We start from the raw sequence: 72,089 nt of genomic DNA, 5'->3' as shown, positions 1-72,089 counted from the left end.
AGAAGGAGTTGAACATGAGCCAACGACGCTGGCTAGAACTTCTCAAGGACTACGACTGTGAGATACTTTACCACCCAGGTAAAGCAAATATTGTTGCTGATGCTCTCAGTCGGAAAGTCAATATGGAAAGGAAAAGGCCAAGAGCGTTAAGAATTGAAGTCGTCTCGACGATTGTGGAAAGTATCAGGAAAGCTCAAGAAGAAGCTTTAGAGAAAAATGACCGAAAGGAAGAACGTTTGGGAAGAACGTTAGTGTTTGGTACAAACAGTCGAGGACTGAAGGTATTCCAAGATCGAATTTGGGTACCTAAGACGAGAGGAATAAGAGATCTTCTGATGGAAGAAGCACACAAGACCATGTACTCGATTCATCCCGGTAGCACTAAAATGTATAGGGACCTAAAACCCTACTACTGGTGGCCGACGATGAAGCCCGATGTTGCGAAGTATGTGGCCGAGTGCGTAACATGTGCTAGGGTTAAGCCACAACACCAGAAACCATATGGGAGTTTGGAACCTTTACCTGTACCCATGGGTAAATGGGAAGACATCACCATGGATTTTGTGACTAAACTGCCCAGGACGAAGAACGGTCACGACATGATTTGGGTAGTCGTGGATCGTTTCACCAAGAGTGCACACTTCATAGCAGCCAACGAGAAGTGGTCTATGGATAAGCTCGCAAATGCTTACGTGAAGGAAATTGTAAGACTTCATGGTGTCCCTCTTACGATTGTATCAGATCGTGATAGTCGTTTCACGTCAAGGTTTTGGAGGAGTCTACAAGAGGAGTTAGGTACAAAGTTGTGTTTGAGTACTGCTTATCATCCACAAACTGATGGTCAGAGCGAAAGAACGATTCAGACGCTGGAAGATATGCTGAGAGCATGTACCATCGAATTCCAAGGGAATTGGGACGAGCACTTTCCTCTGGTAGAATTTTCCTACAACAATAGTTTTCACTCGAGCATCAAGATGGCTCCTTATCAAGCCTTGTATGGGCAGAAGTGTCGTACACCATCTTGTTGGCTTGAAGCCAGAGAGAAGCAGTTTATGGGCCCCGAGATAGTCCATGAGACTGCTGAGAAGTTGAAGGTGATTAGGGAAAGGATGTTAGCAGCCCAGGATCGTCAGAAGAGCTATGCTGACAAGAAAAGACGACCGATAACTTTCGAAGTTGGGGATTCCGTTTTGCTTAAAGTCTCACCGTGGAAGGGACTTATACGATTTGGGAAACGAGGAAAGTTGAGTTCAAGGTTTATTGGACCGTTCAAAGTTCTTCAGAAGATAGGGAACCAAGCTTACAAGCTGGAATTGCCCAAAGAACTCAATGGTATTCATAACACCTTCCATGTGTGTTATTTTAGGAAATTCACGGGAGATGTTCCCGACATAATTCCAATCTCAGAGTTAAGGATGGATGAAAATAAAAGGTTGATTGAAGAGCCTGAGGCAATTGTTGACCGTAAGACTAAGAAGTTACGACGCAAGATGGTCGACTTGGTGCTAGTCCGATGGAAACATTCGAATGGGCCGAAGCTCACTTGGGAAACAGAGGATGACATGATGAGTCACTATCCACATCTGTTTGTTGATGCATGATTCCGGGACGGAATCATCCTAAGGGGGAAAGAATTGTAACGCCCGGGTTTCAGGGCTAAGCATTTTTGTCAATGTAATAGTCTATGTCAACTCTTGTAACTCTTTTTGAAGTAATAAAGATGAAATATTTGAGTATTATGTGAATTGTATGTGTTTATTATTTAATTATAATGTATAATTAATAAAGAATAAAAATGAGCGTCAAAATTAAAGTGTGAGATAATCCCGATATCTCTACATAAAGTTGTAGAATATGTCTCAAGGTTTCCGTGCATATAAGGAACGCCGAAATCCAAGTTATAACGAAGAAGTTATGACCCGTCGAAGTTTCACGACAGAACCGGCACGATACCGGGAAGCGTGAATAGTGAATTTACGATAGAGCGAGATTTAGCCTTAGTGATCTAAACGAAAGTCGTAGAATATGTTAAACTAAGAACATCGATAAAAAGAACGCCCAAATCTGACTTCGTATGAAGAAGTTATGAGATTTTAAACAGACCAATCCTGTCCCGGCTTGTTAAAAATATAACTTTAAAAATAAAATCAAAATTAGCCGACGGAGTCTAAACGAAAGTTGTAGAGTACGTCTTCACCTACGCGTGGATATAAAGAACGTCAAAAACGGAGTTCGTATGAACGAGTTACAAATTATAATAGCATATTTACGTATTAAAATAAAGTATAAATCATGTATACGTACACATATATATACATATGTATATATCATTAGAAAGGTATCAACGATGCGGTCATTATAAGACTAATGTTGAGTTCTTTCGACATTAGTTTAGTACAAATATCATTAAATCCATTTATAATAGTATTATAGAGGGGTGTTTAATTGTTTATATAACTAAAAGGTCATTAAGTAATTATGGAGGGTAGTTTTTGAAAATTCAATTAGTACAAATAAGAGCCTTGGGCTCTCATATTTCTTGCACCATTCTCTTGATTCAAGAGTCTTTCTCTCCTTATTCCCCGAGCATTTCAGTCCCTCGTGATTCGACTTCTCTTTCTGTAGCTTAGTATAGTAAGGTGAGCGCTGAAGCGCTGCACAAATCTTTCTTAGAAAGATTCAACGACGAAGTTCTGCCCCTGCAGAGCCTGACTCCTAGCTAAAACCCCCTTGTAAGTAAGTTATGCTTACCTTATTTTAATATAGCTTATATTTAAAATTAGTATTGTTATTATGAACTTATAATAAATATTTGAGCTATTATTATAACTTATATAAGTGTTGTTATAATATTTTTTTTTAACTACTCGCGGTACGGGGAATCTGGTTTAAAGGGCCGCATAGGGTTGTTGGATTTCAGAAGTGTTATATGCCAAAATGGTCCTGCCCTCCGGTGTTTTATGTCTGGCCCCTGTCTGTACATAGTGGTTGGAAAATATTGTTTAACGCTTATATAATAATAATAATACTAAGACTAATAGTTGGTCCGGTAAATATTAGACTAAAATTTAGCGATAATAATGCTAGGTTTCGTCGAAGGAAAATAGAATCGTTAGAAGCAAGCGCTGCCCGATTTTGGAATCATCACCTTAACAAGTGAGTGCATAGTTACTTTCAACTTACACATAGATATGAAGTATTTTATATAAATTACGTGCTATGTGTGCATATTATCTGAATACTTGCTATCTATGCTAGATGAACGTTGTTATACATGTTTTCAATGATTTAAACTGTATATGTATTTTATATCTACGAAAATGTTGGGGTAAAACATGGGTAGATGCAATAGGTGATGTGTGATAAAATGATGAGAGGCCTCGATGTTGATGTTGTTGATTCTGTCATCTAGTGGAGTATGGATGATGACCACGGACTCTTCTAGACAGTCCAGTGGAACACTAGCAGGCTCGCAACCTGTAGGTGTTTGTGAACGATATGTTCACCGGTGTACTCCATCCCCCACATGGTTGCCTTTAGGACATTTATAGCTGAGGAATCCCCTTAGCAGTAGTGTCCGTCCCGATGATGATCCTTAGGCTAGGTCCCTTATGATAGGTGTTTAGGGACGTAAAGTGAGGATAACGGGAACGGGTAATCGGGTTATTGTTGATCGATGAAATTAGTAAACTTATTTATTGTGGGTTGAAAACCCTATGTGCTCACCAGGCTCCCAAGTCTGACCCACTCAGTTTTATGTATTACAGGTAGTGGCGCATGAGCATAGGTGTGATGTTTTGGACGAGGGATTACGGATATAGGCCTGTGGATATGAAATAATGTAGTAAGGCTTATATTGTACTGTTTATGCTTTTGATCTGTACGAACATGACATCCCGAGTCTTTTAATGAAATACATTTCTATGGAAATGCTTTTGATAAATCTTTATCATATTTTTGTTTTGGGACAAATTCCGCAACACTTTCATTTAAAATGTAACTCTGATTTTTAAACAAAGCATAAACAAACCGGTCTTTTCTGGCCGTGATTTTGGGGATGTCACACCTACTATTGGTTCGAATAACTTTTTCTTATACATATAGTTTAGATTTAAAACTTTTCTAAAATACTAGGTTTAGATTTAAATTTTGTCTCTAAGTTAATAATATTAATTTAAATTAAAAATAAACAAATTTGGATTTAATCTTTATCTTTTAATTAAAAAATTAATGAGATTAATTAAATCATTATGGATTAAATAATTATTTACAATTAACATGTTAATAAAACAATTCAAATTTAATCCTAATCGTAAGCCTTCTAATTTTCAAAAATAGGCTAGGGTTTATGAGGTTTTAATTGTTCAAATTTTAAGGCTTTAAAAATAACAAATAAGGAAACAAGGTAAACCCAAAAGGGGCACCTTAATTTTCGAAAATGGGAAAAGGAGGCTAAGGTTTCTAAAACCTTTGTTAAAATCGAAAATGTGAGGGTGGAGGCTAGGTTTCAAGAACCCCATGGATTTCCGAAAATTTCCTCTTTATGGTTTAATTTCAATAAACCCAAATTTTGGTATATTTAACTTTGTGCAAAATCAATGGGAATAATGGCTCTGATACCACTGATGGGTTTATAGGATACAAAAATCTTATTTTGGCGGAAAAACTTAAACCATAAGTTCACATAAAACCTAAAGGATCTATGTTTTGCACTATGATTTGCAACAAACAATTGAATATCAAGAACCTTAAAAGTATGTTGCTATTTTCAAAATTAAGAAAGGGTTATTAGAAAAATACATAAATCTAGTTTATTATAACAAATAAACTAGTATTCCTTCTTGATTAGTCTTTAGATAGCAAGCACCAAAAGTCTTGTGTCTCTAATGGCTCACACCCAAACCCTAGCAAGTTGGAAGCTAAAGATGAAAGAGGATGAGAAGGAAGAATTTTGAATTCAAGGTTCTTAGAATGATGATTTTGAAATTCTAATACCTTAGGGGTTTATATAGGTGCTAGGAAGGTTGTAAATAAGGCATGTTCCATTTAGATAACATTTACCCCATTGCTTCCTCCCTAAGGAATTTTAGGCTTCCTTAGAGCCCAAGAATACCTCTAGAAACCTCTCTATAAACCATCCCCCTCATGGGAGGTTCTAGAAATGGTTAATGTTAAGCTTTTGAACATTGTCACCTTTAGTCCTTCTACTTTTAATTAATCCAATTAATTCTAAAATTAATTCCAATTAATTTCCGATTAATTCTTAACTAAACAATATTATTTCTAATTAATATATTTATCTCATAATATATTAATAAATCATTTATTTTGATTTCTAACCAATTTATTAATCATTTAATAAATTAATAAATCAATCTCCCTCTCTTTCCAAAAAGCATTCCAGTCAATTACTAGGCTTGAGGGCAACCCAAAAAGACTTTGCTAATAATTCAAGATTATAATAATTTAGTTATTGGCTTAGACACTTAATCCAACAACTACCGGGAATTAACGTCAAACCAACCATCGCAGGCCTCCTCCTCCTCCCCCTCGTCTATATATATATATATATATATATATATATATATATATATATATATATATATATATATATATATATATATATATGTCACTTCGAGGCAAAAATGTTCATAAGTTTTTCCAACTTTCCCTCCCTTTCAGTTTATTTATTTGTGTTGTGTGTTGTTGTTAGAATCAAGATCCATCTCAAATGGGTGTTTCCCAAATTAATTCACAACACCCACTTCCCATTTCGTCATCTATAGCTACAATTACCGCTAATTTTAAAGATGATGATGGAATATATCTCTACAATGACGACATCGACCAGAAATTCAAGAACTTTTCTACACAAAATGATTTGGGATTTTGGGTTTGTTTGTTTTTTTTCAATAGTTTTAAAGAAGCAATATGAAATAAAGAAGAAAATAGTGAACAATTTAGAGAATAACAAGGTCTGGCTTCTTGCAAAGTCTGGTGGGCGAGGCCCGTATCTCCTAAGTAGCGTGATCAGAATCAGAAAAGTATATGTATAGATAAGATTTGAGTAAGTTGTACCTGCATAGCCCTGGATAGGTGAGACCTAGGGGCAAGGAGACTTAGTAGTATGGTTTGGGTGGGACATGTGGGCGAGGCCCGTGTGTTAGTAGCAACGCAGGTGAGACCTGGCAGAGACCGTATGGTCAAGATATAGGATCAGGGATTTTAGGATTTATAGAGCCAAGAGTGGCAATGTGGATAGAGAAGTTGCGGTAGCCGAAGTTTTATATGGAAGTCGCTGGGAGCGACTGAGAGGCTGATTAGTGGTTTAGTAACCGGGTAGAATCCGATATTCCAGATAGTGGATAGATAAATTTGGACCTGGGATGTCCCGTTTCCTTTGGAAGGTAAATAAGAGACATCGTGATGTTTGGACAGAAGTAAAGATTGTGAGAGTTATTATGTTGGGTAGCTTGTGGATCAGAAGAGCGAAGACACTTACAGTTGGATTGGATAATATCATAGTAATTGATTTGACACTGTTGCGCAACTCTCGTTTGAGTCTAGCCGTTCCAGGGATGAATCTTCCACTCGAAGGATTATCTGAGCCTTCTGTCAAGTATAATTGTCCTGCAGATGGTTATGCAAGGACAGTCTGTCAGGGATACAGACTAGCATGGATTCGATCTCAGGAAGGGCAGAAGTGAGTTGCTGAAGCTTGAAGTTCGTTTTCTTCTGGAAGGAAGTTCGGTTGGCTCTCGGTTTTCTTAAGAGGAATAGGTTACGCATAGAACCGTCAGTTGCGTTCCGCAGATCGTTAGTTGGATTCAGGTGTGAGTAAGGAGCAATTTCGAGAACGAAATCCAATTTAAGTAGGGGAGAGTTGTAACACCTAGTTCTGAATGTACTGGGTTGTGGTCTCAGAGGCCAAGGGTATCTGTGATTCGGTCATCTATAGGTTTCGGGTCTTATTTGGAAGGCTTTTAGGCTTGGGGGTGTGGCTAGGAGCGTAGTATTTCCTTCCACCTTTTCATGGATATAAAGTTCTTCGGAAACAAACTTAGAATGAAGAAGTTAGAGCATTTTGAAGTTATTGTCATTATTGGTCCTTAATGGAGAGAGATAGCAAGAAAGGACCATGCATGCAAGGTGGCCAGCACGAGAGTACACCCAACATAAGTTGGGGGTACGCCCAATATAGAGAAGAAAGTGGACGCATGTGTGGGAGGAGTACGCCCAGTGTACGCTCAGAGTTTCTAAACCCAAATTTTAGGGGTAAGCACTATATAAAGAACATAATGCCCTAGATATCAGCCTCCCTCTCATCCTTAGACAGCCACCACGAAACCTTAATCCTCCCTTGAGTGTTCTTGGAGCTTTAAAGGCCATTAGAGAGCATTTTGGTGTTGTGAAGCCACTTTCCAATAGGCCTGTCAAACAAACCCGAAACCCGTTCTACCCACCCGACCCGTTCCGAATTCGGGTAGAACGGGTAACGGGTATAAACATTCGGGTAATAGGTTAACCCGATAATAATATAGGTCGGGTTTTAGGTATAAATATTTATTTTCGGGTATAGCTGAATACCCGAATTTATTTTTTAAATAATACCAAATATACAATGTAGTCACGTACACACACTTCAAATAAAACAAAACCCTTCGTTTCCTTCTTATGAATGATGGCTCGACAGTCAACGCAAACTTGTAAATGGAATACGACGTTGAAGCTGAAGTCCTGAACTGTCATCACAATTCTCAGTTTCTCACTATCGCACATAATGGAATTACAAAAATACATAACATATTATAATGATTTTTATTGTTATTATATATGTACTTGTTAATTGTATGGAGTATTTTCCTACCCAATTCTTTATTACACCAACCAACACGTAAAAAAAAAATTATCAATAAGTGTCATGTAAGAAATTTTCGGGTATACCTGATAATTACCCGAACCAACCTCAAACCCGAATACCCGAAACCCGAAAACCCAAATTACAATATAGGTCGGGTATCGAGTATTATTTTCTTAAGGAAATACCCGTTCTACCCGACCCGTTCAATCTGAAACCCGAAAATTTTACCCGTTCGACACCCCTACTTTCCAAGCAAGTAAAGAGCATACCAAGGTGGTGGATCAAAGGACAAGTAGTAGATCCAAGATTGTGGTTCCATTTCAGATCATCTTGAGGTATAAAGCCTTGAAATCTCCTCAAGTACACTTAGATCTAATGTAGTGTGGTTTTGGAGTCATTTTTGGTCCCAAGTAGAGAGCTTTTTGGTTCAAATCCGACTCTTAGGCTTAGAGTTGCCACTCTTAGTGCTAAATGAGTCCCTAAGGCAGAAAGTTGCCATCTTGGATGTCTTATTGGGTTCATGCATGAGGTAAGATCACTTTTATGAGAATAGAACGCCATTTTGGAGATTGGGCTTATCAGGGTGATGTTAAGTCACCAAGTTAGTGACTTTATTGATTAAGACGTTGAAGAGGACTTGGATCTGTGTTTATAGCCGTTAGGATAGAGTATTAAGTGCTTAATGGAAAAGTGACTTAACAGAGAAGTATGTTGGACGTACATGCAAGTACGCGCAACATACACACCATGCAGCGTGTACGCTTAGCGTACAGAGGAGTACGCCCCCTGTACTCATCAGATATGGGCTTGGCATGTTTTGGGCCTCGGATTGGGCCATGTAGTGGCTTTTGGTTCAATGGGCCTTAATAGGCTTCCTTCCTAAGCTTCTGATTTCTCGTTTCGATCCACCAGGTCAACAACAAAATTAATTGAAATTGAGGATTGTCTTCGTTGGCGTTGTGTGGTTTGAATTTTGAGATGCGACAACAACCAAAATCAATAACTGGAGCATTTTTTGTTGCATTTCTAGAATTGCCTTCTGAAGATTATTAATTGCAATCGATAATTAATTGTAATTGAGGATTATTTGTCTTTGTTGGCGTTGTGTGGTGTGAATTTTAAAACCAACAATTCAATTTTGATTTACAAATGTATTGATTGTCGTTATAATCTATTTGTGGTGGAGCGACTCAGTCAAGAACATGGAGTTGAGGTCTAATTACATCCAAATTCTATTATATTCAATTTTTGGATGTTTAGATTTTTTAAGGTTAGTTGATTATACTTTTTTCTTGGTGGATTCTGATTTCGGAATCCCAGGAGCAATTTGAAGAGTAAAAACAAAACACATTCTTGACAAGGTGACTGAGAAAGTTTGTGAATTGTTAATTTTCTCAAAACATCATTGATTTGTTTGCATCATTGATTTGTTGCAGGTCATCACTGTGGCAGATACTCTAGAGTTTATCATTGATTGTTTTTGTATCTTCAAGTGATCTGTTCTACAGGTTGCATGGGAAAGTTTGTGATATGCCACTGTTACATTACACATACAAAAGGAAGGGTGAAAAAGAAAATGAAGGGTAAAAAGGGAAAATAGTAATTACCAATGAGCAAGAGGGGCAACATTAGATTTGTGTTACTTCCAGCTTTGTACAAGGATTATCTTTGGTTGTGGAGGGCGTATTTGATATCAGGTTCATTGGCTTTGTATCTGGGACGATTGGGTTGTTTGATGTAATGCGTGAGAGAGGTATTCATTTGTGAATAGTAGGGTATTTATTTGTTAATAACAATGTATTCATTTGTAAATAGCAGTGTAATCATGTGTGAATGAGTGTATTTATTTATGATTAGATATATTCTTTTATTCATTTGTGAATACCATGGTATTCATTTGTTAATAACAATGTATTCATTTGTAAATAGCAGTATAATCATATGTAAATAAGTGTATCTATTTATGATTAAAGATATTCTTTTATGAAGAAATGATAATTTTTACACTCCTTTTATTTTCGGTTGATTAAAAGAAAGGAATTGGATTACTTGTAAATTGATATGTATTCATTTATGATTGTAGTAGTATTAGTTTTTTTGAAAAAAAAATCATTTATGAATACAAATGTATTGATTGGGGGTTGGATTTCTATTAATTTTTTCAGAAAAAAAAAACGTGAAATAGGAGAAAAAAATTACTTTTTAAGAAAAAAAATTAAATTTTTTTAGTTTAAAATTCTTTTTTTGATAAAAATGTTAATTATATTTCATTAATAAGAAAAATAAGAAATCAAATATTTCTGTCTTTTTTGGTAACTGATCCTAAATTTAAGGGAATTTGATTGATTTTATTTTATTTTAATTTAATTAAAATATACAATTACTAATATACCCTTATATATTGATTGGTCCAGAACTGTTCTCGCATTCTCAATCTTTTAGGTGTTCTCATTTGACTGTTTCCCTATATATATATATATATATATATATATATATATATATATATATATATATATATATATATATATATATATATATATATATATATATATATATATATATATATATATATATATAAGTTGATAACTCGTGAGAACCACGGTCATAAAATTAATTAAATTTTCATATTAAAAAATCAAAATTATTTATCAATTATCTTAAATAAATTATTACTTAAGAGATTTTTTTTAGTTATATAAAATTATAATCGTTGATTTAAATAAATACATAAAGTTATATCACCTTATAATCTGCATAAATTTTATTTTATTTTTTAATCTAAAGTTATTAATTTAATATAATTAGAGTGAAAAATGTTAAAATTTAAAATCTAAAATAGAGAATCAATTATTAATTTAATTTAATTAGAGTGAGAAATTTAAAATTTAAAATTTGAAATTGATAATTAATAGGTTGACAAACGGCATGATAAGTGACATATAATATTAATGAAGATATTTAATAGTATGACACTTGTCAATAAGAGAACAAACTTATTTATTTATTAGAATAAGGATATATATATATATATATATATATATATATATATATATATATATATATATATATATATATATATATATCATTATTATTATTATATATAAAAGCCCTATTAATGTGGTGTCTTCTTTATCAATTTAACCCGCTTATTTTTACACCACGTCACCCACTTTCCTGAACGACGCCATCGACATTAACATCGATTAAGTCCACTATCTTTTGAACGATGCTATTGAAATCATGGTTGATTCAAATCGCCATGTTGATTCAAATCGCCTTTGCCTCATGATATTATGTGTCGTATCCTCATCACCTTTCGGATACTCTGGATTCAGACCCCCATGTTCCTTCATCAACCGTCACAATCTTTCCATCTCTTCTCCTTATTCCCCATAAAAATCCAATTGACTTTGGGATTTGATTTTCTAATTACACGAGTGTACATCGACGGCGGGAAAGAAAACTCATCCTTTCTCAAACTCTCGCTTCACCATTGTCAGCAGCCTATGCGTCGTCAAATTTCCTTCTTCTATGTACTTTTATTTTATCTTAAATTTCAGGAAAGCTAGGGTTCGCTTATGGCTTTCTTTCTCACACAGTAGGTTCAAGAGAAAATGCGTCATTATATGAGACCATACACCGACAAGATGGAGCATTTATGGTTTAATGAAACAGTCAACAATATATTTGGGTCCTAATGTTTTCTCTGATTTCACTTTACATGTGGTAATTTCATCCGCTCTTGCATCTTTGTATGAGTCCATCTCCATCTATAGTCTCTTCTCTTCTTCCTTTGAGATATAGCAAGTACTCTAAATTTTTGATGATCGAACCTGTTGATCAACGAATTAAACTTTAAACCCCATTATAGATTTTTCGGCATTCACCACCAACGAATTCAATGGAGCAAGAAGATGATGGTGGTAACAAGCTTAAAGTATAGGTTGCAAATGTGGAAAAAGGAAAAGCTAAACCCCTATTTTCCTAAACAGATGTGTTCCTCAATGCATTTTTTGACAATTATGGCCCATGCTTGTGATTTTTTACTATACATATACCTTTATGTTTTGACATTAAATATGAAGATGCATGCACTTTTTAATCCGGAATATATATATATATATATATATATATATATATATATATATATTCCTGACAATATTGCATTGTCAATTCTGTTATTGTTGTTGTCTTTTTTTTTTTTTTTTTTTTTTTTTATACAACCATTTTACTTCCAAAAACTACCAAACTATAGCATTGTACTTTAAAGCTCTTTATTATTTGGATGTTATACTTTGAACAAAATAGGTTGTTGTTTCATACATTTAATACTTATAAAATAAATAAGACATATTTGGTTACCGATGTATGACCTTAACCCCTATTCCTATATTCCTACCTTATAATGTTTAAGTTACCTATATGACCACTTGTACATGTTGAAATGCAAAGACTACTTGTAGTATTTGCTGAAATTTTTGTTGAAAATTGCATAGAATGGCTTAGCTTAGTATACTAATTTGGTGTTTTTTCCATGTATAATCTTTTAGAAGCAATGTTTTTTTCTTTTCTCAATAATGTTTTATTTAATCGTGTAACACCGTAAATTTCAAAACAATTTTTCGTACTTTATAAAAACATAATTCATTTAATATTCGTAAAAACACCCATGTTTGAAATTCAATCCATGTCATACAAAAAATCCCAAGATCTCGTAATATAAAAATCCTGTGTGTGTGTACAGATGAAGTCGGCGCCTTCCTGCGGTCATCACTAGTACCTGAAACAATAACACCAAACACTGTAAGCACAAAGCTTAATGAGTTCCCCAAAATACCACATATAACACATATTAGCCACTCGAGGCTATAACTCTGTGGGTCCGTGCACCCAAACTCTGTGAACCCTCAGGTTCTAACTCTGTAAACATGCACAACATAAATCACATAGAATAATGCAGTGCAACACATAACACATATATAGCATACAAACAATGTATCACATAACTCTAGTTACCTACTCAAGGTAAAGTATAGTGAGAAGACTCACCTCGCGTATCTCGATAACTCGCAAATCCCTGAAATCACTCGTGCTCGATCCCCCGAGCTATAGTCCTCCTATAATACAATATATCTCTAATTAACACTTTCACAACCTAAGGTTGACTAACCCTATTAAGTCAACACTGGTCAATGGTCAACTTTGACCGGACTCGGCGAGTGCACCAAAGCTACTCCCTCGGATACTCTCTTGACACGTCGAGTACTTCCCTAACTCGATGAGTTCCACCTGGCATGAGTCGCGGGGCCACCACGACTCAACGCGCCGAGTCTCAAGACCAACTCGACGAGTTCAGGCTTGACTCAGCCCCCTAATGACTCTCCCTGACTCATTGGGTCATCCCCTAACCCGGCGAGTCCACTCGCTGAACACTTTACGCGAAACGCCAACCCTACTCGCCGAGTCTCAAGAACAACTCGGTGAGTTCATGCCATGCACAAACTCTATTGACCTTCTGAGGTCAGATCTGCTTTCCCAAACCATAGATCTAGCCTTCCCAAGCATGAATATTACGTAAAGTTTGGAACTTGATGCTTATATAACCCCCACAAGGCATCAAAAGATGATTTGGTCCCAAAAATGACCACCTAGGTCCAATAACTCCATAATAACCCAAAAAGCCCCAAGGGTTAAGGTCCCTGGACCTCTTTGAGTCCAGATCCAAGGCACAAACTCGAAGAGGGACCATTTGCTTCACATAATCACTCTCCAAAGGGGTTATAAAACCTTAACTCTAAAGATCAACCCTAAAACTGAAGGAGATTCGAACCATTACCTCAAAATGAAGCCTCTGGACTCTGGATCTGCTGGAATCTCACCTCCTCCTTGCTCTTGCCACCTTCTTCTTGCTAAACAAGGAATACAAAGGCCCAAAAGTGACTTCCTCTCTCCCAAAACAAATTAGCTCTCTTAGGGTTCTTTCAAGGGATTGGTAGCCGCAATGGGAGGCTATAAGTGCCCTTAAATAGGCTCCAAACCCAGGGAATTAGAGTTTCATTAAACAGCGTGGACTCGCCGAGTCCACTCCTTGGACTCGCCGAGTCCAAACGCGAACCCGCGTCCAAAACCACGATCCTACTCGGTGAGTTTGAGCTCCAACTCGCCGAGTTTCCTCACAAAATACCAAAAATATAAGAATGAATAATACCTGGGAATCCGGGCTGTTACAAATTGAATTTGGTTCCCAAAGAATTTGAGTACGGTCAATAGAGTTTTTTACATACCTTTTACATGGTATTTAAGAGCATTTAGCCCATAGAGTTTTTTTTTTTTTTTTTTTTTTTTATAAACTTTTTACTTTGTATTTAAATAAAGTCTTTAAGTTGAACTGCAAATGATGTTGATAAGTTTTTCCATAAGGTAAAAAATCATATTCAAAAATCGCAATGGACTTTCATGTATTTGTTGATGATAACAATATACTTACATTTTCTTTTCTTTTTCATGCATTGTATATATTAAAATCTATCTACTTTTAACATTATACTTTCCTTGGACCGTGCTTAGCAAGGGCCTCAAATATTTCTAATATATACATGGAACTAAGTGTTACGTTAACATGTATAATTTTGTGTATTTACGTCTAAAAAATGATAAAACAATTGATTAAAATTTATTTGGAATTTTACTTTTTTATAATATTATTTATATTGTTATATTATAAAAACATTACTCTTCTTATAACTTATAATTTTTTAATGGATTTGTCATTTTTATGAGAAGATTAGTTATAATTTTTTAATGGATTTGTCATTTTTATGAGAAGATTTTTAGGAAATGGTATGTAAAGATCTAAAAAAATTAAAATAAGTTTGATTGAATAGGTTTTGGTTTATGTTTGTATATATAGTGGCAAGGAAAATTTAAAATTAAGTGGCAGCAACGGTCACAAATCCATCCAACATTCCAATTTTCCAATCCTTGCCACCGGTACTTCACCACCGGTAAAAATAGGGGTGAGCGGCAGTGTTCATCGCCGATAAAGCTGTCCGCGTCAGACAGCCGACAGTAAAATCCACATCACACCGTTTAACCTAATGGTGTATAAAGATGATATAGGTTGATATATATGACCCTTAGATTATAACTAGAAAAGGACACCTGGCTTTGACGCTTTTGGACTATGTCATAGAAGTTGAAAATCGGCAAACTTTAAAAGATGTGTTAAAAGTATAGATCGCCACAAATAGAAGAGAAAGCCGACAACCCCTAAAATTAGATGTCAAAAGTGTACAACAAAAAAAATACTGATAGAGAAAAACCAAAAATGTTGTGGCTATAGTGTGAAAGCTGCCAAAGTTGGGAAAATATGATTACCAAAGTCTAAAGGAGGTTTTTTGTATTTTTATGTCATATATATAAGTTTTGACTGCAAGGTTGAAAAGTGTCAAAGTCACTAAAAATTTGTTGCAAAAACATCAAAATATAAAACTTTAGACTGTAAGGACGAAAAGTGTCAAAGTCTCTAAAGATTTGTGGCAAAAACCTAAATACACAAAAACTTAATCAAAACTTAAAAATGTAAAAGTTATACTTTGAGGATGAAAAATGTCAAATTCAGCAAACATTTGTGGCCAAAACTTAAAGCCAAAAAATTATTTTTCCTAAGGTACTTGTGATTTAATATATACTAGAAGGTTATCTGCGCTTCTCGGTGGTTCAAATATTTTTTTTCATTGTTACATGTTTTGGTGTTTCTTTTATTTTTTCTTGTTTGTTGTTTTTATCCTGTGTGGATAATGTTATGAAAAAAGTAGGGTGATGTAGTAGATTATCAAAGGTAGCGCGACGAATAATATCAACTCCACAAACTAATGTGGTAAAAACTTGAAGTGTCATATTTGGTAAATGTCATTGACTAAAAGTGGCAAATTCTTGAAACCTTTATGGCTAAAACTATCAAACTCCAATCTAGGGACTAAAACTGTCAAACCCCAAAATTATTGTGGCTAAAACCTAAAGGGTCTAAACTTTGGACTAACATTGTCAACATTTAAAACTATTGTGGCCAAAACCTAAAGTCTCTAAAGTAAACTATTCCTAAAAATGTTGTGGATTAATATAGTATATTAGTAAGATAAAGTGTAAAAGTTAGTTAAACTATAATCATATGATAATAACCACATACATGCTTTTGTTATGGGTCATTTAATACTATCGGAATACATACAAAATTGTGAGAAAATGACCTACTTGTCATGTCAACCGTTTGCATGTATATACTTCACATCTAAATATAAGAGAGTAGAAACACAAATTTAAATTTATGCTTGACATGAAGCATTTGTACGTCTACCTGCATCAATGATACTAAGATAACATATTCTTTTTTCTCGTAATAACTTTTGAAAGCATATCAGTATTTCTTATAAAAAGAACTTTATGGAACACATTTAACAAAGAGATAATGTTAACTAAGAGACATTGTCACTTATCAAAAAAATAGTTACTTATTCATAACATTAAAAAATCAATCTTTTTATTTATTGGTAATTATTATTTAAGATTATGACTTTAATCTGTTGTGGTTTGTGATTTTTTTATTTTTTCTTATATTTAAACCAAGTGATTTTTTTTTTGAAAAGACAAGAATGTATTAAAAAAACAGCACGAAGCTGCAAATAGTACAACAAAAGACTACAAATAAAAACATAACAAGAAGAAAAGGAAAAACGAGCTTCAAATATTAGCTATACTATATATTTATGCTAATAGAACCTGAAAAAAATGAAAGGACCAATTCTCCAAACCAGCACTAGAGCTAGCACCAAATTAATAGAAACCCAAAAGACTATTACATCGAAGAGTTTCCACCCACTAAAAAACGAACCATAAACAAAGACTTGTCATAACAAATCTAACAAGGAATGCAAGGGTAAAATCGTCCAAGCCAACATCACGGAATTAACTCCAAGTGAAAGCAAAACCACACTTCAAGCATCTAATTCAACAATTCTGTATAGCAGATCAAGCAGACCCTTTGGAGGTCTTGTGAATCGCCTGCTTTAAGAATGTATACACCATAATGCAATTTGGGGAAGCCACGAAACACTGAACCCATAATTGAGGTAAGCTAATTTGTAGATAATAGCAACGGCAAGCTGAATATCAATCGAAGAGGATAACCGCGACCTATAGATGAGAAATAGATAGGAGGAAAAAAAACACCAGACACACCAAAAGTAAAAAAAGGTGGTTGACTAAAAGGACATTTTGTTTAACTAATTAGACAATCCATAATGATTATATATTTTATTAACTTTTTTTAAATGATATTTTATAATAACTATTAACAAAGATACTTTTTTGGAAAAATACCGGGTATAGACATTATTTGGGGTTGAATTCCAAAATATACACACAAAAAATTGAATTTCCGGGCATAGACATGGATTCTGCGGAATCCTCTATAGCTCTGCAGAATGGTAAAATCGTAAATAAATGAGAAAATTAAAAAAAAAAACAAAAGAAAAAACTCAAAATCCATTCCACGGAGCTACAGTAGATTCCGCGGAGGTAGCTCCGAGGAATGGATATTCAAGGAAAAAAAATTTCCTCCAATAATTCTTTTATGTAATGATCTCTAATTAAAAACCAATTTTTTTCCACTTCATATTCAATCCAAACATTATCAATAAAAATTCATACTATCATAATCTTTTCTTGAAAATAATTAGTTGGGGGAATGAATATAAACATCGAAAAATCGATTTGGAAAAAAAAAAACTGAAGATCCATTCTTCGGAGATACCTCCGCGGAGATCCAGTGTAGCTCCGCGGAATAAATTTTGAGTTTTTTTTAATACACTAATTTATTTACGATTTTGTCATTTTACGGAGCTACCTCCGCGGAATGCATGTCTATATCCGGATATGTTCATTTTTATGTCTAAATTTTGAAAATACCCCTATTTTTTTAGTATTTCCAATATTTTCCCTATTTTTTATCTTATACTTTCATTTTAACAAACATATACATCATCTTTTTATTTTATAGTAACAATTTTTTGTTTTTTAACTTATTAATTTGCTTTAAAAAATAAAAGATTATTATAATTAAAATAATAAAGTATATTATTCATAAAATCAAGAAAGTTCATGTTTTTAATAATTAAATATTGTTTTAATATAAAAAATGGTTTGACTATTTATTAAATAGGATGTCTATTTTTAAATTCCTTTGATTTCCGTATTCGACCTTTAGGGTTAATCATCCCAGAGGAAACCTATCTCCCACGCTAGCTTGGGTTTTTACACCTAGACCCTTTCTTTCCCTTTCTTTCATTAGCCTCGTCTCCGAAAAGTTCTGAAGAACACTATTTTTTTTCCTTTTTCTCGAAACTCAAACAAAATGTCAGCTGATCACAACCCGAACCCCGAAAACGCCGACGATTTTCCCGAAAACCCCGAAAACGCCGACGATCTTCCCGAAAACGCCGACGAGCATCCCGAAAATGCAGACGAGCATGAGCTCCCAAATCCTGAAAATGCCCACCCGTTCGACGAGAGTCGGGAGCGTATACGCGAACTACTCTTCAGAAGAGTAGACGAAAAAGTTGATTTAAGCAACGACGATGCGCGGGAGATTCTCTTCAGAGTACCCAGGGAGGGCTTACCTTCCTTATCGGCTGTGAACAAATGCATAGCGGTTGATATTGGGAAAGAGCTACAATATCCTCATGGTCTTTTAGTGGAACGTGAGCGACGCACACCACAACTCACCTTCGATTTTGTTCCTCTAGTTCCCCGCACCCAACCCCCGTTTCTGACCCTAAATGTTCCTATTGAGCCGATGGTGTATGTTGAAAACGCAACAAATGGTCTGATGCTTCTAAGGAGCGGATGTCGTTTTTATATGTTCAACCCCCTTAAGAATTTTGTTAAACCTCTACCTCGATTTGAGAGGTATACGAACTTGGTTCAAAGAGGCATGGTTCTTTGTTATAATAGCTTAGAGTCTAGGACAAGCTACGACATCGTTTACGTTGGTGAGAGGAGAGACAAGACGAAAGCCGTAGAGTTTGGTCTATTCTCCTGGAGGAACAGGAACCACACATTCCGCATCGCAGCTACGATTTTGGAGGAAGCAAGACTCTTCGCTCGTGATGACTTCGGAAGAGGGGTTTATTGCCGTGGACATGCTTACTGGGTACAACAAAGAGGTGTCCTGATATGTTTCAGTATCTTGGACAATGGAGTTCAGGTAATAGCTCTTCCACCTGGGTATGATGCGACCGATTATGATTACTCTTATAGTATTTTTCAATCCATTGGGAAGTTAACTATTAGTCAAAATGTTTGAAAGATTTAAAACAGATTTTAGAATCCATGTGCTCCATTCAGATTTCACTTGGAAAGTCATATACAACCTCGACCTGAATGGAATAGGCTATTTGTTCAATCGATTTGACAATGTTAGGAGGTTTCACGTTTGTTCTCTAGTATTAAAGGAAGACGAAAACGAGTCATTCATTGTATTTGAAATAGATTCTAGTGAAGCTTGGATGTATAAGTTGATTTCGGGAAAAGAACATATACTACATGAATTTGTGCCTGGTGTCCAATTACCACGCCTGTCATACCAGTACATACTATCTCATTAGAGCAGTGTTGATTTAAGGTAAATTTTATTTGTGGCGTTTAATATTATATCTTAGTTATTTTTTTCTATAAAGCATATCTATAGTAATCCTTGCAGAAGTTTTGATGTTCTTTGCTAACGGATAATAATTTGATGTTTTCATTCATTTATTTATTATATTATTATACTTTACAAGTCTACCCAATTATAGCAACATCAATCAAATCCAAAGTACTTTTCATTGTTATACTTGGGTAGATTGTCACAAGTATAATGTCATAATATATAAAGAGAGTAGATTTTCATAGTATAGTGTCATACTAATAAGAAACAAAGTTGAAACGTTCTCTTTGCAGGCATGAGATGGAGGTGGAGCTTGTTGGAGTTGCCTGATGACGATGCTTTTGAATACAGTATAAAATTCATATTTTTTTGTTGAATTTTTGGAATTTTTAGTACTTAATGTCTTGACTGGTTTATAAACTTTTGATAGGAGTTATATTTGATATGAAATCTTAAACCTCAACTATTTTCCCCATGTTTTTTCAGAAGCAGTAATATATATGGTGATCCGAAATAATTCAATTTATATGATTTAGAAGTAGACATAAGGCCAATACTTGCAATGTTTGCACTAGGTTTCAGAATCGGAATTTATGAGACTAGTTTCGGGTCCTAAAGTATGAGACGGATTCCGGGTGGTTCTCAGTCTTTTGGACCATTTAATAGTATCATTTAAATAATTGATAATCAGGCCTACATTAATTAGAATGCAATTTATACAGTTTATTTATATATTATTCAGATAATAGGAGAATTTCTAAATTTATCGGATGCATGTGAAGTTTATACCATTTTGAGTGTAGAGTCTCCGTCTCGAGACAAGTGGATAGCCTCACCTATATCATAGAGGTCTATAGGAGTTGAAGCAGGCCTTATTTACCGAAAATAAACATTGAAAGCATGTAGAGACAAACTTGGCTTTCAGTTTTGCAGTCACATGCGAAAATGCTTCCATTTGCTTGGTAGTTAAATAAAGCATGCCTTAAATCACGGCCCTCAAGAATCCATTCATAAGGTAAGTTTGATAAATAAACAGAAAAATAAATAGCAACATGTTTTACTGTTTCGTTGATCAAGATAATTTATTTTTAGCGATTGTACTTCAAAGAAACAGCTGCCTTATATATACATTAGCCAGAAACGTGAAAAAAACCTCTTTTCACTGCTTGTAGACTTGAAAGGTAAGGACATTTGTTAACAAAGGCATTCGAGTCTTTTGGTTAAATCCATACAAACTATGACCTGCAAGACGTGGGTTGGTGGTCCACATTATCGTACATGTTTTCCTCATTCACATTTATTATTTTTATAAGTTTAGATTAAATTGTGTATACAAAAAAAATAAAAGTAAAAACACAACCATGCATTGTTGTTGAAAGTTGTAGGTCAAATGTTAGCTACCTCAGAGTTGAGGGCGTCTTTTGCAAAATTTGATAGATTATAAGTAGTCACAAGCCAAACTGAAACTAAAATTTGTTGGTCCAAAGCTAAAATACAAAAATAGCATAAAATGCTGGAGCTATTAGGACTTGGAACGTTGATCTCATCATTAATGATTTAATCCATATCATTAATAATTGCATATGCAATACATATTTTTACATTTGAGCATAAAAAGTCTGCAGTTGTTACATCCTATGTAACAACACTAACTTCACTTAGTCAACAATAGTCAGCAACTCGTGCTCAAGACTTGTTCTCAACTCTCTTATACAACGTGTATAAGACTTGTTCACAGGGCTCTTTTGTAGTATTTGAATTTTTAAGAGGTTTAATTTTTTCTAATAGAGTCTGAATTTTTAACATATGAATTTTTAAATATTATTTGGTTGGAATATCTGAATTATAGTGATTAATGATAAAAATGACTATTTTACCCTTATGTGTTATTTTTTTTAATTCAATGTTTTTATTTATAAAACAACCAAAAAAATTCAACAAAAAACAACAACATTATTTCATATCTGCAACAAATCATTATTTTCAGCACAATTTCATAGCAATATTTCAGAAAAACAACTAGATTTCATAGATTTTCATAACATATTTTAGAAATCACAGCAACACTATATTTCAACAATCAACAACATAATTTCACTAAGCTTCTTTTGAATCAGAAAACATTAACAAAAGATATGATTATCATAAAGCACTCATGAATTTTAAGAATAAAAATAGCTTGTAATAAACCTTATGATCATCCTTCAATTTCAACAGTCTCTCATCTGCTTTCTTCTGCTCCAAAATCGTCAATTCATTCAAGCATTATCAGATCATTCAAGCAATTTTGTGTACATTTGAGTCATGCGTTTCAAACATAACCACATCAGAAAACAACATATGAGCATCTAATTTTAGAAAAGAAAAAAAAATCAGTCATAGTGGTTCTTGAACCCGACTAAAAAAAACTTCTTATAACCTGAGGCTGCTGTTACTGGCAGAGGACGACGATGGCAGAGTGGCGAAGTTGCAGAGATGACAAAGCAGGATTATGGCCTGAGAAGTCTTCTTGTATGGAACCAGAAGAGAAAGGTCTCACCGAGTATTGGGGCAAAAGGGATGGCGCCGATGCTAGGGCAAAGCGATAGTGTTGTGCAAGGGTGGCATCGGCTATGTACAAGGTCGGAGACGGTAGAGACGTCGAAGGATGACTGAGGGAAGCAACATCAATGTCTGTTATTTGATGGAAGATCGCCGTATTGTAACTGTCGGAGTTTGGGTATGTAATTTTATTATTTTGAATTATTATTTTTGGGGGAACTCGACGAGTTGGTGCCTCAACTCGTTGAGTAGAGTCTTATATGTTGACGTGGTTTTGCGACCGGACTCGACGAGTCGCGCATCTGACTCGCCGACTCGGTGCTAATTAGGAAAACCCTAATCCCTGGGTTTGGGAGCCTATTTAAAGACCTTTATGGCCTTCATTTGCGGCCACCTTGTTCCAGAGAAACCCTAGAGAGAGTGAGGAAGGCTTGAGTGCAAAGGAGGGCTTATAATAATCTTCATTTTTAGGGTGATTTTGCTAAAGGAAGAAGAGAGGATCCATCTAGAATGCGAAGGGAGCTTGGATTAGAGCTAATCATCTTGAGATATTGTCTTTGGAGGTATAATTCTTTCCATTTCACGTTCATATGGTGGATTTCATAGTTTTAGGGTTTTTCCCTCATAATTTTATGAGATCTAGTGAGTATGAGGTCTCCTTGGTATGAATAACATCAGATCTGGACCATGAGAGGTCCCTAGAGCCATTATCTTCCATCTTTTTGCAAGCAAATAAGGATTTGGAGACTAGGTTGCCATTTCTAGTGTTATTTCTCCATTTGAGGCTTGTTATGGGTTGCATGCACGTAAAGGTTGCACCTTTACGTGACTTTTGAGTGTTTAAGGGTTAGATCTATGATTTGGTTAAGCAGATCTGACCTTAGGAGGTTGTTTGAGCGAGTCCATGGATAAAACTCGTCGAGTCCATATGTAGACTCGACGAGTCGGACTTGGTTGCCCTGGGGTCTGACTTTAGTGGTGACCTGGTGAGTTGGGGGGGGGGGGTGACTCAGTGAGTCGAGTGAGGCTTAGAAAGGGAAGAGTATGTGTGGACGATGGGACTCGCCGATTTATCGTATGCACTCGGCGAGTTTGGTTAAAATAGACAGTTGACTTTTAGGGTTTGTCAACAAGTGGGCCTTTGGGCCTGTAGAGGGGTAGAATGGTCTTTTACAATTCTAGGGATTTTTATGAGAGAATATCCAATTTGGTGGAGAGACATTTATTTAGTGTAATTTATTATTGTGACTAGGCGGAGGCTAGGCTAGTATTTATGAGTTCGAGATTTTACCGAGATTCCCGAGGTGAGTCTTCTCACTATACCTTACCTAGAGTGGTAATCAGAGTTATGTGACGAAGTATCTTGTATGCTAATTATGTGATGTGATTTCTATGTGATTTGTGTTATGTATGATTCAGAGTTTACAGAGTTAGGACTAGAGGGTCCACAGAGTTATGGGACTGAGAGGGTCCCACAGAGATACTTGACCAGAGGGTCATTCAGGGTTACAGTCTAGAGTGGCTGATATATGTTATATATGGTATTTTTTGGGAACTCACTAAGCATTTATGCTTACAATGTTTTGTGTATGTGTTTCAGGTACCAGTGATGATCGCGGGAAAGCACTGACATGATCTATACACACTCGTGGAGTTTTGTTTATGTGATTATGGGACATGTTTTTACTATGATGACAGTGGATACATTATGTTTGATACTAATTTATGAATGAAAGTACGTTTTAAAAATGAAAATTTTGTTTTGAAAAATTCGGTGTTACAATTTGGTATCAGAGCCTTGGTTTGAGGGATTCAGATTCGCTTTTGGGTGTATTTGAACTTAAACTGAGGATTTGGGAAAGTTTTTATAAAATAAATGTATTTCCCAAGAGTAAAATGATTGAGAACAAAACAGAGGAAATCAGTGTGTACGATCAGCCAGCGCCCGAACGGTGATTTCCCAAAAATACCCTTACATTATGTGTTATGAGATATGTTATGATATGATATGCATGCTAGAGTAGGCTAAGTATTCTTATTAGGACTAGAGTTTCCTGATTTGTGATGCCTTAGCCTAGGGAGATTATGTTGGATTAGTGTCTAAGCCCGTAACCATATTTGGTAAGTACTTGACCCGGTTGTACATGGTCCTTTTGGGTTGCCTTCACCAAAGCAACTTGAATGGAGAAATAATAGAGAAAGAGGTTATTATGATTTATTAATATATTATAGGAATAATATATTAAAGGAGAAATCATATTTGTTTAATTAATATTGGTCAATAATTAATTAGGAATTAATTTTGTGATCAAATGTAATTAATTAAACTGTAGGGACTGAATTGTAATTATGTGATAGTTGCAAATTAGGGCAATGGATGCCCTATGGGAGAGGTGGACGAATTCAAGGGAGATAAGGCCCTTGAAATCGTCCAAAGATAATGGATTTCAAGGCTTATCTTTTGGTTACTTGGTGGGCAAGCAACTAGATAAGGATAAGGACTGAAACCCTAATCTCTACCCTATATAAAGACCCTAAGCCTTAAGAAATCGGCCACTTGATTCCCAAGTGTTCCTAGAGCCGATTTCTAACCTCTCTCTCTCTCCTCTCTCTCTCTCTCTCTTGCCTCTCCATTTTCTTGTGGTGTTTGTGAGCCATTAGAGGTATTACACTTGTGGCACTTATTTTCAAGACTAAGAGATTGAAGATTAGTGTTGTTATTGCTATATAACAACAAGAGGTATGTGATCTACTCATATATATAAATTTCAAAATATATACCTGCTAGCTAGGGTTCTTATTGTGTTCATAAAGTTATGTATCTAATAGAGAAAACATAGATCCAAATCTAGGGTTGCATGCACATATAGGATTGTTTGTACAAAACCCATCAGTGGTATCAGAGCCTTTGGTTGAATTGTTTTCAATTAGTATTATACAATTGTATGAATTTTACACTTTGGGTTTATGGCCAATAAACCCTGGGAGGCTTGGATTTCGATTTTAGGGTTTCTTGAACCCTTGTGTTCGAAATTTTGAAGGGTTTTCAAACCCTTTCCTTGTTGCCCAAGATTTCGAGATCTAGGGTTTGCAAACCCTAGATTTTCGAGATCATACCTCCTCCCCAAGATAATTCCCTAAAATCTAGGGATTTGGATAATCCCATATCTTGTAATTATCTTTTAATTGGTAAATATGGTAATTAAGGATTTTGAACTATCCCCTCCCTATTTTCGAAATTTAATGGGATATAAGGGATTAGGATAAATTTAATTGTTTAATTTATAATAATCCTTCATGATTTAGTAATTAGAATTAATTGTTTAATTTGGATAATTATTAAATCAAGAGCTTTAATATTTAAAATTTTAATTTAAAAGTGATAAATTTTGAAAAATTTTAAATTGATATTAAAACCCTAGTATTTTTAAAATGTTTAAAATACACCCTATACTATTATATTATTACAAGATTAATATATATATATATATATATATATATATATATATATATATATATATATATATATATATATGTATAACTAAAATGTTAGTCTTACCGTTAGTAGGCCTCATTCACGAAGCCGATCTATAAGGGGGGTATAAGGCTATGGCCTATAAAATGGCCGTTTAATGGGTATCCACTCTTACCCACCGCTTCCTTGATTGGTGGAGGGTCGTTAGCCGAACGGGTAGGATAGGGCAATCCTCTCTTCATTAATAAGTATAATGAAAATAAATAAAGTAACTAAATGTTTTTTTTTTATAAAATTCACAATCCTAGTTACTTTAGGCAAAAGTGAATTGATGCAATCCCATGAAATTACACTTTGCACCCTTGCCAAAAAGTTAGTGGAGCGTCTGTGGTTAACCGGCACACTAATTGGTTCTAATCAAAGGTGGCAAAGGGTGACTTATTGTTTGTCATAGTTCGATGGAGTGTGTATGGCTAACCAACACATCGAATAAGTGACTGTAACAATGAGGGCACCATGTATATTTGCATGGTTATTCACACCCGCTTTGTGATCCTTGGCATCCCGGTCACAAACGAGAAGGGCATATCGAGATTTAAACATGCTATTGAAAAGTTCAATGAATCTCAAGAAATCTAGGAATTCTCAAAATGCGTGTCGTCTTCCTTTATGACAGGGGCTTCCTTGATACACGTTGCGTGTCATAAACACGCGCGTCGTAAATGCGTGTCATAAATGCGTGTCGTAAACAGACGACGCGCAAAAGAGTGTCGTCTCTCGTTATGACATGGCCTTTCTTAACGTGCATTTGCGCGTCGTCTGAGCGTTTTACGACACGCATTGCGCGTCGTAAAAGGCTGTTTTTCTAATAATGTCAAGTCCGGTTTTTGACCAGTTTCGCATTTTGAGTCCGTTTTTGTTGATTTTGACGTGAGATATTTACCCAATTCATATTTTTGACATATTAGACCCTCTAAACTTATATATTATCCACATCTTGAATATTTATTAAATATAAATCTTTTTTTTTTTAGGATAATATCAAGAGGACATAAAGGCACTCTTTGACTTTAGTGCACAATTGTCCCAAAAAAAATTTCTTTGAGATAAAATCAACACTATTTTGAGAACCAGTTAAATTGATCATATAGGAAAAGGCTATATATATATATATATATATATATATATATATATATATATATATATATATATATATATATATATATATATATATATATATATATATATATATATATATATGAGAGGGTTCAATTGAGAAAAAAAAAAGATTGAGAATGGGGGAATCATTCTCAGCCAATCATTTATTTTTGCCGCAAAAGCCTCCAATGTACCGGCAGAAATGGGAAACGAATGCACATATGTTTTCCAACATAACATATTTCCTTAAACTATGCTAATCATTACCTTAATATATACAAAAACATAGTTTTTTTTTTCGTTTTTTTTTTTTAAATTTTTATAAGCTATTTTTATCAAAAAATGATTTTAAATATACCAAAATTCATGATTTTTTATTCTCTACAAATAGACATCAATATTGATATAGTTTTAAGATAAAATAAAAAATTTATTTTTTTTATATTTTCAGCTATCGTTATTCATAAATGAATAACAATGCATCAGCTTTTATTACAGTACATTCGTTATTCACTTATGAATAAAAAGTATGATTTTTTTTTACGACTTAGGTATCATTCATATATGAATATAACATATAATAAACATAGTATATATTCATATTTAAATATTGGACGATGAATTTACTTGTGAATATTAACATAGTATATTCACTTGTGAATATTAGATGGTATATTCACTTATGAGTATTAAATGATATTTCATATGTGAATATTACATAGTATTACATGATATATCACATGTGAATATTACAGAGTATATTCACTTGTTAATATTAGATGATATATTCACTTATGAATATTACACAGTATATTCACATATAAATATTACAAGGTATATTCACTTATGAATATTGAAGGTATTTTGACAAATATATATATAATTTTTATATGTTATTCACATATGAATAACATACAGACTTGCATATTTGTTTTGTGTTTTTAATAATCATATACTGATTCAAGTGAGAAAACATATTCATATGTGAATATAATGTGGTAATTTAGTTTATGCATTTCATCAAACAGTTGGAGTGCAAACAAGTTAACTATTTTAAAAATGTTAAAAACATCAAGTTATCAATTCCAAATCATCATATACTTCCGATTTCGACTTTAGATGCAACATCCTATCTCTGATCGATTTCTCAATTTGATTTTGATTTCGAAAATCCGATTGGGAACCTGTGAGTACCGATTCTAAGTCCCTCAATGTCGACTGTGACTGCGAGTCCAGAACTCCGATTCCAATTTCATGAACAGCGAAGAAATTCCGGTTTAGTTGAAGAAATTTGGATGATTATTGAAGGTTGGAGGAAAAATTTTGATGATGAACGAACAATTATCAAATTCTCTATAGTTACGTATTTGAGATTGAAGGTTATTACGATATTTACAAGTTTGCCACCGTGTCTTTTATGTTTAGATTAAATGAGTGGCTGAGAATGATTCCCCCATTCTCAACCTTTTTTATTTTCTCAATTAAACCCACCTATATATATATATATATATATATATATATATATATATATATATATATATATATATATATATATATATATATTTCGGAGATCATTGGGTATTCTAATTTTAATTTTATAAATAAGTAACAAATTAAATATTGATAAATCTTTTAAAGCAAAGAATAAACCCTTAAATTATTTTATATTTCATAGAATTTAAAAGATACAATACATCTTCCATCTTGGAGTTATTACCAACAATAGATGGTATCTTTATATTATTAAACTAGCTATTTTCTTTCCTTTTACACATAATAAATCCACTAACAAATGTTTTTTTTTTTAACAAACTTAAACTGAGAGCATAAAGTCATAAAGTTCGTTTAGTTTGTATAACATTGGAACATAGGCCTCCATCGATTATTATTCTATCTTCTACATATACACACTGAAACAATAATTGAAGTCAACATGCAAATGTATAACTAAAATGAAAAGGAGAAAAAGAAAATTATTCATATAATATATATGATGTTTTAAGTGCAGGATGGCCTATTTAGAGGCGGTGGCAACATCGATTCCCCTAACCTGCTACCATTCTCTGTAATGAACACCGCCTCCATTCCCCAACTTATATGACACTCGAGATGACAATGCATTAACCATACTCCTCTAAGAAAAAATGATTAATTAGCCTAAGGGCTATGGTAACTCTTTGAACTCTATAAAGTTTAATGAATTGTCACATTATATAACTTTGTACAAGTTCAATATAATATTTATTTAATACTTAAAGAAGTTGGTTGAGTTTAGTCTATTAAATTAAATGAAAACCAAACATTTTGTTATTTCACCTGATTTAACTATTTTATTAATTCTATCTTTTTAAACATGTAAAGTTGAATTGAAACGAAGATTTTCAACATCTATATATCCAAAATATCTTTTTTTTTTATCATTTAATTTTAAAATATATATATATATATATATATATATATATATATATATATATATTTGTGAAGAATGATGCATGTATGGTTAAATTTATAACTAATGATCAAAATGATATGTTATCTCCTTACCTTTATAAATAATATATATAAACATAAATAATGTATCCAAAATAAGCTAATGTGGACTTGATGAGTAATTTAATACTATGATATTTAGATGAAATGTAGTTATTATTATATGATCAATGTTCATGCTTCATATATAGTATTTAAGGAATTAATCTCACCAGGGTTATCAGCCTTGAATCTAATGGCAGTCCAACCATTTTTAGGAACTGCAATGGTCTGTTGAAGAGGAGGATCAACAAGATTATAATTCAAAGTATCCTTACTCCTATTAAAGTTGCCAAATCCCCATCCAACAACATAAAAACTATGTCCATGCAAATGCATTGGATGACCAATTCCTCCAACCAAGTTTGTTCCTTGAAACACTAATTCTACCGTATCGTTGTACTCAAGTACTTTCACCTCTGTAGCATTCAATGGAGTCTCCAACAAATTATTTAAATTATTCGCGGTGAAGTTAAAACGTCCATAGTAAGCATCAAGTATAGAAATATTTGGTGAATGAAACGTTATGTTGTTTACACTTGCTGCAAACCTCAAGCCCCTTGGTCCTAAACATGTGTTATCAGCACATGACACTGTGTTCAACGAGATGGTGAACAAGAAGTTATGTGTGATCTTCAATGGAACATCAATAGGATGAGCATGACTAGCTAAACTCCTAAGGCTACCAGTGAAGTTAACAGATGCACTGGTACTATTAACCTTAGGAAGATGGGGGAAATTGGTTTCCTTGAAGATTTTTTGTAGCCTTTGTACTCGATAATGGCTGTGGTGGTGGTGTTATCGAAACTAATCGCTGGTTGGCTATTATAGGGTTTAGCCGCAATGTAATATTGACCTATTGGTTGGTTAGCTGTGAATAAGAGATCAATGGTTTGGCCAGGAGAGATGGTCACGTAGTCGCTTTTTAGTGGTTGGGTGTATGCACCATCGGTTCCTACAATAGTAACTTCATGGTCTCCAATCGCCCAAAACATAAAGAGATTCATAGCGGCATTGAACATTCGGAGCATATATGTCTTTCCTTGTTCAACAATGAACTTTGTTGTTTCTGAAAACATAGATAATAAAAAGAAATTTGTTTATATATATATATATATATATATATATATATATATATATATATATATATATATATATATATTTAAACACAAAATGTGATCAGCTTGATTAAAACATTAATGATAACACGAAAGAAATGGAAACCAACCTGCACTAGAGCAAGGGTAAAGATCACCGGGTTGTCCGTTGATAGTTAAAACATCAGATGAGTTAGGGTCCCCTCCAGTTCTCATGAAGTCTAGTAACAAAGCTTCAACATCTAACCGAAACCATTCACCTATATATATTTCAATATATTACAGTTAGCCTTACAATCGTTTTTCTATCATTTTTTAGTTTATAATTAAACAAGATTCACACATTTAAAAATAAGCTAAAAGATTAATATTAAAATGAGAGAAAAATCTAGGATGATGGGAAACTCGACATAGGGTTTATTATATATAAAAGTTTGGAGGTGTCTAAGAAATTTACCCAATCTCTTTTGATCGATAAAAACCTAAAAATTCCTTCGCCCCTCTTTTACTTTCTTCGTTCTTCGCCATCTTCAGCGCTTCAAATTGATCTTTTCTTCCAAGGCAGGTGCGGTTTTTCTTATTTATTTATTTATTTATTTATTTATTTATTTTTGGTTTCTTTCCAGATTTCGATCCCTAGTACCTATCACCATTTGAAATCTCAGTAGATCTTTATAATATACTTCTGATTTTCAGGCTCTTTAATCTTGTAAACCCTAGATGGATTGGAATCCACAAACACCACAGTTTATGTCGCAATCTTTCCTCGATACACTCTTCCCTCAACCCGAACTCCGCCGCCATGCTGATGAAAAGTTATCCTACTCCGCCGATACCCCTAACTACAGCCTTGCCGTTCTTCGCCTGGTTGCTGAACCTTCCATTGACGAGCAGACCCGCCAATTGGCTGCTGTTAACTTTAAGAACCATCTTAAAACCCGGTGGGTGTCCTCATCTGACATCCATATTCCCGATGGTGAAAAAGAGAAAATTAGGACTCTAATAGTGCCTGTTATGCTCTCCGCCACCCGGAAAATCCAGGACGAGCTTAGCGAAGCCATAGCTGTGATTGGAGACCATGATTTTCCTGAGTTTTGGCAGGCTTTGCTTCCTGAATTAGAGTCCAGTCTTGAAATGGCTATCAATTCAAATGATTTTACTTCTGTCAACAGTATCCTTGCTATTGTTTGTTCTCTGTTTAAGAGATTCTGTTGTGGGTTTAATTCTTTGTTCAAGAAATTTCGGTATCAGCCTAAGAGGAATAACATAATGCTTGATTTGATATACTGCTCGGATAACTTTGCCACACCGTTGCTGAGTACTGTTGAGAGTATTTCAAGGAAGATAAATGCTGCTGCTGCTGTTGGGTCTGTTGCAACCCTCCGGCAGTTACTTGAAGCACGAAGGCTCTGTTGTAGAATATTCTATTCGCTCAATGTTTTGGATGTGCCTGAAAAATTCGAGGATAAGGCAGATGAATGGATGAATGAGTTTAAGAATTATCTCAGAGAGAGGTACCCAGGTATAGAGGATGGTGGCGATGCAGACTGTGTTTCACTTGTTGATGAGTTACGAGCAGCTGTATGTGAAAACATAAGCCTCTACATGGATAAAAAGGAGGAACTTTTGCAAAAACACGTGAGTGACTTTGTAGAAGCTGTTTGTAGTCTCCTTGTTGCTGCATCAGCATCTGATCGGTTTACCGTGACTGGCGTCAAATTGTTGAGCACTGTCAGCAAGAGTGTTCACCATGAATTGTTTGCTGGCAATGATATATTGCAGCAGATTATTCAGAATATTGTTATTCCAAATGTGATGTTAAGGGATGAAGATGAAGAACTCTTTGAGAAGAATTATGTGCAGTTTATAAAGAGAGACATGGAAGGGAATGACCTTGATACAAGAAGGCGAATTGTGTGTGAGCTTCTCAAGGGTATTGCCGGAAATTACAAAGAGAAAATCACCGAGTGTGTCTCAACACAGATACACAATTGCTTGGCACTGTTTACTGAAAACCCAACTGCTAATTGGAAGTATAAGGAGTGTGCCATCTACTTGGTTGTCTCTCTTGGTTCAGTCTCAAGCAATGATGTTGTTGATGTTGAAAGTTTCTTCAGATCAGTTATTGTCCCAGAATTACAGAGTAAAGACGTGAATGGTTTCCCAATGTTGAAGGCAGCTGCATTGAGGTTTTTCACAGTGTTCCGTGTCTTGATTCCTAAACATGTAGCATTGCCTCTTCTTGGTGAGGTGGTCCGATATGTTGGTTCAGATATGAACGTGGTTCATTCGTATGCTGCCATCTCTATCGAGAAGCTTTTAATTGTGAAAGACGAAGATGACAATGGACTACAAGAAGGAAGATACACATCAATGGACATCCATCCCATTCATGAAGACTTGCTTTATAATCTTTTTGATGCATTAGAGAAGGCCTCTTTCTTAGAGGAGAATGAGTATATAGTGAGGTGTATCAATCGTGTTCTTCAGATGGCTGTTCTATCTTATGGGATGGTCTCACACTGTATTATTTACCTGACCAAAGCTCTTACCCGGGTCTGTGGCCGTGGCCCTAAAACCCTGGTGTTTAATCATTTTCTATTTGAGGCAGTTGCTACTCTTGCAAAAAGAGCATGCCAAAAGAACCCTTCGCTTGTTACTGACTTCCGTGCCTTCATTTTACGCATCTTTCGGAGGATATTGGGTGGAAAAGTAAGAGAGTTGTATCCTTATGCTTTTCAGTTGTTGGCTCAACTTGTGGTTTTAAACAGACCTCCTCTACCCCCAGTCTACATGGAGATATTTGATGACATGTTATTAGGACCTGCTTTGTGGGAAGAGTCTGCAAATGTCCCGGCCCTTGTTTGTTTGCTTCAGTCGTTTATTCACCAAGCACCCGATGAGCTGCTTCTTAACGGGAAAAAGAGATTAGCATCTGTGGTTGGGAAAATCAACAAACTCGTGTCTTCACCCGACACAGAAGAAGAAGGATTTCATCTTCTCAACACAGTGATTGAGAGTTATGAGTATGGTGTTATAGCAGAATACATGAACCACATCTGGGCTCCAGTGCTCACTCGCCTTCAAAATAGCAAAACCCCAAGACTTGTTAGGTGTGTGATCGTATTTATGTCTCTGTTTTTGGTGAAGCATGGGGTACAAACTCTTGTGGACTCGATAAATTCTGTTAAGGCGGATTTATTCCATGTGATTTTGGGTGAGTTTTGGATACCCAATCTGAAGACCATAACCGGGTACATGGAGGCTAAGCTGAGTGCAGTTGCATCAACTAAACTGCTTTATGAATCAGCATCACTGTTGGATCCTGCAGCTGAGGAGCTTTGGGGGAAGTTGTTGGATGCCATTGTTACTCTTCTTCTCTCATTGCCACTGCCAAAGGAGGAAAGAGTTGAGGATGAGGATGAACCAGATTTAACTGGTTATCCAGGATCCAGATTTGTTCGTCTTCGAAATGCTGGTGATAAAAAAGAGGAGGATCCTTTGGAGGAAATCCAGGATCCGAAACAGTTTTTTGTAGCTTTTCCTGCAAATCTCTCTTCTGATTTCAGTGGGAAATTCCCCGTGGTTATTACCAAACATCTTTCTCCACCTAATCAAGCTGCACTTGTCAAGCTATGCAATTCCTACAATATTGCCCTAGCATGAACTGAAGTATCAATCAGACTCATGATTTGTTTGCTATTATAAGCTCAACTACTATCACTAAGTGTATATATATATTGAAATCGTATCTTATTATTCTCGAGTCTGTTTGAACAAATATTAGCCTTTTAGTATGCCTTCTCTTAACATTTTAATATTACGGATATTAATGTAAAATTCAACGCTGGCCGTGCATGTTGCCTTCTTTTTTCTGCCATTGCTTTTGTTAATATATGCAGAGAACGATAAAAAGTGGTTAAGTCTCTAAAAATCCATAATGACATATCGTTTAATGATTTTTGAGTAAATTGTACAAATGATGGTTTGGGATAATCTGTTTGTTTGGTTTGGGATAATCTGTTTGTTTGGTTTTTAGTTAATTTTTTTAACTCGGATGATTCATTAAACTTTATTTTATTCTGCATTTAGGCTTTAATAAACATAAAAAGATATTTTTACCCTTATAATTTTATATTTAGAATTTTTATTATTTATTTGTTAATTAGAAAATATATTTATTAAAACAATCATATCGTTCACCACCCAAAACTCATTCCCCTCGCTTCCCTCTCTCTTGCCCCTTCTAATATGCACCTTTTAATCTTCATCTCCTCACCTTAATCTCCTCCCTCCCCTATCTTCAAGCTGTATCTCTTTCCTCTCCCTCTCCACCTATCACTCCATCAATGATGGAACCCCAAAATTACCCCTTTTGACCTAAATGTCGCTGAAAGCCTGCGACTCACGACGACATTTGCATGCCTTGTTGTCAAGACGATCTTCGTCGCTTCTGACTCATGACTAAGGCTTGTCAACCCGACCATTGCATGCCCGATCGTGTCTACTTTCACTCTCCATCATCAAGTAAACAGTGTATCTGGTCTCTGTCATCAAGCAATCGCCAACAGCCTCCGTCACCAAATGACTGTGTGCCGATCATCATCGGCAATCTAATCTGACCACTAACCAATGCCGGTCTCAATTAAAATTATTTTAGTTTCTATTTTACTTTAGTACAAGGTACATATTTTGAATTTTCAAGTATTAGTTGTTGTATAAATTTCTATCTAATTTCACGTTTTGCTGCATAAATTCGTGATACTGAGTATTTGATTTCAATTTTGTGAGTCTACATAAATCTAATTTCAAGTCTTGCTCCATGTATAGTTTTTGTTTCAATTTGGATTTTAGAGTTTATAACTGATTTTTGTTTTAATGTTTGAGTTCGATATCTTATTTAAGTTATAATATAAATATGATATCTCATTTCAAGACTTAAATGATAAAATTGATTTTAGATTGGCTTTCAACTCCAGGTATGGGGTGGAAGGTGATGGTGCAAGAGACGGACTATGGTGTTCTAGGGAGAAAGGGGTGATATTTGTATTTTTATTTATTTCTTTTAATAGTTTATTTTAATATAGTTTATTTTATTTTTGGTTAATCATCATACATATTTTCTTTTTTCTTGTTTTTTATCTATATCAGAAACTTTCTAGTCTGTGTTTAGTTTTATATTTTTAGAAGACTAGCATGGAGCAAAGTTCAGATTTTTAGAAGACTAGCCTGTAGCGGGATTGCAAAAAAATTCGGACTTGAATTTGGTGCATTTGGACTTTGGCTAAAGAAGCTTGAAGATAAATGGGCTCGTGGTGATTGGAGTTTAGAAGCAAATGTGAAAAAAATCAGCTAGTTGATCTATATAGATATGAAGATTTTGGGCTTTGCGCTGAGGAATAATTAAAATGCAAGTTGCGCTTGTCTTTGAGCATCTTAGAAGCATTTGGGTCCTCTATAGCCGGTAGAGAAGAGCCGTATAAAAATGACAAGGAAACATGCAGAGTAAAGAAGGCTTGAAGACGCAATTCACCAACAAAACTGAGTGACTCACGTGGTCCGCGTGAGTCCCCTTCCCAGTCCGCGTGAACTCGCACGGGGTATTTTCTTATTTCCCTTGTGACTGTTATTTACGCGAAGGTTGGTGACTTTTTTTTAGAGAACTTTTGATCAGATTTTGAAGACCAATTCCCTAGAGTTTTGGGAGTATCCTTGGAGCTTGAAGAACACGTAGAAGAACATCATTCTTCATATCTTTTCATTTTGAACTAATGTTGGGTATTTCTAAACTCTTTTTCTTTTGCTTAAACTTAGCCATGTTAGGTAAGTTAATATTTGGTTGATGTTGGTTTAACCCATGGATATTGTCTATGAACTTGTAGTTGAAGTTAATGCAAGTATAAACATCTTTTTATGTTTATTTTTCTTTAATCATGAGTTTAGATATAAGAATGTTTAATTAATTGACTAATTTCTTGTTTAAGTAATAGATCTTCAAATTAGCTAGCAACAAATAGTTTATATTTGTTTTCATTTCACTTAAATCATGAAAGTATTTCATCCATAATGGTAATGAAAGCATATTGATATCATTTTGAGTTTTGGTGGTTCTTAAATCTTAATTCTAGTTGATTTTCATAAATTATATGCTTCATTGATTTGTGACTTTAACTAAGAAAATATGTTATAAGCTTCTCTAGCCATTTTAACAACAAAGAAGAGTCAAGGTATTTTATGCTTATAAATCATTATAGCCAAGTTATATTAAATCACAAGTATTGCACCATAACATCTAATGATAAATTAACTAGTTATCCATGTGGTGAAGGCCAATGTCAACCAACTTTTTCTCCATAACGTCCCAAATTTCAAACCAAAATTTTAATTTTAAAATCAAAGTAAACCATGCCATTCATTCATAAAATCAATACTCAATTATTTCGAAAACATAAATTAGAGTATTAATATTATAATGTGGAACATCTTGAAAACATAACAGCAAATGCGATGCAATCACACATTGCTCTTCCCGTACTGCCAAAAAGACAAGCAACATTTAAACTTACAACCGTAAGCACAAATCTTAGTGAGTGCCCCAAGATACCAAATATATAACATTACAACCTATTTCAGCCAACGAGTTTGTTTCAACCTATGTGAATGTTATGGTCCTCCCACAGTCTTACAATCACTTTCGTTGCTGCACTCCTCCTATAGTCTTTCCTGCTATGGTCCTCTCACTATGGTCCTCCCATAGTCTTTCATACAACTACTACGGTCTTCCCATAGTCTTTCATAGAATTGATATGGTCCTCCCAAAGTATTTCATACAATTGTTGTGGTCCTCCTATAGTCTTTCATACAATTGCTATGGTCCTCCCATAGTTTCTCATGCAAAAGTCACAAAGACAATCTAGCATACTACATAGTATAGTGAAAAGACTCATTCGAATCAATAAATGAGTCCGACTACTTGAAATCCTAAAGAATCAACTACATGAACCACCTAAATAATTCACAACCTAAACTATGGCAAACCCCATGACCGTACCGTGGCAACAAAGTGAAAAAATAGACATGACTGAAACCTGCCCACGCGTCGTGACACTACTCACCGCACTGTGGTGAGCTTCCAAAACAACTTAATGGATTAAGCACCTAATCCTTAACCTTCAGAGATCAAAGGCTCATATCTGATTCTTCTAAGGGTCTTAATGGATAAAGTTTTCAACTTTATACAATAGGACATCACAATAAGCTAAGATCTAAAACCCTAAGTCCAAAACCTCACAAAAAGGCCATAGCTTGTGCATGGACACAAAACAACCCCATATCTTCATTGACAAAGGTCAAGAATCTAAATGTATTAATTAGAAGTTCTAGCGTTCATCAAACTCCAAGGGGAAAAAGATCTTGAGACCAAAACATCATAATTGAACCCAAAACACAAGATAATCATAGATCCAAAGGTAAAACTCAATAAAGCATGGAACTTTGTGACTTACAAAGGTCCAGAATGTGAATGAAGATCTTCTGATGCAAAGCTCCAATACTCAATCTTGCAAGAAACTTCATTCCCGAAATCACCAAAATCACATAAATATGATGGATAAGAGGAGAGATAAGAGGCTCAAAGTTGTGAAAAGGGAGGCTAGGGTTGGCTCATAAGGAGCTCTTGATGTGATGGAGGATGAAAATGACCTAAAACACGGAACAATGTCTTTAAATATAATGAAAACCATAATTTTATGGGCTTGGGTTGCACAACCACCGCGCCATGGTGACTTTCTCACCATGACGTGGTGACGGGTTTTCACATATTTCATTCCAACTTCAAACAATCATAATGTTTTCATTTTAAACACGTTTTCAAAGATCTTTATATGCACACGAAGGTATTAACAATCCCCACAATTCTATTCAATTAATTTTGACTTAATGCATACCAAACTTAATTCATTAATACATACAAAGATTCAACAATATCACTTTTTCTCATTTTACCCCTTTTGGCTCTAAAATACAATTCAGGAGCTTATATCACTTAGATAACATTATTTGAAACATCCCAAAAACACAGTCTGAAAATTTCGTTTGATTTAATAATAAAAACCATAGTCGATAAAACTCATATGAAAATCATAAGCAATGTATCTCAAAATATTATAACAACTGTCAAGTATATCAGAGTATAAACATCCCAGGCTGAACAAATGGTGTGTGCACTGCAATCTTCCCGAGCTCCTCTTTTGAAAACTGAGTACCTGAACACTGTAAACACAAAGTTAGTGAGCTCCCCCAAACTAGCACATACCATACAATAACATATAAAACACATACTGGGCCTTGCCCACTACATCGGACCGAAATCCGGAAACTGCATCGGACCAAAGTCCGGAAACTAACCAGGGCCTTGCCCTCTGCATCGGACCGAAGTCCGGAAACTGCATCAGACCGAAGTTCGGAACTAACTGAACATAACATAGCATAAACATATCAACTAGCATGAACACATATACTGCATACTGTATCGGACGAGGGTCCGAAACACATAACACAAAACACGCTTGAATCACAAAGACATCAAGCAATCTAACTACTGCATCAGACCGTGGTCTGGAACTACCGCTAACTAAACGGGTCGGCATTGTGGCCGTAGACCCGTTCCTACTGGAAGGAAAACTCACCTCACACTGCTGAAGTCCTGTTGACAAAACCATAGCTGCTAGATGACAAATTCCCGATCTGTCAATATCAAAATAACACCCAATTAATAATTGGGTTCCAACTCATAACCATAAGTCCATACTTGGGGTAAAAGACTACTTTACCCCTATCTTAGCTTGACTCAAGCCCAAGGCCCAATCCTCAATCTTGCAAGAAACTTCATTCCCGAAATCACCAAAATCACACAAAATGGATAACAGGAGAGATAAGAGGCTCAAAGTTGTGAAAAAGGAGGCTAGGGTTGGCTCATAAGGAGCTCTTGATGTGATGGAGGATGAAAATAACCTAAAACACAGAACAATGTCTTTAAACATAATGAAAACCATAATTTTATGGGCTTGGGTTGCACAACCACTGCGCCATGGTGACTTTCTCACGATGACGTGGTGATGGGTTTTCACATATTTCATTCCAACTTCAAATAATCATAATGTTTTCATTTTAAACACGTTTTCAAAGATCTTTATATGCACACGAAGGTATTAACAATCCCCACAATTCTATTCAATTAATTTTGACTTAATGCATACCAAACTTAATTCATTACTTAAACACATCAATAACACATTTCAAAATGAGTTTACGGCCATGACATGGTTCATGGGCCGTAAACATGATTGAAGGGCACCAAAGTGTGCCAAATGCCTTCATATGCTTTAGGTAAAAGTCTAGAACCTATCCTTCATATGCAAGAGACTTGAAAACAACAAAAACACCATTCCAAGGGAGTTTACGGCCGTAACTCCAAAGGAAATGGCCTTGGGGCCGTAAACTCCTCTAGGAAGTGTTTCTAGGCCTTAAACCCTTTCAAGAATTGAACCACCAAGTTGGAATAATTCTAGGAATCATTTAGGACTTCAAAACACACAATACCCCCATGGTTAGGAGTTTACGACTGTAAACTCAAGAGTTTACAACCGTAAACTCCATGTGTGATGGTATATGGGGAGTAAACTCACATATGGGGTCCTTTGGAACCCTAAACACAAGTGCCTTGTCCCACAATAGCTTAGATGCAATCCTTAGGGCTTAAAACACTTATATAAAGTGTTTATTATGTCTAGGATGTCTTAACATTATCAATTAGTGATTTAAGACTAATTGAATGCATATATGTGTGATTATATGTTCATTAGGATTGTAGTGTGTGTACAAGTCCTCGCTTGACACCTAGAAATCCTATACCGTTCAGTTCATCCCAATCACCATCTACAGGTGAGTTCATACCCCTAATCAATGTTTTAAATGATTTTAAATGCTTTAATGGGGGGGGGGGGGAATAGAAGTAGTAAACAGCATGTTATTAAATCATCTGTATGTATTTTATAACTGTGTTTTCATTCAACGGATTTCACATACTACAAAATGTGATGCATGAAATGGTTTTCTATCTTTAAAATACTTTGTTATCAAATGTATTACTTTTGAAAGGTTTATCAAAATGACATCAAGTCACTGTTATGTTTGTTCAAAAACCCTTGGATGTCTTACAAAACCATTTTTCATTCTTGAACTAAACTATGCATGTACACTTATTATATATATATATATATATATATGTGTGTGTGTGTGTGTGTGTGTGTGTATTGATGTTATAGTTTACATCTTTCATTTAGTTTCCCACACCCTTGAGTAGTAAGAGTGTATAAACTTACTTGAGCAACCAATTACCTTTCAATAAATTATCATAAGGATAATTTGAATGATATCAAACAATATTCCTATTACAAGGAATCACACAAGAGTCAGTTCATTCATGAGTCTATACCAGTACATTACCTGATACATGAGTACATTTACATATGATTACATGATACATGAGTACGTTTACATATGCTTACATGATACATGAATACACTTACATGAACACATTACATGAGTACCTTTACGTAGATACATTTACCTGTGTATATTAACATAAATACTTGTATCTCGAATTGCGAGGATGATTTATTAGTACCTTCTGTGTAAATCTTCCTGCCTATCCCTAGTACCTCGGGATATCTAGACAGGACCTTATCCCTAGTACCTCGAGATATCTAGACGGGACCCTATCCCTAGTACCTCGGGATATATGGACGGGACTAACCATTCCGGAACCCAGCTGTCAGCAACAGTGGGTGATGAACATCTAAGGATGTCTAAGGTTATCACTTATAATAGATAGATTGATATCGGAACTAACCATTCCTCCATCCTGCTGTTGCAACAGAGGATGAGATGAAAATCTTCGGATGATCATTAGGTTATTACTTATACTAGGAGTACCTTTACGGGACTAACCCTTCCTCCGCCCTGCTGCTGCTACAGAGGACAATTGAACAATCTTCGGATGTTCATTAGGTTATATATGTCGTGTTAGCCCTAGTACCTCGGGATAACACTTACATTAGTACTTTTTCCTGTTTACTTTATTTTGTGATAATTTTACATAAACGATGAGTTAGACTAAGTACTTTTAGTACTAGTTTATATAAAGGAAAAGTTATCATTTTACTTACAGAACATTACAGTCTTGGTAGAAGACTACATCATTATAACAAAACATTCGGGTCTTGGTAGAAGACTACATCTCACACTGATAGAAAATAAGGGATTTTCTAGGGCTTTTCATATGTACATCAACATTTTCATTTAAAGGTTTTCATGACTTTTAAAACAGCTTTTAGTAAGCAAGACAATGACACTTAAATACTTATGAATTCACCAGCTTTAAAGCTGATACTCTCTTTCAAAATAACTTGTATTCTTAGGTCAAAAGTAGACAGGTACGATGGCCAGGTTTTGAGAAGACGGAGCAGACAAGTCTCGTCTTTTATTTTGATTGTATATTTTTGGTGTCTTACTACAATGAAAGAACACACATGTATTAAAACTTTACTTATAATGCAATGGATGATGTTGTTGCTTGTTTATTATATTACACTGTTGTGATACTGTACATGACGTCCTCCACCCCTGAACGTTTCCGCCGTTCGTGGTTTTGGGGTGTGACACCTACCACTGTCTAACCAATACTAGCATGCAGCTCAATAAGCACATATAACATGCATATAAGGCATCCTTCCTAGATCCTTAGCCCTAAACTAGCATGCTGATCACATAATCATATCATAACATAAACTTGTATGGGTAATTTGGGAGAACATACTTGAGCTCGGCTGATTGCATGCACCACACCATTTTCTGTTTTCAAAGTCCTTTTTTCCTTTTTGAAATGCTTTTTCTTTTCAAATTTCTTTTTATAAAAATGATTTTCTTTTGAAAATTTTCTTACTAAATCCTCAGTTTGAGTTCAGTCACACCCGAGAGTGTGCCCGAATCCCTCAAACCAAGGCTCTGATACTAACTTGTAACATCCCAAAAATCAAGACCAAAAAATTTCTTGACAAAACATTAATAAAACCATAAGTATCAAATCATTTCAAGAATAGCTAAAGTTTTATATATCAAATCATTGCATCATTTCAAAACATGTTCAATTTATCAGAGTAAAAACATCTAAGGCTAAACTTATTGGTGTGTGTCATGTGATCATCCTGAGCTCTTCCCTCCGCTACCGGAAGTACCTGAAACCAAAACTAAAAACCGGAAACATGAAGCTTAGTGAGTTCCCCATCCTACCACATACCACACACGCATAACCACATACATGTAATCACATACTGGGCCCTTTCCTGCTGCATCGGGTATTGCCCGGCATCAGGCCCCGCCCGACATCAGGCGCCACCTGGCATCGAGCCCCACTTGGTATACAGATATGTATCTCTTAGGCCCCGCCTGTCTCCGGGCGTCGCCCGCTATACACATACATACAATCAAATAACATACTAGTACATAAATAAACACACTCTAACTGCACCCTGATCTAAGGCCTCGCCTAACCTGGGCCCCGCCCCTAGTCTACTACTGGGAAGTTGTGAAACCCTGTCCATACTCCTTCTAGTAGTGAGATACGGGCCCCCGCCCACACTCACTCCCTTCCTATCACGGGCCTCGCCCTACTCTGCTAATATCAAGATATGGAACCCCGTCCATACTCAGCTAGTGATGAGATGCGGGACCTCACCCACACTCGCCTCCCTACCATGCACATACAAGTATCATAGAGACAACAAGTATAATCTAACATAAAACATAAGAACCTTCCTCGGGCTTTCCCCAACATCGGACTTCCGGTCTGGAAACATACTATCATCTAACATACTTCGGGCTTACCCCAATATCAAACCCTTGGTTCGGACCTATCATACCGACACATGTAGGAACATATAACAATAAGTGCCTAAGGCTAACCCCCGGGTGTGGCCGTAGACCTAAGCACACAGTGAGGAGACTCACCTCGCACTGTTGAAGACTGACTGAAACATTTCTGACTGTTAACTGGCAACTCCTCAACTGTTGATCCTTCGGCTCCCCGAACTATCAATACCCAAAATAACACTTAGACTAGAATACCATCAATCGGTCAAAGTCAACGCTCCGAGCTGACTTCAACTCGCCGAGTTGACCCACCAACTCGTCGAGTCCTACAATCCACATATTACTTCTGGACGCCGATCCTACTCGTTGAGTTCTCCTTGAACTCGTCGAGTTCACCTTTAAACACATCAGGACACTTTTCATCTGACTCGTCGAGTTCACCCTTGAACTCGTCGAGTCCATCTTCATAAGTTAGGGATATTGCCTTGGACTTGCCGAGTCCATCCTTGAACACCTTGAGTACGATGATCTTTAGGTCCACAATGAACCCAACTGGCTGAGTCCTCTTCTAGATTCAACCACCTCACACAGAAACAGGAAATATTGGGGAACCACGACCCGACTCGCCGAGTCCAAAGAACAACTCTTCGAGTCCCCTTAGGTACAACTCTACTCAGACGATTTCTTAAGCCAACCATCGCTCCCAAAGTTAGGTCCAGCCTCCTAGAGCATGCTTTCCACGTAATGTTTCAACCTTTACGTATAAACAATTCCCAAAAGTCAAAACTAAGCTATAAGGAAGGGTTTTGCCATGGATGAGGGATTCAAGCCTCAAAAGCTTGAGACTTTAATGCATTGGGGACCTTGGATAGTCCAAATCTGAAGTTGCAAACTTCAGACCGTGCTCCATGCAATCACTAGCCACAAATGTGGTAGAAAAGGCCATGAAGCTCAAGATGAAGGTATCTATCGAATGAATGCTCAAGATAACAACATGTTACCTTCTATTAGCTTCCAACCCAGTCCAAAGAGCTGGATCTACACTCCCTTCCTTGATCCTTGCTTCCAATCCTCCAAGATGTGTACTCCAAGTAAACTTTTATCTTCACAAAGCTCAAGAAATGAAGTTAGGTGGCTAGGGTTTTGTTTTTAGACTTGAGAGGGTAGTAAGGGGTTGAGTGAGAGGTCTCATGTTCTTTAAATAGGGGACAATGCCCAAATTTAGGGTTTTCCAAACCTTTACCAACTCGTCGAGTCAGTCCCCTAACTCGTCGAGTAGGTCACTTAACTCGCAACCCCAAAACCCGCTTCTATTCGTCGAGTCAACCCATCTACTCGATGAGTCACTTCCTGATTTTGAGGCTTTTCAGGTCTTTTGAATTCGGGGTGTTACATTTTCTCATGGCACCCGGAGTGAGACCGTGGAGGGTTTCCATGGCATCCGTATATGTTTGTATGCATGACTTATATGGACTCATGTGGGGGTTCTCATTTCAGTTAGTCACGACTATGTGGGGGTTCCCATGGCAGTTAGTTAAGACCATGTGGGGGTTCCCATGACACCCGGAGTAAGACCATGGAGGGTTTCCATGGCATCCTTATATGTTTGTATGCATGACTTATATGGACTCATGTGGTTTTATATGGGGTGCGTTAAGGGGAACTCACTAAGCATTAGCTTACAATTTATTGATTGTTTAAGGTACTTATGAATCAAAGGAAAGGGTTTGGCGTGATGGCGAGCATGCACTCTCCAGCATTTTGTTTTGGACACTCTAATCTTTTGAATAATTATTCGATGTAATGGATTTTTGGGAGATGATTTATAATTGGAATTGATGATTAATGAACATGGGTTTCAATATTTAAATGAAAAAAAATTATTTGAATATTTTGGGTGGTTACAAGTTGGTATCAGAGCCTTGGTTTGAGGGATTCAGGAACACTCTCGGGTGTGTCGGAACTCAAACTGAGGAGAGACAAGTTGGTATCAGAGCCTAGGTTGGGATTCAGGCACACTCTCGATGAGTTGAGGGACAAAAAATAAATTCTACTCTCTCTCCACTAATCATCCTGTCAAGTTACATGAGTGAAGGCAACCCAAAAGGACCATGCTCTAAATCAAATCAAGTACATACCAATTATAGTTATGGGCTTAGACACCTAATCCAACAGTCTCCCACTTAGATAAGTCTAATAACTATTATTGCAAGTATGGATTCAAAATTTGACAAGCAATCGTAGCTTTCAAAATCCACTGTCGAACTCTGATCTAGTCCGTGACGCGTCCTTTAGATAAGGGATCATATATTCCTCTGTTTTACAAGATATCGTATGGACATTAGACATGGATTATAATCAATCTCAGTCCAAAGATTGTTTCCCGATTGTACAAGCTTAGCCAAGCGCTTAGGATGTCATCACTAAATCATCGAGGGGTCCACAAATATCGCTTTTATCCCATTTAGGGTAAAAGGAATGGATAAACTTCGACTCATATGCTTGTACTACTTACTCATCAAATCACACACAACAATATGCTTTATAACATCAAGTTACTGATGTGTTTACGTATTATCAATGCACAACCGACTCGTAAACAACAAATCATATGTCTCTGTTTCAAGAATATAAGATATTATCGACTCAAAATTACTCCTGATAAAATCCATGAGGTAATTCACTGAGCGCGGGTTTATCCAATACTCAAATTCCTATTTCAGGAGTACTCATGAGCAATGAAGCAAACATTTGCTATGTCTAAACACTTAGATAATCTATAGTCGGATTCATGATAGTCTTAATTCACTACTTACTTCCAAAAGTATGACTGACTGTGGATGTTTGAATAACCCAGTTATCCGGGAAGTAAAACATGCGAAGTGAAACACAAGAATAACTTAATTAACTATGGTCTCAAAACTTTTGAATATAAATAAAAGCACTTTTATTTAATCACCATATTAATTAGACTTTATTCATTGTATAATGTTTCGAGTAATCAACTTCATACTTGAATTAAAACAACAATCATGCCATGTTCCAAGCACGCACACTATGTTTATCTATGGTCCTTTCTTTGTGAAACAGATCAATTAAACACATTTCGAATGATTCTCATTTCACAATTCCAAATCCTTATTACAATTGTAAGAATACCAAATTCTTTCCACTATTAGAATGTATTAAAGTCTAAATTTATATGCAATGATCCTTTTGTAATGTCAAGGCATTGAAGTCACAGAGACTTTTCCAATGATATTACAAAGCATTCCATTGGAGATCCGTTACAAAAACAATTCCATGAAAATGAAGTCTCACATTCAAGGTACATTCCTTCGAACATCCTTTTTTCATTAAAGTTTCTAACTAACACATAGATTTCAATATCCACCTCCCATTATGGAAATTTTTTCCATATTTCCATATGCTATCAATTCTGAACAAGAGTTACCTCTACTCGGAACATGTCAATATGGTTGTTGGAATAATATTCCTTAATGATCGATAGATTCAAACAGATAAACAAGAAATGAAAGAATAAGAACATAAGAATGATTTGAAAGATGTCGAATGATTAAACTTTAACACCCCAGAAGAGCTCGACAAACTACTTCGACTGTAGAGGTGTTTAGGGTTACAGTACAAAACGATAATCAAACTTATAGCGTATTAAAGGCATACATGCATGCACTATTTATAATACTACATTAACCCTAATCACGGTTGGACAGGCCCAAACCGGATATACAAAATACCAGCCCATGACACAACACATTATACTCAACAATCTCCCCCTTTGCGTCAATGGAGCCGAGAGCTCAGTTTGGTTGAGCTAATACCAACTTCTTTACAGTCTTGAACACACCCGGTATAATGTCCAAAAGAGTTTTTTTTGAAAGTAATATACCACCGGAGCATGTCTGTGAAGTTCCTCTTATCTGACTCAGAGCTCGCCTTGCACCAATGAATAATATTTTTAATGTGCTCTAGGCAATCAGTAGAGAACAAGTGTTTGTCTACCAGAGCAAATAAAAACTTTTTCCCTTTGGCTCTTGTAAACATAACCGTCAGGTGAGCATAACGATTTGACTGAGAGTCATTTTGTTGACGTCTCCTGGTTTTGTAGTTGGATTCACCATTGGTTTCTTTCTTAGGACATTGGCCACTTCCTGATCCATTTTTGCTACCTCGTGGATATAGCGAGCAACCATTCGTTTTAGATGCTCCAAAATTGGTCCATACTCCTTTGCATTGGTAAGAAGAATATTGAAGAGCGGGATCCAATCATGTGGATTCAGGTTGGGAAGTTCTGCAAGAAAGATAACCGACACCAAGTTATCCGAACCTCGAGTTATCTTGAAAGAGATGTTGATAAATTTCCCTACAAGCGATGGCTTCAGTACCTTTACAGTAATAATCTTCTGTGCACTCCAGTTCAGATACTGAGGCTGACCGAACTTGAGATAAAAATCAATCAGTTCACGGTCTACCTGAGGATGAAGAGAGGGAACTTCAGCAGTTGAATCAAAGCAGTGAAAAACGAATGCCTTTTGGGTTATAGGCATATCAGACTGTGAATCTCTTGTATTATCACAATCAAAAGAAGTCACAGGTTCCAGCCAAAGTGTGCTTGGAGACTCTATGGCTTCCTTGATTAGTGTCTCCTTAGTCCACAAAGGGAATAACATCTTCTTGAAACTGAGTGCATCATCCTCTTCTTTCTTTTTCTTCTCTCTTTCCTCAGCTTCCTTAGCAACCCGAAGGGTTTCATCAATCTCCGCATCCCTCTTTTTGCATTTCAGAATCTCAGAGATAGTTTCTTGATCCTCATCATTTTCATCGTTTTCACCAATAACTCGCTTTTTCTTCTCTTTGATACCAGAACCCGAAGCTAAATTATCCTTCAGTTCGGTTTTGAACTTCGGTTTAATTGAAATTGGTTGTGGCTTTTCTTTTTCTCCCCCTTGTTGCGAAGGAACAATTCTCTCCGAAACACCCTTCATTTCTCATAAGAGTTCAAGTGAAGGAAGGAGTTTGGAGGTTAGATGATTGCGAATGGTGAGCTTGAGAATAGGATCATGAGCTTGAAGCACGTTGTGTAGCTGTGACAGAACATCACCAGCACAACTGCGAAACACAACTCTTTCAGTACCGCATTGTGAGCAGTCTGTTGCCCAAGATCCTCTCGGAGTTGCCTTTCAAGGAGAAGATCAGTTATGAGCTTTTCAAACCGAGATTCAATGGAAGACAAGAAATTCTTGTTATCAGCAAAGAGGTCGGAACGGACAGTCTCAAACTTTGTGTGTTCGGCTTGAAGGGATTGAGAAAGCAAACTGTATGACTCTGTGACCTTGGAAACATTAGAATCCGCACGACCTTTGAAAGAGTCAAGAAAAACCTAGGATTCACGAAGAAGATCTTTAACCTCAGAAGTGGCTCTTTTGCATATTGAAGTAGAATCATCCACAACCACAATACGTTTATCAATGGATTCGGTATATTGATGAAGGGTTGTATCCATGAATGCCTTGAGAACAACATCATTGTACTTTTCGGTGGAATCGATCAGTGTATCAAGTTTTCGTGAAAACTATCGATTTGTTGCTTAGTTGTAGGAGTGGATTCATCTTCTTCACTCGGGATTCGGTAGGGGCTATAGTAAGTGGAATCAAATTCAAACTCAGCTCCTCCAAGAACTGGACTAGAATTAGCAGAAAGAGTTGGGGAAATCAGGTCAGTTGTGACTTTAGGGGGTTCTTCAGTCTTTGCCCCCACATCAGATGTGTTGACGTTGACAGAAGGATCTATGGTAGAGGTAATGATAGGAATTGGTATGGAAGAGGTGATAATGGGAAGAGAAGTAACAAGTGGTGGTGAAGTAATTGTTGACGCAGGTTGAGATACAGGTGGAGGTGGAACCGAAGCTGGAACTGTTGTCTTGGGTGGAGAGGAAGGGGGTGTAGGAACAGAATCATTGAAAACTTCCACCAGAATTGGAGACCGAGGATCTGTATTACCCCTGGGTGAGCCCTCATGTTGCTCTTCCTCTTCTTCTCTTGCATACTGCTCTTGTCTCTGTTCTTGATGTGAAGGAGAAGGAGTTCTTGTTCGGCGAGCCATTTTCTTGACTTTCTTGGATGCAAAAGAATCACCCTTGTCAGCCTTTCGTTTCATTGCCTTAGTCAGTTTGGAAGAGGGTTCTTCTGTTGCTTCTTTCTTGACAACTGCCTTCTTGCCTCGCTTCGCAGGTTTCTCCACCTCGTCCAAAGCAGCTTTCATCTCTGGAGTTAATAGACGAGGACTCTTGGAGGAAGCAATTTATAATTAGAAATGAGTTTTCTTTCTTGAGAAACAAACCGGTAAATGGTTTCCGGAATTGAGCTGTCGTGCAAGAACTTGGTTGGATCGCACACAATGATCTTCTTGGTATGAAAAGAAGAAATAGAGGAAATTAGAGAATCCTTCATGACTGGTACATTGAGGGATGTTATAGCCTGTTGTGCGATGATGGTCCAAAACCGTCCACATGAAATTTCAGAGTGTCTAGTTGAAGAGGACATACTCTGTACCAGTTGGGACCATATCAAAGACCCGTAGTTCAGGTTAATCCCATTGTAGATGTCGTACATTATCATCATAAAGCACTTGTTAGACCCATTAGAGCCACCAACTCGTTCAGCCAAATCTTTATGAAGAAGGGTAAGCAACCCATTCCATTGAGGAGGTAGGGACTTCTTGAACTTGGTGAAGGGTGTAAGGACCTCTGTGTAGCCCATCTCATAGAACATTGAGAGCAGTTGAGTTGGTGTGATGAAGTCCGGTGAGATGACGGAGGCATCAACTACAAGCCCTAGAAGAGAGCAAAATCGTCCTTTGGAAATTGAAGCTTTGTGAGATTGAATCTGAAAGTAGATGCGCTCCTTGATTTTATCGTAAGTTGCTGTGGAGTAAACTTGAGACAAGAGGGACATGGGAATAGATTCCACTTGAGTCAAAGCAATGACGAGAGGGGAATACTTTAGACATTCTACAACTTGAAGCATGTAATGATCATACAGAAATGGAGTCATCTGAATGATCATATTCTGGTTGGGCCTGATCGAAAGCAGGGATGACGAAGTCGTTTGATCCTGAAGAGATGAAGAATCCGCCATTATAGAGCTTTGTAAAGAAGATGAACAGTTTAACAAGCGCCGGTTTGGTTGAGAGAAGTGGAGTGTGATAAATGGTACAGTTGAACCAGAATCCCTTTATATACGATTACCATGAGAGAGAAAGAATTGTCTATAATAATGAAACGATCTCTTAAAAAGTGCCTGGAAAAGCGGGATTTGATAGCTTGGTTTTCCCCAGATACATAGCATGCGGCGAAGGTTTAGGAGCCATTTCAACTTCACGCGCCTAATTTTGAACTTATCCACGGACACGTTGGAACGTCACATCCATTCAACTTCTTCAATCCATTACTCATTTAAAGGCCAGAGTCTCTTATCACCTCCATAAGACTGTTTAAGGTTTATAACTGAAAGTGAAACTACACATAATTGTCATGAACCAGAGTTTTGGAAAATCAAAAAGATTTTCGTGCATTAGAGTGCCAACAGATAAGAAATAAAGCAAACAAGCGTATGGGATGTGAGTGATCTCAAAGTCAATAGAGACTTGAAGTGCTTGTGTGGTTTCCCGTGAGAATACGATCAAATGTTTGTTAAGAAACATTGAAAGGCTTCTTTTTAATCATAGGCTTTAGAGGTGGCTAAGCTTCAACCGAACTTCGATGCTTAATATAAGACCAAACGTTGGAAGAATTACTTGTGAGACTGATGTGGTCTGTTGAATAAGTAGGTTGGATAGGTTAGAAGTAACAATATTTAAAGTAGAAATCTCAAAAACAAAAAACTAAACTGGATCTTTTGGGAAGAAATGTCTTGGTGTTAGACAATTTCATAAAGATCACACAAGAAAATAAAATGAGACTTCTGTAGGTAACAACTTAAAGCTTGAATATTAAAATTCATCGTTAATTCAGTATTGGTGTTGGATGTAAGGTCTCACTCAGCACGTGGTGTACACATCTAAGATCATAAACACAGATTTTGTGTAACCGTAAACCTCGGTGGTAATTCCTGAGAGTCTCAAGGGTTACATTGATGAAACAAAAGTAGATGAAGAATATGGAGGAGGTGGTTAAAGAGCTTAATGTACCCCTGCTTTTAAAGAGTGACATAGCAGAAAACTCTTGACTCATTTGAGAAGAGTAGGGTAGCTCGAGACTTGAGTGAATGATACTACCTAATTGGGAAGAAACGATAGGTATAAATCGAATCATTAAGGTCTCACTCAAAGTTTTTAAGATGCTTTAGACTACATGCAGTATCATGCTTCTAGGGACACATAGCTAGTTCATATTGAAGATTGACATACCAGCCCCTCTACGAGTTCATAAGCTTTCTTGGCACTTAATACCTAGCAAGGAAGAAGAGATAAACAAACGACAGAAAAAAAAACAAACAAAAAAAATTTATAAAACACAATTAAAATCTTTTTGAAATTTTGAATTTTTTGATAAATAAGGAAAATAAAAAAAAACTTTAAAACATCTTAGAAATAAAGAAAAGAAAAACAAAATAATGGACGAGAAAAATAAAGTGCAAAAATATACAGCCGGACCTTCGCCTTAAATAATAGAAGCCAAATAAACCGAGTGATCATTTCGTTTTAGTTCCCAAAAATTAAGGAGCCGAAATAAGCAGAGCATTCGGTTCATTTCGGTTCCCTAAAATTCCGGAGCCGTAATAGACCGAGCGATTGGTTCATTTCGGTTCCCGGAAATTATGGAGCCGAAATAAGCAGAGCGTTTGGTTCATTTCGGTTCCCTAAAATTAAGGACCCGAAACAGACCGAGCAATCAGTTAATTTCGCTTGCCTAATTTTTTAGAGAGAGATTTGAGGATTCGGTACCGACTCTGCTTTCATCATACTCAAACCTTGCAAAATTTTATTGAAGCTTGCTTCTGGTAATGCTTTAGTGAAAATGTTTGCAAGTTGATCTGAGGACCGTACGAAATGGACTTCCATGTTGCCATCTTCAACATGGTCCTTGATGAAGTGGTACCTGAGTGTTATATGCTTTGTCTTTGAGTGCTGTACCGGATTGTGACAAATTTTTATCGCACTTTCAGAATCAGAATAAAGTGGAATCTTCTTCATACTTAGTCCATAGTCTCTAAGTCGACTTTGTATCCAGACTACTTGTCAAGTACACGAAGCGGAAGCTATGTATTCTGCTTTGGCTGTTGAGAGAGACACACAAGTTTTCTTCTTAGACTTCCAGCTAACTAGTTTACCATCAAGGAACTGGCATCCTCCAGTTGTGCTCTTTCTATCTAGACCGCAGCCACCCAGATCAGCATCAGAAAAGGCTTGAACAAAGAATCCGAATTTAGCTGGATACCAGAGACCGAGCGACGAGGTACGCTTCAAATATTGAAAAATATTCTTCACTGCCACCATGTGAGGTTCTCTAGGATTAGCTTGAAACATGGCACAATAACAGACAGAAAACATAATATCCGGTCTACTTGCAGTTAGATACATGAGAGAGCCTATCATTTGATGATAGAGAGTCATATTTACAACAGGCTTTTCCAGAGATGGTGTTAACTTGGTGCCAAACTGTTAGGTTTTGAGCATTCTAACACTCCTAAGTGTACATGCAACCCTAAATACCTTGGATCTATGTTTTCTCTATTATACATGCAAATAAGAACTTCCAAGGTATTATCCTAATCTAGCATACAAAAACAATGAATGTAACAAGATAGAATACATACCTCTTGATGTAGAAAGTCTTCATGAAGCTTGAGTGCCTAGCCCCAATAGTGTGGAAGCCTCAAATGGAATCACAATCACCAAAACACTTAGAATAACTTGAGAGAATTCTACAACTCATGAAATCGGCTAGCCCTTTTACTTCACACACTAGTGGCCGATTTTGGTCAAGAATAAGATGCTTATATAGTTAGGGTTACACCATGTAAACCCTAATTGACATGGCCTTTCATTTCCATGATCCATGGGTACAAATACACCATGGAGCATCCATGGACCATCCTATGGGTTTTAGCCCAACTTGATTATCCATGGAGCATTAGCCCACTATACAAGTATGGATGATTTACACAATCAACCCATATATTTAATTAGTCTTCTTTTGATCACTTAATTAATCCTAGATTAATTCTTGATCAATACTAATTAAATAATCTTATTATTCTTATTATTAATATACTAGAACTTATAATATATTAATAACCATAAGTGTCTTATTTCTCTCATTATAGTCTATCCAAGTGCATGATGGTATGCAACCCAAATGGACCATGCCGGGTCGGGTCAAGTCTTACCAATTATAGTTATGGACTTAGACATTAATCCAACAGTCTCCCACTTGGATAAGTCTAAAACTATTATTGCGTATGACTTCAGGAACCAACTGGCAATCGTAACTCTCAAAAGCTTTTGTCGAACTCTGACCTTGTAGATGAACTCTGACCTTTGTCAATCACTTGTCCATTAGATAAGGGATCATATATTCCTCCATTCTAGATATCATATGGACTGAGACATGGATTATAATCATTCTCTCTGTCCATTTGTTGTTTCCCGATTTCCGATTTATGACGACTGACTAATTGAACAAATCAAATCAGTCCTGGCTCGGCCGAGCACTTCCATTTGTCATCATCAAATCATCGAGGGGCCCACAGATATCGCTTTTATCCCGAAGGTAAAAGGAATGGATAAACTTCGACTCATATGGCTTTTTCTACTACTTGTTGAATCATACACAAAGGCACGTTTTATAGCACCGAGTTACCAAATGCGTTTTCGTGCAATCAATGTACTATCAACTCATAGTAACAATTCATATCTCTAGGTTTGAAGAATATAAGATATTATCGTCTCATGATCACTCGTGATAAAATCCATGAAGTGATTCCAATGAGCGCGGGTTGAATCCAATACTCAGAACTTATGAGCACTCATGAGTGTTGTAGCCCTTTGTCCAACACCTTAGACCTCTACAAGCCAACCCATGACAGTCTTAATTCATATCTACTTCCAACATATGACCGACTGTGGATGGTTTGAATAACTTAGTCATTCCGGAAGAATAACCTAGTTTATTCGGGAAGTCAAAACATGCAAAATGAAACACAATAATAATTGAATCCAATATGGTATCAAAACCTATGAACATAAATAAAACACCTTTTATTTATCACCATATGATTACACATTATTCATTGTATACTGTTTCAGCTATCAACTTTATTCTTGAATTTAAAACAATAATTGTCCCATGCTCCAAGCATGTACACTATGTTTTCTAAACACTAGTCATGCCACACACCAAGTATGCATACTATGTTTGTCTATGATCTTTACTTTGTGAACTAGATCCATTGAACATAACTTCAATGATTCTGTTTTCACACTCCCAAATCCTTACTGCAAATGCAAGAATTCCAAATTCATGCCATTTACTGGAATCTATCAGATTCTAAACTTATATGCATTGATCCTCTTGTAATGATTATGCACAAAGTCAGAAAGACTTGCCAACAATCATTACAGAGTATTCCAAAGGAGATCAACTCCTTGGAAACATCCTTCTTGCATTAAGTTTCCTAATCTTAAACAGATTGAAAATACTAACTTTGAAACATTTCCAGATTCATTTTGACTATCGCATCTGAAAAAGAGTTGCCTCCTTACAGATTATGTCAATATAATCCTTCTAGAATTATCACTATACTTCCGACTGTCCTTGAGCAACCAATCTTTGGTAAACCTTAGATTATCCTCGACAATTGTTTAATCCTTTTAGTCATATCCAGTTCTAAACCTTTTCCCTTCTTAATGCCCCATGCATTTGGAAAATTTTAGAAAGGATGAATATAGCACATGTAATCGATCATATATCCGAAGCATATGGGACACGATTCATGATGTCTCACATAAAGACTAAACCAGTCTTTTGCTATAACATTTCCATTTCTATTTGCCAAGTTCTCATAATTCAGATTATGAAAAGGGATGCCGTAATCATAATCGAATTTTAGAACGCAAATAATGGACCCATATACAGAATTTCCTTATGTTGAGCCATTCCAACATGAAATTCATATATATATATATCCTTGACTAAATGATTAAAACCTCACGATCTAAGCTTATAGATTTGAGATGAAGTATAATTTTCTCTCCCTTAATTATAGCAAAACAACTCTTTCCCAATTGAAACTTTTGTTTTCTATAATTAACATTTCTATCTTGCAATACTTATCATAATTATCATGCTCCCAATAACATGATGATTATTAGCATAACACTTATGCTCCCACTAGCTTTGACATGTACTCAGAAATTAGCTGACTTTCTACCAAAGTTCAGATTTCTGATACTAGATTGTTTTGATAAGACTTTATCAAAAACATACACCTTCCCTTAGATAGCACACTTGTGTGTCTAAACAATTATGAAGAGGTATGCCGTAATCATAATGGTTAGACCTTTTTGCCACTTCTCACAAGTCCAGGTTAGTGTGCCGGTAAGCCACACATGCTCCACTAACAACTTTGAGAATGCAAATATCACAATTGCTATCTAGCTAAAATCTACTTAGTGAAAGTGTTTCCTCACCATCATTTTCATGAATCGGAGAGAAACCTTATGACACTTAGATTTAATGGTGTATGTGTTCTTATCCATGTGAATTGTCAAAACCTTAGTCACAGGGAAAGGGTAATGACAAATCCAATCTCATATGGACTGAACTCAATCTTAACTTCTTGCCACCTGGCAGCTTAAGGGTCTGCCATTGCTTCCAAGTTGTTGTGCAACAAATTGAGAACTCTAAGAACTCATATGCAAATCCAACTTTAACTAAAATGGGCACAGAATATGTCAACACGATAGGTTATAAACCTCAAGTCGTGTGCTAGTGAAGAACTTCAGGTTCTCTTCTTGATTAGTTCTTGAGACTTTCAAGACCTTTAAAACTCTCACTGTCCTCTTGACCTATAAGACTCCCTTGTCAAATATCCAAGAGATAGTGTGGATTCTAATCAAGACAAACACTTCACACAATTGGCCTAAGTTGGTCTTTGTTTTATCCAAAACATCACAACTTACCAATTTCAAATGTACAAGAGTAGAAAACTTTTACTCTTACATTTGACAAGTGTTTTAAACCTTCTTTTGAGACATGTCACTCAAGTTACAATCTTGGAGTATGACTCTAAGCCTTGTATTGGTACGAAGTATGACTCATCTTCTTGATTTAACCATTTCAACAATTCAAGTTCCTTTTCTTAGTCATTAAAATGCACTAAGATTTTCCTTAGAGAACTAATTTTGATATGGTTTCTTAATCATTTAGATGATCACAAAACTGATACTAAAGTACTCTCCCATCTTTTCAGATTTGAGAAACTTTTATCCTTCTGCCTAATTTGATTCTTCTTATTCGCTCTGCCATACATTGGAACCTTTTCCAATGTCTCAGAATTACACTTAAGCTTGTAAGTATAACCATATTTACTGAACGTAAGTAAATCATGACGAATAGTCTTATCAATCTTTTGTGGTGGACTTGACCAGTGCACAAGAATGTGTACTCGATCCCTTAGTCCTTCACTTGACTCACACATCCATGTGAACAAGTAATTAGTCTTAATTTTCCAATACTTGAAAGTTCTCATTCATCATGCTATACAACTTGCATGATTCCAAGTTCCGGTCCAATTGAAACTTGGGTGATGAGAATCTTTCCTTATTTGGTAAATCTAGACATTACCACAAATGAAAGAATCAGTTTCATATTTCCACTCTTGCTCTTAATGGAATCATATAACCAACAATTTTTCCTCAAATGCCATTGTAAGGATATTTTAAAATAAATAAAATCAAAAATTTTCTTTATTTTAAAAACTTTGCAGAAAAACTTATCCTTACAATGCAAAAGCACATGAAAACTTTGTTGTTATCTATTCCTAAGCAATATCTCATAATTCCTAAGAAGTAGGTCAAGAATCCAATCTTCAAACTAAGCGATAGAAATCCATCTACGCAATCAGATTCAGCATATTCTTTCTTTAAGTTCCTTTACTTTTCTTTGATTCTTAAAACATCAACATGTGAACCAGTCACATCATGTAGTAAGAATCTCAGAATAGAAACTTAGCAAAGTTAGATAATGGACTTTACCTAAAGTAGAGCCAAACTTATTGACTTTAACACCCTTAGGTAAATTGGCAGACCTGCAACCAATTTCCCGTCCTTTGGCAATATAAACATATGGACCCTTTGATAATGGTACACGGGACTATCACAGACTTAGCTTTTTCTCTTTACCATTTGGTCAACCGAGTTGACTATGGCCGATCCCTTTCCAGTGGGAAGAGAATATTTTTCTAGATTTCCTGGGTCACTATTGTCAATGTCCATCAAGTTTCAAGGAAGTTGATCTTAACAAATAGATAAGATCATTAAGGGACTTGTCATAGTCTGTGTCATAGGTGTCCCAAAGGAATTCACTATGTGACTTAGAAAGTGATTGAACCACCAACTTTCTCAAGACTTTGACACCCAACTCTCCCGGCTTGTCAATATGTGACTACATCTCCAAAATGTGATCACACCTAGACCTTGCCTTGCCAATAGGGCTTGAGTGAACTTAAACTTTTCAAGAACTTGTGGGTTGGGGAGAATAATTGGAGGAGGTGAAAGAAGTATGATTTCCAAAGGACATCATCTTCATTTAGGAAACCTTGTTTCAAAAGATTTGGGAAGATCATAGGTGCCTAAACCAGACAACTTTTGGGAGATATTCAAGATAGTTGATTTAAAGTTCTTAATATGACACCCAATATGAAATATTAAGGCTAGGACCCAACAAACTTATTTTATAACTTAGAAGAGGTATGCCGTAATCCAAGCTATAAAATATTTTAAGGTAGGTGAATGACGATTCACCAATTTCCACCAAGATAAGCGAAATGTATTATTAGGTTTTAATTGGATTTGAAACTCCTAGATCTTTGAGATTCATTGAACTTTTCAAAGGCATGTTTCAATCTCGAGTGTGCCCTTCAGGTTTTGTGACTGGGATGCCGAGGATCACAAAACAAGGTGTGAATAACCATACCAATTCACTTGGTACCCTTAATATTATCACCCAATCAATGTGCCGGTTAACCACACACGCTCCATTGATCTATGACAAACATTAAGTCACCCTTCGTGATCCTTACTAGTCCAAGTTAGTGTGCCGGTTAACCACACACGCTCCACCAACGACTTGGTAAGGTACAAAGTGTGAATTCCATGGGCTAGCACCAAATTCACATTTTTCCTAAGTAACTAAGATTGGGTATTATTAAGAGTTTAGTTACTTAGTATTTATCATTAATACTTTTAATGAAGGGAGAATTATAGTCTTGTCAAACCCGTTCGGCTAACGACCCTCCACCGGTCAAGCAAGCGGTGGGTGAGAGTGGACACCCATTAAGTCGCCATTTTATAGGCAACAACCTTATACCCACCTTATAGACCGGCTTCGTGAATGAGGCGTACCAGCGGTAAGACTGACTTTACTATTATACATATATATATTATTAACTTATAATATTATAAAGTATAAGGGTTGAATTTTAACTTTTAAAATTCTAAGGGCTAACATGGAATTAAAGTATTCATAAGTGAAAACTTTTCAAATTCCAAAACTTGAGGGCAAGTTTTGAAACTATTCAAAACTAATTAATTCCATAACTTATGTGTTTAAAGTAGTTTTAATCCAAAAACTCTTCAAGTTCCATAACTTGAGGACAAGTTATGGAAGACTTTAAACTAATAAAAGAATTAACTTTTCTTTATTTTATAACTTATAGAATTAATTAAGTTTACATATTTTATTTATTTATTAATGAAGTGACTCTTGAACCTCCATAACTTAAGGACAAGACTCTTCATCTTTTGTAACCATTGCCAACTTTTATGAGTTTTATGAAACTTAAATGTGACTTTTCAAATAACTTGAGGACAAGTTACAAAAACACATTTTAGAATCAACTCTTAGATTAATTTGGATTGAAAACAACTATTTCACTCAATGTTTCTATTAATCTAAGCAACTCATAAAACAAGGTAACACAATTTTTTTTTTTTTTTTTTTTTTTTTGTGATCCATAACTTATTCTTAAGTTATGGAATCCTTTAAAATATTAACACCAAATTTTGTAACTCCATAAAAACTTTGAATCAATTTTTTTAAAACCTTTTCATATCCATAACTTATGGAGGTTTCAAAAAATAAAACTCTTTAGATCAAACTTTTAAAACTAATAAAATAATCATATCATTTTATCTTTTATTAAATTTGACCTAATTCAACTCATAAAGCAAATTATTCAAATTTTACAAATAATTAGTTTTTCACAAGAACAAGTAATTATCTTAAAATTTGACAAACTTCATGCTTTTTTTTTCTTTTTTTTTTTCCAACTTTGAAAATAAAATATTTGCATCAATATAACAGAAAACAACCCGTGGCTCTGATACCACTGTTGGGTTTTGAGCATTCTAACACTCCTAAGTGTACATGCAACCCTAAATACCTTGGATCTATGTTTTCTCTATTATACATGCAAATAAGAACTTCCAAGGTATTATCCTAATCTAGCATACAAAAACAATGAATGTAACAAGATAGAATACATACCTCTTGATGTAGAAAGTCTTCATGAAGCTTGAGTGCCTAGCCCCAATAGTGTGGAAGCCTCAAATGGAATCACAATCACCAAAACACTTAGAATAACTTGAAAGAATTCTACAACTCATGAAATCGGCTAGCCCTTTTACTTCACACACTAGTGGCCGATTTTGGTCAAGAATAAGATGCTTATATAGTTAGGGTTACACCATGTAAACCCTAATTGACATGGCCTTTCATTTCCATGATCCATGGGTACAAATCCACCATGGAGCATCCATGGACCATCCTATGGGTTTTAGCCCAACTTGATTATCCATGGAGCATTAGCCCACTATACAAGTATGGATGATTTACACAATCAACCCATATATTTAATTAGTCTTCTTTTGATCACTTAATTAATCCTAGATTAATTCTTGATCAATACTAAGTAAATAATCTTATTATTCTTATTATTAATATACTAGAACTTATAATATATTAATAACCATAAGTGTCTTATTTCTCTCATTATAGTCTATCCAAGTGCATGATGGTATGCAACCCAAATGGACCATGCCGGGTCGGGTCAAGTCTTACCAATTATAGTTATGGACTTAGACATTAATCCAACACAAACGCCATAGGAACCTTCACCTTTGAGTCTCCTATCATTCCAAATTTTGCCAACAGATTCTTCGTGTAAGCCTCCTGGTTAATAAAAATACCTTCTAGTCACTGTCTTATATTTAATCCAAGAAAAAAGTTAATTGGACCCATTGAGCTCATTTCAAATTTAGTCTCCATCAGTTTCCTGAATTCAGCCGTTAAGTTGGGATTCGTGGAACCGAAGATGATATCATCGACATAAATTTTAACTATCATTAGATGTTCTCCTTCTTTCTTTCGAAAGAAGGTTGGGTCAACCGAACCTTGCTTGAATTTAGACAATTTTAGAAAGCAAGTTAAAGTTTCATACCAGGCCCTTGGTGCTTATTTCAGTCCATACACAACTTTATCTAACATATAGCAATGATTGGGGTATTTCTCATTCACGAACCCAGGTGGTTGCTCAACATACACCGTTTCTTCTAGTTCTCCATTCAGGAAAGCACATTTCATGTCCATTTAAAAAACTTTGAAGTTTTTATGAGCAGCATATGCTAGAAAGATTCGAACCGATTCCAATCTGGCTACAGGAGCAAAGGTCTCTTCATAGTCTATTCATTCTTCTTGGCAATATCCCTTTACCGCCAGTCGAGCCTTATTCCTTATAACATTTCCTTCTTTATCCATCTTGCTCCTGGAGACCCACTTCAATCCAACCACAGAAGCATCCTTTGGTGTGGGTATTAGTCTCCAAACACGATTGCGTTCAAACTCATGAAGTTCATCTTTCATAGCATGTACCCAATCAGCATAATCAAGTGCAGTGTTGACTGTTTTTGGTTCAATTTTAGAGACAAGCGGATTAAACATGTAGAATTCAACTTGAGAGAATAATGCAGTTTCATTCGCTTTCAACTGAGACCGTGTGAGAACCCGTTCAGATGATTCACCAATTATCTGTGTTTGAGGATGATCCTTAGTCCATTTTGTGAGAGGAGGGTAGTTTAGGTCATAAACAGGATCCAACTCTGCATTAATCTCTTCTTCAAATTCTGATTGGTCGTCTTTGTCATTTGTATTTGCATTCTCCCCCTCAAATGGAAAAGTGTGTTCCTTGTCAGGTTCGGGATCCTCCCCCACGGTTGGAGTTGGATTCTCTTGTTCGGTTGTATGAGACACAGATGTGCCCTCCCCCTCGAATACTGCGTTGTTATTTGGAGGTTCATTTGAGGGTTGATCATCAATTTGTTTTGAAGGATCCTTTGCCATGTATTTCGCGGCATCTTTGATGATCTTTTTCAGATGGTCGACTTTGTTGTGTTCTCATTTGCCTCTGAATGTATAGCTTTTCTGGTTCATCAAATAACCTCATATAATCTTCAAACAAATTTGAAATAGGAACCGACACTTGTCCTGATTCAGGAAATATTTCACCCATAGCACTTTCTTTTGCATGAACTTTCTTTATGTAGCTGTCATCAAAGGTTAGGTAATAGGTTTCCTCAATACATTTGGAGTGTTTATTCAGAACTCTATAAGCCTTTGATGTGAGTGAATAGCCTAGAAAGATTCCCTCATCCACTTTAACATCGAATTTATTTCGGTTCTCTTTAGAGTTGAAGATGAAGCATCTGGACCCGAACACGTGAACGAACTTGACATTGGGTTTTCGCTTATTCAGAATCTCATATGGAGTCATTGAGAATCGCTTGTTAAGTAAGGATCTGTTTTGAGTATAACAAGCAGTAGCAACAGCATCAGCCCAGAAGTATAGTGGGAGAGAAGTGAAGCTCAGCATGGTTCTGGCTGCTTCACATAAGGATCGGTTTCGTCTTTCAACGATTCCATTTTGTTGTGGAATGTAGGGAGCAGAGAAGTTGTGAGACACTCCCTTGTCGGCCAGAAAGTCTTCAAACTCTTTATTTTTTTAATTCAAGCCCATTGTCGCTTCTGATATTCCTGACCACTTTTCGTAGCTACAATTCAACTTGCTTGATGAATGTCTTTAACTTGGGAGTCTCTTCTGATTTCTATTTAAGAAAGAATACCCAGGTGAAACGTGAAAAATCATCTACTATAACAAGAATGAACTTACTACCACCGATGCTTTCAATAACTGAAGGTCCACATAAGTCAATATATATAAGTTCAAGTGCTTCAACAATCTTGGTATTGATACATGATGGATGGCTCGTTCTGCTCTGTTTACCCATCTCACATGCTGCGCACAGGTGTTCCTTGTCAAACTTAAGAAGTGGAAGTCCTCGTACATGATCACCAAGCACCAACTTATTTATATCTTTAAAGTTTAGTTGTGAGAGACGTCGGTGCCATAGCCAGCTTTCATCTAAATTCGCCTTAGACAACAGGAAAATCACTGGTTTTCCTTTAATTGGACTGAGGTTTAGAGGATACATCTCTCCTTTTTGTTCAGATTTTAACAAGACTCTTTTGGATTGTTTCTCGACAATTTCTGATCCTTCATCATCAAATGAGACTTTCATCCCAGTACCCACAACCAATTGAGATACACTTATGAGGTTGTGCTGCAATCCTTCCACATATGACACTTTTCGAATTGTAAACTCTCCGTTGGTTATCATTCCATATCCTTTGATATTCCATAAGAGTTGTTGCCATACTTCACGCATCCACCATCCTTAAGGGACTGAAACTCCCTTAGCTCTTCCTTTCTCCCTATCATGTGACGTGAGCAGCCACTGTCTATGTACCATTCGTCGTCAAACTGCTCGTCACTGAAAACCTGCAAAGTTAAGCAGATTTAGGAACCCAAAGTCTCTTGGGCCCTGGTAAGTTTTTCACAGAAAAAGGAACAACAACAGATATATCAACATGATAGGTTCTTTTTATGATTGTTGTTTTGTCTTTTCTTTTGATGGTGTACACTTTTTTTTTCTTGTTTAAATTTCAATGTGTTACATGGTGTTGTGATGGTTGGAGTCCTTCTTGGATCCTTAGGGTTAGCTTCCTTTTTATTATGATTGACTTCTGCTTTAGAATCAAGCTTTCCTTTCCCTTTAACATCCTTTGTTGAATTATGTTTCTGTTGGGAAGAACCGAGACTTAACTTTTGGTTCTTAGTTTTGGTGTTGGGACCGAACCATGAAGTTCGGTTCTGAACTCTGTTATTGAAACCGAAACTAGATGTTCGGTTCTGTCCTTTGGAGTCGAAATAGAGACTGGATGTATGGTTTAGAGACTTGGAGTAGTAAGAACTGGGACTAAAATGATTCTTTCTTTTGATCTCCAGTTTGTCATAGTTGGGATTTTGAGATTGCCAAAACCTTTTTCACTCATTCAGATTCTTCATGTACCTCTGATTTCTTTGGCGTTTCTATTCAGCTAACTCCTTCTGAGATTTATGGATGTTGAAGCTTGATTTCTACTTCTCTTTTTGAGCTTCGGTTGAATTGGAAGATATATCTGAAGTCTTCTTTGATTCTTCCAGTTTCTTTCTCGGTTCTTCAAGTATATCTTTGGTTCCACTTGTTCTTGGTTTGTCAAAGCTTGAGGGTTTGTTGATTGGTTCAGCAACATATCTTCCCTTCACCCTCCATGAGGTGTGCTCTGACAGACCCACTTTCTCATCTGCATTATCGATAGGAGCAGACCAAAAATAGTTGTCACATCCTTCAACATTGTCTTTGTCAACCAGAATTTTTAGTTCAGCTGTTTGTTTTCAAGTGACCCCTGTGACAGTGTAAACCTAATTTGGCACAGTTTGAACCTTCTGGTAAACCACAGCCTTTTCTTTGAGTTTCTTTTACTTATCCCTTGACAAACGTGCATATTCAATGGAATTTTCGGATATTAGAGGTTTCTCGTTTTCGCTTTTCATGAACTCAGAGCAATCAATTTCGTCTTCCATTGAAATTTCACTCATCTCACTATCCTCATCAAATTTAGACGTATTTTCTATGTTCATTTTATGTTCGGTCATTAATTTTGAGTTTGAAGAGTCAAATGATTGTAAGGTCTCTGTCTTGATTTTCAGCTTATCATTTTCGTCTAAAAGCCTTTTAAGCATGCATTTGTGTTCTTTTGAGTCAATGAAAGACTCAATTTTGTCCAGACCGATTTTATAAGTGACATAAGTCTCTTCTGAGGACATTATGGATTCACATTCAACAATGACCTCATCCTCCTTAAACTCAAGGAAGGGTAAGATCATCTTATGAATCTTTTTCCCTATTTCATACTCTAAATGTAATTGAGTAATATTTGTATATAAGTGTTTAGCAACTAAGCAAAAAATGTTTCTTTGTTTTAAAAACTTCAAATTGTCTCTTTGCAAATAAATTATCTCATCCCTAGCCCTAATTAACTCCGTCTCCTTCAGCTCAATCCACATGCGTCGCTCCTCACTCTTCGATGACTCCCTGCTCAATTGGTCAGTTAGGTTAGAGTTCGTTAAGTGAGTTTGCATGAGACTACTACTGAGATTAGCAAATTTAAATTTAAGTTCGTTTAATTCTTCTTCGTAATTTGTAACAGGAACTTTGAGAGATTCGAGGATGGATTGTACCTTTTTGATCAACCGATCGCAGCCGTTAATCTTCTCACTTATAGGCTTTGCTGTGAAACACTTGTCCTCCTTCAAGTTCGGCTCCTTACGCTCATCTTCTGTTGGTACACCCGCAGTCACCATCAAGCACTTCCCAGCTGAACTGTGAACTTCCTCTCTTGCCACATATGCTCTCCCATGCGTAGGCTTCCTCACTTCTTCATCCTCAGAGTCTGTTGACCAGACTTCAACGCGTCCGAACTCATCATCGACTATATTTTCCTGCACAATTAAGACATTCATAGAATTATTAGTCGACTTCTTTTTCTTTAGCTCTTCCAACTTTCTCTCCTGATAAGCCTCATCATCGTCACCATCCCTTTTCTCTGCCATCTTCATAACATGCAATCTTTGGCAAAGTGATTCTTGTCGTGACAATAATTGCAATTGTATCCAGAATCTCCCACTAGCTTGCTTTCCTTCTTATCATCATCCTTTTGTGAAATGTTCTTCGATTCCTCTTTCACCTTCTCGGAGCTGTAACTTCCTTGCCAGTTTCGGTTTTTATTGGTAGGAAATTTCCTTCTTGCAAACTTCTTAGGATTGGAGACCATCATTTCATATTCTTCACATGTCAGGTCACAATCAGACAGATTTGAGTCATCTTCTTCTTCCGTCGCATTCTTCCCTTTTGAGATCAGGGCTAACAAGCCCATGCTAGACACCACCTTTGCTTCTTTTTTCACTATGCTTTCATGGGATTTTAAAATTCTCATCAGCTTTGTCAACAAGTAAGACTTGAATTGTTCATGAGACTTTACAGTTGAGACCACTGCCATCCACCCAAGTCTCATGCCATTCATAAACGTGACCTTCTGCTCAATCTCCTTTCTTTCAATATCATGCTTCATCATCTTGTTGAGCAGATGATTGTAGCGATCAAATGTCTGAAGAAGAGTCTCATCAGATTTCTAAGCAAAAGCACCGAACTCAGAGAGCAACAAGGTTTGTATCGAGTGCTCCAGATCTTCATCAGTCGAATACAATTCTTTCAGTCTATCCCATATCTCCTTTGCGGTATTGCATGAACTCACTAGATGGAAGGTATTGGCTTGTAGGGAAAATCTGGTCATTCTTAAGGCTTTAAGATTGCATTGCTGCTTTTCTTTTCATCTTGTGGAATCTTCTCCGCGTCCACTAAGAGCTGATTGTATTCTTTTTGAGTCTTCACTGGCCTACTTGTTCCGACATGAACAAACGGACCAACTGTAATAGCTTCCCAGATGAGATACCCATTGTCTTCAGATCCGACCAGGTAATCTTCAAAGTGATGCGCCCACACTTCATAGTCTTGAGTGTAAAGAATGGGAACTCTTGTGGATGATCCAATGCTATTCGAGATGTTGATGGGATTTCTTTGAGAGTCTCCGTGCGACATAATGATCTTGTGTTCTGGATTTGCTAGAATCAGACTTGTAAACTCGATATTAGGGTTTTATCAAACACTAAAGTTACCGTCGATAGGTAGAAGACGGCCTTTATATATTAGATAAAAGCGGAAACCCTAATGATACTTCACACAGAAGGAATGCATATTAGTAACACAGTCTCCTGCTCTGATACCAATTGTTGGAATAATATTCCTTAATGATCAATAGATTCAAACAGATAAACAATAAACGAAACAATAAGAACACAAGAATGATTTGAAAGATGTCGAATGATTAAACTTTAACACCCCAGAATATCTCGACAAAGAACTTCGATTGTAGAGGTGTTTAGGGTTACAATACAAAACAATAATCAAACTTCTAGTGTATTAAAGGCATACATGCATGCACTATTTATAATACTACATTAATCCTAATCACGGTTGGACAAGCCCAAATTGGATATACAAAATACCAGCCTATGATGCAACACATTATACTCAACAATGGTCATTCCAAATTTATACTACCAACTAACCACAAGCAACCAATCTTTGGTAAACTTCAGATTGTCCTTGACATTTGTTTAACAACTTTAGTCATATCTGTTTCTAGTCCTTTTTCCCTCTTAATTCCCTAAACATTTGGAAAAATCAAAACAAGTGAATATTATAGCATGTGCAATTGAGCATATGGGATTCGACTCACATTGTCTTACATAAAGATCTAATATCTAATCAGTCTCTTACTATAATATTCCCATATATTAAATTTCCTATGTTGAATCATTTTAACCAATGATATTCAGATATGTTCATGAATAAGTTCAATTAAAATTTCAATCTAAACTTTTAGATTTGAAATGAAGTATTAATGCCCTCTCCCTTAAGCCTTATATAGCAAAACAATTTCCAAACTTAGCAACTTTGCAAATTTAAACTTTGTTTCCTATAAATAGCATTACTAACTCGCAACACTTAACATAACAATTATGCTCCCACTAGCATAATGATTATATTCTTACTAGCATAACAATTATGCTCCCACTAGCTTTGACATGTACCTAGAAATCATCTGGAATTCTAGAAATCAATACTTATTGACATTATTACCAAAGTTCAGATTTCTACTACTTGGTGCTTTGATCAGTCTTTATCCAGACTTCTCAAGCTCATATATTTTTCATTAGATAGCATATGTGTGTGTCTAAACCCTTCAGAACTTATAGCAATAAGTCCCAGACGTTCAAACTATTTCTTGCCATCTTTCACAATTCGAACTATGAAGAGGGATGATGTAATCATACTCGAATTTGAGAACGCAATTATCACAACCGCTAACTCTAATGATATTAAAATCTACTAGTGAAAGCGTTTCCTCACAATCATTTTCATGAAGTAGAGAAAAACCTCTTGCCACTTAGATTTTCTGGTGTATGCGTTCCTATCCATGTGAATTTATCATTTCCATCCATTATCAAAAGACAAGGTTAACGATAAATTCAAACTCATATGGACTGAACTTATTCAATCTTAAATTCTCGTCATCTGGTAGCACAAGGGCCTACCAGTGCTTCCAAGTTATTGAGTAGCTCACCCATACTGATCAATATACTTTCACTGATCAAGGTGTTATGCCTTATGCAGTCAAATGAGAGCTCATAGAACTCACATGCATAGTCAACTTAACTAGAATGGGCACAAAAACAAGAATATGTCAACACAATAGGTTATAAACCTCAGATTGTGTGCTAGTGATAAATACCAGGTTTATCCTTGATCGACTCCTGAAATTTTTCAAGATCAACAAGACTCCCACTTACTTCTTGACATATAAGATTCTCTGTCAAGGAACATTCCTTGACAAACAAATATTCAAGAGTTAGTGTGGGTTCTTATCAAGAAAACACTCCATCTAATTGGTCTTAGTTGGTCTTTGTTTTAGCCAAAACATCACAACTACCAATTTCAAATGTGTAAGAGTAAGAAAACATTTCCACTCCACATTTCATGAAGTGTAACAAACCTAGTCAGAACTTGTTACTCAAGATGCAACTTGAAGTAACCAGAGTATGATTCTAAAACTTGATTTTGGAACGAAGTATGAATCATCTTTCTTGATTTAACCATTTCAACAATACCTGATTCCTCTTCTTAGTTGAATGCACTAAGGTGTTCTTAGAGGATCAATTGTGACATTGTTCCAAAATCACTAGGACGATCATAAAACATGATACTAAAGTATTCTCCTTTCCTTTCGGATTGGAGAAACTTTTTTCTTTCTGCCTGATGGATTCTTCTTATTCGTTCTACAATACTTTGAAACTTTTCAAGGTATTATAATTACACTTAATCTTGTAAGCATAACCATATTTACTGAACCAACAGTAAATCATGACGATTAGACTTTATCGTTCTTTGTGGTGGATCTTACCAGTCCACATCAATGTGTATACTTGATCCTTTAGTCTTTCACTTGACTCACATATACATGTGAACAAGGAATTTGTCTTAATTTCCCAAAGACCAAGATTCTCATACATCACACAAATCAAATTACATGATTCCAAGTTTCTGTCCAATTGAAACCTGGGTGATGAGAATTCTTCCTCACTTGGTAAATTATGACACTACCACAAACGATGTTAACTAAAAATCAAATCCATTTTCAACATTGCTAATAATAGAAATATAAACATCAATTTTCATAAATACCATTGCAAGGAAACGTAAAATAAGATAAAATCAAAAAAATTATTTTATTGATAAAATGCGTAAAAACTTGTCCTTACAACACAAATACATATGAAAATTATGTTTCTAAATATTCCTAAGCAATCTATCATAACTACTAAGCAGCAGCTCAAAAATCTGATCATCAAACCATGCGACCGAAATCCATCTCTCATGATCAGACTCAGCTTACTCCTCTTTTAAGCTTCCCTCTTTCTCTTCGATCCTACAAAACATCAAAATGTGATTAACACATCATGTAATAATAATCTATAAATAGGAACTTAACAGAGCTAGATAGTGGATATACCTGAAGTAAAGTCATACGATTTGACTTTAGTATCCTTGCGATCTTTCAGGTAGACAGGGCAGCTTCGCATCCAATATCCCTTCAACCGGCAATAGAAAAATATGGACTCTTTGGGAATGGCACATGGAACAATCTCAGAATTGGCCTTTCTCTTATGGTCAAACTTTTCGACCTTGGTCGATTTCTCTCCCTTAGTAGGAGAAAACATTTCTTGACTATCACTTTTGCCATCACCAACGTCCATGGAAATTTGGGAGATAGATCCTCCAAAAAAATTCACTTGACCAGTGCACCAAAGCATTGCTGCTTCAGCAACAATTAGCAAATATGTCAGATTGATTAGGGTCACGACGTGGTCTGTAGGGGTGAGTGTGGTGCGGTTCGGTGCGGTTATTAGCCAAAACCTCACCACTAACCGCAAATGCAGTTAATTGATTTTCAAAACCGCTTGGTGCGGTTATTTTTGCGGTGCGGTTAGACGGTTATTTTTGCGGTGCGGTTTTGTTTTTTCTGTGTTGCGGTTATTAACCGCATGGATTTGATGCGGTTATTTTGTGTGATTTTTAACCACAATTTATAGCTCAAAAGGTTTTAAAAGTTCAAACATATTACTTGTAATAATAATAATAATCAGAATGTATAAGACACTTAACTTAAATCACAAACAATTAATATCTTAAAAACATCAAATCAATAGTAATTAACAATAGATTTCTTAAAATTGTCTAATTTTATCATTTTTCAAAGCTAAAAATAACAAAAAAACCATACTTTTGCCGTCTAGTATTTTATTCATCTTTCATTCTTGAAACTTGTCTTGTTTTTAATATTTAATATATTAATAATGTTGAAAAATGTTCTTATGTAACCTAGTATGTGACCATCACTGAAATAAGATGAACTGTTTTTATACAATCTAACAAATATTATCAGTTATTTCAGGTTGCACAAATGCGTGATAAAACGGAAAATACGAAAACACACGAATGACGAAAACACATATGTGTGACTAAACAATTTCAACAATATATATATATATATATATATATATATATATATATATATGTGTGTGTGTGTGTGTATTATATACATATGTATGTATTATATATGTATATATGTTGAATAGTCTACAAGAAATGGTCAACAAAGTCAAGGAAATGAGAAGCAAAAGAACCCCCACGTTTTTGCCTCCTACTCTACATCAACTTGCAGCCAACTCTCCATATACTCAAGTGCACTAGAAGATATTTGTTTCATGCATATATGTATACATGAGTTTGTGTGTGTAAGGGTGTGTGTTCATTTTTGTAATCTTGTAACACTTCCTACAAACTACAAACACTCCCAAGAACATCAAAAATCATCATCTTCTTCAAGAACAAAGACAAATCCCTGGAGAAAATGAAGAACACCAAGATCAAACAACAATGAAGTGAAGAACACCAAGATCATCAACAAGCTAAATGAAGAACACCATCAACCATCTTCATCTTCTTCATTGAAACTCAAGGTTCTTCATCTTCACTATCCTTGTTTATCACACCATTTACCACCAAACACCTCCCTTATATTAACCTCCTTCCAATCTCAAAATAATCTCCAAACACCCTCCAAATACCCTCCTTAAACCTCCTCCAAAAACCCTTTCAAATCACCACAACCATCACCACCTTGCTGTTTTTCGACATCAGAATCTTCAAGTCAAAAACGAAGAAAACTGGGCTCGTTACAAGCACAAAAAGACTAGGGAGATTTTCACCATCAATTCTTCAGGACCTTACCTACATCTAGAAATTTTCGTGGACGATTTTGACCACGGGAAACCCCAAAGAGACGCGAGAGAGAATTGGCTATCCAGAGAGATTTCTGTTTTCAAGTTCAGAATCTGCATGTTAGAAAACAGAAAACCGAGCACAACACAGCCAAAATAAGACTAGGGAGATTTTCACCACAAATTCTTTAGAACCTTAGCTTCATCTAGGAATTTTCGTGGACGATTTTGACCACGGGAAACCCCAGAGAGACGCGAGAGAGAAATGGCTATCCAGAGAGATTTTCTGAAAACTAAAGGTTTTTAATCTGTGTATGCAAGGATCTGCGCGAACACGACCCGTGTTGTTTTTGCCTAAATCAACACGACCCGTGTTCAGGATTTTGACCTTTAAAACCTTCTAAAAACCTCCTACACGACCCGTGTCACTTGTGCCTTATTCTACACGACCCGTGTTCAGAAGCTTCATCAAGAAAACCCTCCAAAACCCTCCTACACGACCCGTGTCACTTGTGCCTTATCTTATACGACCCGTGTGCATGTTTTTACCCAAAAATACTTCAAATACAAATACATAAACCCATGTATTTTGTACCCTTTTGTAAACACTTGTTTTACATAAAATCGAGCTTTAAATGAACTTTTGTTACTTATC

The 72,089-nt window shown here is 35.9% G+C and overlaps 1 protein-coding gene and 3 pseudogenes across 3 annotated transcripts; 2 read left to right on the top strand and 2 right to left on the bottom strand.

Moving 5' to 3' along the window:
- The first annotated feature begins 18,152 nt into the window (after nt 1-18,152).
- On the top strand, nt 18,153-20,003 carry LOC145029372 (uncharacterized). Its single transcript, XM_078977924.1, has 2 exons — nt 18,153-19,541; nt 19,859-20,003. Exon 1 carries the CDS (start codon nt 18,273-18,275, stop codon nt 19,221-19,223), a length of 951 nt encoding a protein of 316 aa, XP_078834050.1. The 5' UTR covers nt 18,153-18,272; the 3' UTR covers nt 19,224-19,541; nt 19,859-20,003.
- Nucleotides 20,004-28,737: 8,734 nt separating this feature from the next.
- On the bottom strand, nt 28,738-31,018 carry LOC145030423 (laccase-15-like; annotated as a pseudogene).
- Nucleotides 30,798-34,240, top strand: LOC145032945 (exportin-2 pseudogene; annotated as a pseudogene). 2 transcript variants are annotated; one of them, XR_013677238.1, is made up of 2 exons: nt 30,798-30,930; nt 31,062-34,240. The product of XR_013677238.1 is annotated as an exportin-2 pseudogene, transcript variant X1 (transcript). The 2 variants fall into 2 exon arrangements; XR_013677239.1 differs by having other exon boundaries at nt 30,818-30,926.
- A 15,345-nt stretch (nt 34,241-49,585) lies between these two features.
- On the bottom strand, nt 49,586-62,938 carry LOC145030422 (uncharacterized; annotated as a pseudogene).
- Nucleotides 62,939-72,089: the final 9,151 nt, after the last annotated feature.

Source organism: Lactuca saligna, chromosome 2, assembly GCF_052625555.1.
Source record: "Lactuca saligna cultivar CGN05327 chromosome 2, ASM5262555v1, whole genome shotgun sequence".
NCBI classification, from domain to species: domain Eukaryota; kingdom Viridiplantae; phylum Streptophyta; class Magnoliopsida; order Asterales; family Asteraceae; genus Lactuca; species Lactuca saligna.
This window is presented reverse-complemented; position numbering and strand designations above follow the sequence as displayed.

What these genes read in the sequence shown, in the direction of transcription:
- LOC145029372 (XM_078977924.1), top strand. Translation starts at nt 18,273, where the DNA reads ATGTCAGCTGATCACAACCCGAACCCCGAAAACGCCGACGATTTTCCC.